The 72,089-nt window shown below is 33.7% G+C and overlaps 1 protein-coding gene across 1 annotated transcript; it reads left to right on the plus strand.

Annotated features, from left to right (window-relative positions):
• Positions 1–38,894: 38,894 nt before the first annotated feature.
• On the plus strand, positions 38,895–50,401 carry LOC139887686 (bHLH transcription factor RHL1-like). Its single transcript, XM_071870752.1, has 9 exons — positions 38,895–39,296; positions 39,396–39,488; positions 39,593–39,817; positions 39,924–39,989; positions 40,665–40,730; positions 40,853–40,921; positions 41,730–41,986; positions 42,650–42,720; positions 50,340–50,401. Exons 1-9 carry the CDS (start codon positions 38,895–38,897, stop codon positions 50,399–50,401), a joined length of 1,311 nt encoding a protein of 436 aa, XP_071726853.1.
• The last annotated feature ends 21,688 nt before the right edge of the window (positions 50,402–72,089 follow it).

Here is a 72,089-nt window from a genome sequence, read left to right on the forward strand (position 1 = left end):
AAAAGTATAGGTTTATAGTTGGAAAAATAAGTTACAAGTCGTTTTTGTAAAGGTAGTCATTTCAGTCGAAAGAACGACGTCTAGATGACCATTTTAGAAAACATACTTCCACTTTGAGTTTAACCATAATTTTTGGATATAGTTTCATGTTAATAATAAAAATCATTTTTCTAGATTAACAACTTTTAAATCAAAGTTTATCATAGTTTTTAATTAACTAACCCAAAACAGCCCGCGGTGTTACTACGACGGCTTAAATCCGGTTTTACGGTGTTTTCGTGTTTTCAGGTTTTAAATCATTAAGTTAGCATATCATATAGATATAGAACATGTGTTTAGTTGATTTTAAAAGTCAATTTAGAAGGATTAACTTTTATTTGCGAACAAGTTTAGAATTAACTAAACTATGTTCTAGTGATTACAAGTTTAAACCTTCGAATAAGATAGCTTTATATGTATGAATCGAATGATGTTATGAACATCATTACTACCTCAAGTTCCTTGGATAAATCTACTGGAAATGAGAAAAATAGATCTAGCTTCAAAGGATCCTTGGATGGCTTGAAAGTTCTTGAAGCAGAATCATGACACGAAAACAATTTCAAGTAAGATTTCCACTCGAAATAAGATTGTTATAGTTATAGAAATTGAATTAAAGTTTGAATATGATTATTACCTTGTATTAGAAAGATAACCTACTGTAAGTAACAAAGGTTTCTTGATCTTGGATGATTACTTGGAATGGATTTAGAAAACTTGGAAGTAAACTTGCAATCTTGGAAGTATTCTTGATTTTATGAAACTAGAACTTTTGGAATTTATGAAGAACACTTAGAACTTGAAGATAGAACTTGAGAGAGATCAATTAGATGAATAAAATTGAAGAATGAAAGTGTTTGTAGGTGTTTTTGGTCGTTGGTGTATGGATTAGATATAAAGGATATGTAATTTTGTTTTCATGTAAATAAGTCATGAATGATTACTCATATTTTTGTAATTTTATGAGATATTTCATGCTAGTTGCCAAATGATGGTTCCCACATGTGTTAAGTGAATCACATGGGCTGCTAAGAGCTGATCATTGGAGTGTATATACCAATAGTACATACATCTAAAAGCTGTGTATTGTACGAGTACGAATACGGGTGCATACGAGTAGAATTGTTGATGAAACTGAACGAGGATGTAATTGTAAGCATTTTTGTTAAGTAGAAGTATTTTGATAAGTGTCTTGAAGTCTTTAAAAAGTGTATGAATACATATTAAAACACTACATGTATATACATTTTAATGAGTTGTTAAGTCATCGTTAGTCGTTACATGTAAATGTTGTTTTGAAACCTTTAGGTTAACGATCTTGTTGAATGTTGTTAACCCATTGTTTATTATAACAAATGAGATGTTAAATTGTTATATTATCATGATATTTTGATATATAATATATCTTAGTATGATATATATACAGTTAAATGTCGTTACAACGATAATCGTTACATATATGTCTCGTTTCGAAATCATTAAGTTAGTAGTCTTACTTTTACATATGTATTTCATTGTTAATACAATTAATAATATATTTACTTATCATTTAACATAATTAACCAAGTGTATCAATAGTCTCATTTTCGAGTTTCTTAAATTAATAGTCTCATTTTTATGTATATAACTCATTGTTAAAATACCTAATGAGATACATACTTATAATAAAATCATGTTAACTATATATATAACCATATATATATCATCGTATAGTTTTTACAAGTTTTAATGTTCGTGAATCACCGGTCAACTTGGGTGGTCAATTGTCTATATGAAACCTATTTCAATTAATCAAGTCTTAACAAGTTTGATTGCTTAACATGTTGGAAACACTTAATCATGTAAATAACAATTTCATTTAATATATATATAAACATGGAAAAGTTCGGGTCACTACATTATGTTCCACCACATTAGCAGTAAATTTACCAACGACTTCATTAATCTTTGACCTTCCGAAAAATCATTATACTCATTGAAACCCTATCATGTACTCATCCACATCTTGTAACAATAATTGCCATACCAACTACCGGGAATTAGCAATCAGTATTTCGAATTTCGCAGCAATTCTACGCCAACATTTATATATATACATATAATGTCTATCTCCTAGACTTACTTACTTCGAATGTGAAGTTTCTGAAAAATACCCCAAACTGAAAAACTAGTTCTCCGAATTTTGGAAAAATGCTGATGAAGCAGCAAAAACTGTAAACGACTTTAACAGTCAAAAGTTTGATGATAAAGACTAGTGTGTTGGAAAAGCACAGAAAAAGAGAAAGTTTGGTACTGAAAAATGGATTGAGCAAATCATGAAGGAGGCTGTGGACAAAACACAAAGACTAAACCTGCCTTCAAAGAATACAAATGATTCAGTATCTGCTGAAGTCATTAACGAATACCTTGCTCCTGACTCAAAATCCGTTACGAACAAATCTTCTTCATCATCTTTCGATATTAAAAATTCTAAGATATCATCGTATCTTTCATTATAAATATCCTCGATATTTATGGAGATATCTTCATAACTATTCTTATCTGAAATCTTTCATCTCTTCGCGCTATCTGTGTTACATCATAAAAGAAACTATTTTAGTTTCAAAAATCTGAAAAATTCGAAAAATGGATGTTTGAAGTAATGTTGGAAATTGAAGCATGAGGTAGTATAATATAATGACACTTGATCAACGTGATTATATTACAGTAAGTCATGCTGAGTTTCTAATGGAACGTGATAAAGATTCACGGATCATACCCTCATCATGAACCATGTTACATAACTCTTTCATTCTATTTAACCTCTAAATATATCAAGAAAATATTTTTCTTGATGATTCGGTCTTTTTCGGATATTCTGGTAATTTGACAAATCAAGATTGTGCCATTACAATTTCTTTCTTAGAACATTAACTATGTTCATTCCGAAATGCATAACTACGAATTCTGGACCATTATCCGCTTGACTTAAGGTCGGGAAGAGAAAACAAAAGCATGAAGCTCCAAAATATAATGGAGAATAAAAAGCCCGATAAAAACCCCGAAATTACAAACCGTGTATATCAATGCGTATAGCAATATAAAGACACAGGAGAATGAAAAACACTATAACTCCAAGGTAATAGTAGAAGAAAATAACCTCCTCTGGTGGCAGATGAAAAAGAAGAATGAAGGATACGATAGCTAAGAAAATATCAAGAATCAAAACTGGATTAAGCATTTTCACAATCTATTAGGAAGTATGAAATAAGGAAGAAGCTCATAGGAGTAGTGAAAATAAATGAAACTGAAGAGGTCAATTTATAGTGAAATATCAGACATAGCAATCAAGGCAGATTACGCATTTAATTAAAGAAGATCTTAATCTCCTTAATTCTCGAAGAATCAAATCTTATTTAGAATATGAAGATTTTCTATTCCTTAAATTCCGGAAATTAATCGTTACTACGTCAAAAATTAAGATGAATCTCTATTCCTTCATTTCACTCTTTTACGATAATTTCTCTCATACGCTTCGAGTAATTGGATTATTTTATCCATATTATTCAACGGTGATAAAACTCTAATTATCAACTCATATTCGTCATGAAAACATTTTTATTGTTAGCCATGACGACCTCACTCAAATTTCGGGACGAAATTTCTTTAACGGGTAGGTACTGTGACGACCCGGAAATCTCTGACCATATTTAAACTTTATCTTTAAATGATTTAATGTTTTCGACACGATAAGCAAAGTCTGTAATGTTAAGTCTCAAGTTTTGGAACTATATTCATGTAATCAATTATTCTTTGACTGTTCTTGAAGATTCACGAACAATATATATATATAACTTAATGTGCATATATATATATATATATATATATATATATATATATATATATATATATATATATATACATATACATATATATACATATATATACATATATATATGATTTCAAGTTATTTAGTAAACGATAGTAACATTCAATTATTGATTCGATTGATATTTAGATAAGTTAACTAAAACGTTTAAAATGAACCAGTAAAACACTAATTTGCTACAGTATTTTCGAATTGCTGCAGTACCCGAAAAGCTACAGTGTTTTCGAAAATCACTATTTACTACAGTAAAATATATATATATATATATATATATATATATATATATATATATACATATATATATACATATATATATATACATATATATATACATATATATATATATATATATATATATATATATATATATATATATATATATATATATATATATATATATATATGATTTCAAGTTATTTAGTAAACGATAGTAACATTCGATTATTGATTCGATTGATATTTAGATAAGTTAACTAAAACGTTTAAAATGAACCAGTAAAACACTAATTTGCTACAGTATTTTCGAATTGCTACAGTACCCGAAAAGCTACAGTGTTTTCGAAAATCACTATTTGCTACAGTAAAAAATAAACTTTGCTAGAGTAAACACTATTTCAAAATGAAAATGTATATATGTATACGTATATACTACGAGATTATGATTTATAGAAGCAAATAACCAAAACACTTAATTGATTAAAGCTACACTTCGAGTGACATAGTTTATCAATGATTAAGTTTAATTTTTGACAAAGGTACACGTCGCGTAACGAAAAGTACTAGTTTTCTAAGTGTACGAAAATGCGTTCGAGAAACCGGAAGCGGGACATAAGTCGAACGTAAACGTACAAGACATCGGAATAAAAATTACAAGTCACCTATGCACAAGAATTTAATATAATATATAAATAACTATATAAATTAAATATATTATATATAATATATAAATATGTCGACAAACTAGAAAACAAAAGGGAAATGAGCTGGAATCCTAGGCCATGTGATCGCATGGCCATTACACACAGAAACCATGCGATCGCATGGGGTCTGATGGCAGGCCACATCTATAAATTCGAGCGATTTCATTTCAGCACACACACCTCTCGATATTTAACTCCCTCTGTATTCATATTATTATTATTTATATTATTATTATTATTAGTATTATTAAGATTAATATTATTATTAATCTAATTATTATTAGTAGTATTAGTAATATTATTAATATTACACATAAAATACTACGACGTGGTCATGAGCGTGTCACTTTCAAAACTGGTTTTCAAACGAGATAAATCTAAGGATACTATGGGTTATAGCTATGGAAGGTTATGGGTAATGTTCAGGGGTATTGTTCGCAAGTCAAACCTAGTGTTTATCATCTCTGTTGCGTCTACGTACTTACCTACAATATTGAATATCAATATTGATACGTGAGCATTCATATCTTATCTTTTATATATTAATAACGTATTCATGTCTAGTGCTCGGGTATATATGTTTATGCATGCTTGTATGCTAAATTTCGTCATTAGACAGTTTATGATGAATCACGAATTAAATACATATATTACTAATAAAAGGTATATGATATACATGTTTTTGGAAAGCTGGCGAAAAATCAATAACTTTTCATTTAGAAATCGCGTAATTTCGGTGAACGAATTAAAAGATATGATCAACTGAATTATGATTGACATTAATTGAAATTGCTTTTGAATCTGCAATTGATATTTAAACAACTTGTTTGTAAGATTGATAAATTGGATTTTTGAATATTACCAGCCGAGTAAATGAATCCTTATATAAGACACGTCTCGTTTTGTTAAACAACTGTCAAAATTGACTTTTTGAAACGACTTTGGATAACTTTTGTATGTCGATCTCGAGCATTAGGATTATGATACACTATGAACTGACCTAGCTTGATAGATAATTATTGACCAACATATGTTCTCTAGGTTGAGATCTACGGTTATTTGGTAATCCGAGTTTCAGTCACATTTTGGTGAACGACTTTATATGCTGCTAAGGTGAGTTTCATTTGCTCCTTTTTTAATTGCTTTTGCAATCTATATTTTTGGGCTGAGAATACATGCACTTTATTTTAAACGCAATGGATACAAGTACATACTAAATTCTACACTGAGTTTGAACCGAAAATCCCTTAGCTTTGGTAACTAGTAACTGCCAGTTATAAGAACTGGTGGGCGCGAGTAGTTGTATATGGATCCATAGGGCTTGATATCCCCATCCGAGCTAGAGCGTTAGCCTTTTAAAGGACGTATGCTATTTGAGAAGCGTACACATTGGTTTGCGTGTATTATTAAGATGCTTATACAAAGGGTATAAATTATATATTCGTTAAGTTTAGTTACCAGGGTGCTCAATCTTGTAGATTATTTTGATAAACGTTTCTGAATAAACAACTGAAATCTTGTGATCCACCTTTATGTACAGATTATGCAAAACATTAAAACTATAAACTCACTAACCTTTATGTTGACACTTGTTAGCATATTTATTCTCAGGTTCCCTAGAAGTCTTCCGCTGTTTGCTTATATGTTAGACAAGCTATGTGCATGGAGTCTTACATGGCATATTTTTCAAGGAAACGTTGCATTCACCAAATCATCACCATGTATCTTATTTTGACTGCATTGTCAACGGAAGTACTAATATTACGGTGATTGTCTATATGTAGAAATCATCAGATGTCAAAAACCTTTGATTTAAATATTCATTTATGATGTGCCTTTTCAAAAGAATGCAATATTTACAAAACATATCATATAGAGGTCAAATACCTCGCAATGAAATCGATGAATGACGTGTTCGTCCATATGGATTTGGAGCGATCGTCACACTTGAGCTTCTAAATTTGGGCCTATTTTTTCTTAACAGTAGATTTAAATAAGTAAAATACCTAGCATAAAATCCAATAATGATGTATGGTCGATAATTGTTGCTGACCTTTTCCTCTAAAACAATAGATTTGATAGAAGTAAACCCCTTTTAAAGATGAATGCAACACACCATATTGCACAACCTAACAACCGAGAAGCAGTGTGGAACATTTCATAGAAAAGAAGGTAGGGAAAGAAGATATTAGGAGTAGAAAAGGTTTGATTGAAGAAAGTAGATGAGATAGAAGTTATGGGTGAGGGTATGAGAGACAACTGAGAAGGTGTGGGTGAGGGTATGGGAGACAACTGAGAAGGTGTGGAGTGTGGAGATACCATGTTTTTTTTTAACCCAAAGTGTGTAAAAATAGTGTGTGTAAAGTGTGTGCAAATCGTGAATAGTTATAATATGTCTAGGTGGACCAATGGGAGTGCAAGAAATTTGGCTGCTATTAGTATGTGTATAATTCTCGTGGAAATAAATCCAATAAGAAATCAAATGGAAAGAAACGCAAGTTTGATGGCAACAAGCATGGGTCCAATAAGAAGGACAAAAATGCTTGTTGGAGATGTGGCAAACCTGGGCACTTTAAGCGGGATTGTCAGGTTAAGAACATTGAGGGAGGAGGCACATCGGGTGCGGTTCAAGGATCAAAGGATCCTACTCCAAATCAAGGTTAAATTTCTTACTTTATGACTAATCCAATTAAGAACTATGTTACACATATTTCTGATGCATTCTATGTGCAGGATGATACAATTGGATGGTGGGTAGATTCGGGTGCGACTTTCCATGCATGCAAGGATTTTCATTGGTTCAAGACGTTTGTACCAGATGAGGATATTTTACACATGGGCAATGAATCTATTGCTAATGTTCTAGGATATGGAAATGTTGTATTGGAGTTTAGCTCCGAAAAGACAATTACTCTTTATAATGTTTTATATGTACCTAACTTACGTACGAATCTTATCTCTAATCCTATATTGAATAAATGTGGACACAATCATACAAGCAAGTGTTTAAAAGTGACAAATATACCTTGTCTAAAGGTGGTGTGTTTATTGGTTTTGGGTATTACAATAATGGCATGTTTATGCTTAATCTCAAGAATGTTCCTAAGACCGTAAATTATACTTGTATGATTAGCTCTAGTACTTGTGATTCCGATTTATGACATGCTCGCTTAGGATATGTGCATTACAAAAGGTTAGAAGTTTTGTCCAAGGAACAATTAATACCAAGTTTTGACCCTAATTTGGAAAAATGTAAAACTTGTATGTTAACTAAAATTGTGAGACAACCTTTTAAGTATATAAATCGGACATCTAAGCCACTAGAACTAATCCATAGCGATCTATGTGACTTCATGCTACTCCTTCATTGGGTAATAAGAAGTACATGATCACGTTTATAGATGATGCGTCTAGGTTTTGCTATGTTTATCTTTTGCATGCTAAAGATGAAGCTTTAGACAAATTCCAATCTATAAAACGGAAGTAGAATTTAAACAAGGTGAATCAATTAAAACATTGCGAACCGATAGAGGTGGTGAATACTATGACCCGGTTTATTTCCAATCGATAGGTGTAATTCACCAAACCACGGCTCCTTATACACCTCAAAAAAATGTTGTAGCCGAAAGGAAGAATAGGACTTTGAAAGAAATGGTTAATTTCATGATGTCTTTTTCGGGTTTGAGTGAAGAATTTTGAGGAGAAGCCATGTTAACGGCTTGCTATATCTTGAATAGAGTTCCCAATAAGAAGGGAAACAAAACCCCTTATGAACTTTCGCATAAGAAACGACCCAACTTACATTACTTGCGAGTTTGGGGATGTCGGGCGGTCGTAAGACTTACCGAACCCAAGAGGAAAACCTTGGGTGAAAGAGGTATTGATTGCTTCTTTGTTGGATATGCCGAGCATTCCAAAGTCTATAGATTCTATGTCATTAAACTTAATGATGCTATATCGGTTAATACCATGATAGAATCTAGAGATGTGATAGTGCTCCAAATGAACATATATTTAGTAGCAATATCCTTCCGATATGTAAAGTTTTCAGTTGCAATTGTTCTATTTTCAAGTAATATTCGTTTAAATAAATAAGTGCGAAGACAAAAGGTGAAAACGAAGATTTGAAGACAAAAACGTCCAAAAAGCTCAAATGTACAAGATACAATCCAAGTGATTTAATTTAATGATGAGAAACGTCTAAAAATTACAAGAGTACAAGTTACAAAACGCAAAGTACACGATATAAAATAGTACGCAAGGACGTTCGAAAATTCAGAACCGGGACATGAGTCAACTCTCAACGCGCGACGCAACGGTGCAAAAATTACAAGTCAACTATGTACATAAATAAAATATAATATATAAATAATTCTTAAAAATTATATATATTATATTATTATTTAATAACGTCGACAAGTAAAGATCCAAAATGATGTGAGCTGGAAAATTAAACTCCACGACTCGCGGAGTTTGAAGGCTTAAAATGCCGCGACTCGCGGAGCTGCAAAATTCAGAAATGGCCTATAAAAGCTCGAGCATTCTGTCGATATTTTTACACAATAATAATAATACTCTGTAAGATATAATAAATAAATATATATAATATATATATATATATATATATATATATATATATATATATATATATAGTATAGGGTAGTTTTATATTAGATTAGTTCGGGTTATGTAAAGGTTATTTTACGGGTTTTTGAAGTCGAAATTCTGTCCGTGTAACACTACGCGATAAATACTCAATGTAAGTTATGTTTCATTTTTAAATTAATGTCTCGTACTTAAGTTATTATTATGCTTATTTGAGCCAAAGTAAACATGATGTTGGACTAAATATTAAAGACGGGGTAATTGGGCTTTGTACCATAATTGGGGTTTAGACAAAAGAACGACACTTGTGGAAATTAGACTATGGGCTATGTGACAATTGCTCCAAATCCATATGGACGAACACGTCATTCATCGATTTCATCGCGAGGTTTTGACCTCTATGTGATACGTTTTGTAACATTGCATTCGTTTGAAAAGGTATTTCATAAATGAATATATAAATTCCAAGTTTTTAACATCTGATGATTCCTACGTATAGATAGTCACCATTTAAATGATTTACAATAATATATCTGTTGACAATACATTCAAAATAAGGTACATGGTGAATGCAAGTTTCTTGTATATAGCATGTATGACTCCAAGCACATATCTTGTATCACGTATAAGCAAACAGCGGAAGACTTCTAGAAACCTGAGAATAAACATGCTTCAAGTGTCAACACAAAGGTTGGTGAGTTCATAGTTTTAATATTAAACATAATCCGTATATCAATGTGGATTACAAAAGTTTAGTTGTTTTATTCAAAAAACGTTTATCAATCGGTTTTACATAAAAGGTGGACCACAAGATTTCAGTTGTTTCATCCGAAACGTTTATCAATCGCTTCTACAAAGTTGAGCACCCTGGTAACTAAGCTTTAACATTTATAATAAGTACCCCTCGTTTAACATGAAACCAACATGTACAATACACGCAAACCAACGTGTACTAACTTCAAATAGTATACGTCTGTTTTATAGTTCAGGCTAGAGTTTCTTTCTATACCTGGAACAGACGGGGATGTCAAACCCTATGGATCCATATACAACTACTCGCGCCCACCAGTTCTTATAACTGGCAGTTACTAGTTACCAAAGCTAAGGGATTTTTGGTTCAAACTCAGTGTAGAATTTAGTATGTACTTTTATCCATTGCGTTTAAAATAAATTGCATGTATTCTCAGCCCAAAAATGTAGAGAGTAAAAAGGGATCATATGAAACTCACTGTTTAATATTGATATACAATATTGTAGGAAAGCACGTAGACGCATCGGAGATGATAAAAACGAGTTTTGATTCACAAAAATATCCCCGAACATTACCCATAACCTCCTTGGCAATAACCCATAATTTCCTTAGCTCTATCCCGCTTGAAAACCCATTTTGAAAATTACTTGGACAGCACTCCGTCGTAATATTTTATGTACATTATTATTTTTGTATTGCAAAAATAATAACACTAATATTAATAATAATAAGATTAATAATAATAATAATCTTAATATTAATAATAATAATAATAATAATAATAGTAATAAAATAAAATATATAAATAATTACGGAGTATATATCTGCATATGTGTGTGTGAAAACTGTCGAGCAAACAAGCAATTTATAGGGTGTCAGCTGGAATTGCACCCCATGCGATCGCATGGGGTTTATTCCTCTTATCCATGCGATCGCATGGACTATAAAAACAGCTCATAAACTTTTTGTCCACAAGCTTGTCGACATGATTAATTAATTATAATTAATATATATAATTTAAATTAATTAAATAAATATTATATTATATTTACGTGCATAGTTGACTCGTAAATTTAATTCTGTTATTTTGTACGTTGACGTCCGGTTTAAGTCCCGGTTCCGGTTTTTCAAACGTGGTTTCGTACACTGAGAATACTAGCATTTTACGTTTTACCACCTATACCTTTGTCAATAATTAGGCTTATTCTTCACTAAATTATATTCTATGAAATATAACTTATACATTTAAGTATCGTGGTCATTTGCTTTTATAAATCATCGTCTCGCAGTATATACATATACATATATATATTTTATTTATTTATTTTGAAATAATGTTTACTGTAGCAAAGTTATTGTAGCAAATAGTGATTTTCGAAAACACTGTAGCATTTTGGGTACTGTAGCAATTTGAAAATACTGTAACAAATTAGTGTTTTACTGGTTCATCTTAAACGTTTTAGTTAACTTATCTAAATATCAATCGAATCAATAATCGAATGTTATTATTGTTTACTAAATAACTTGAAATCATATATATTCAAATAGATATATAAACCAATAAGTTTAATGTACGGTATCATGCAATTAAAACTTTGTTACGTTTTCAAGTTATAGTATATATATGTATCTATTTACATATAATGGTTCGCGAATTGTTGAGAACAACCGAAGGGTAATTGAATAGTTCAAAATTTTGAGATTCAATTTCATAGATTTTGCTTATCGTGTCGAAAACGTTAAAGATTAAGTTTAAATTTGGTCAGAAATTTCCGGGTCATCACAGGCTATTAATGGGCTTTATATTTGTTTAACTAAATGATAGTTTGTTAATTTTAATATAAAGATTTACATTTGGACATCCCTATAAATAACCATATACACTCGATCGGACACGATGGGCGGGGTATTTATATGTACGAATAATCGTTCATTTAACCGGACACGGGAATGGATTAATAGTCTATGGAATTATTTAAACAGGGGTGAAATTATGTACAAGGACACTTGGCATAATTGATAACAAAGTATTAAAACCTTGGGTTACACGCAGTCGATAACCTGGTGTAATTATTAAACAAAGTATTAAAACCTTGTTACAGTTTAAGTCCCCAATTAGTTGGAATATTTGACTTCGGGTATAAGGATAATTTGACGAGGACACTCGCACTTTATATTTATGACTGATGGACTGTCATGGACAAAAACCAGACGGACATATTAAATAATCCAGGACAAAGGACAATTAACCCATGGGCATAAAATTAAAATCAACACGTCAAACATCATGATTACGGAAGTTTAAATAAGCATAATTATTTTATTTTATATTTCATCGCACCTTTAATTATTCATCATTCATATTTTTTGTTATTTATTTTATTTTGTTAATTAAATTTACTTTACGCTTCGCTTAAAATATAAAATCGACAAACCGGTCATTAAACGGTAAACCCCCCTTTTATATATATATATATATATATATATATATATATATATATATATATATATATATATATATATATATATATATATATATATATATATATATATATATATATTTATATATTTTTGTACAAATGTAATTATATAAAAATATAGTGTAACCGTCTCCCTGTGGAACGAACCGGACTTACTAAAAACTATACTACTCTACGATTAGGTACACTGCTTATAGTGTTGTAGCAAGGTTTAGGTATATCCATTTTGTAAATAAATAATTAAAACTTGTGTAATATTTCGTCGTATTTCGTATTTAAATTAATACTATTTTGTACACCCTGCTGCACACATCAAGTTTTCGGCGCCGCTGCCGGGGAAATCGGCGAAACGCTATATTTTTAATTTATTTTTGTATAAATATATTTATATATATTTTTAGAAAAATAATAAAAAAAACGTTTTTCAACCTCCGCGACTCGCGGAGATTTTCTGGAACGGGACATCGCGACTCGCGGAGCCGCCCTGTCAGGTCACAAAGAAACCTTAAAAAGCATTAATTACGGGGTATTATTAATTATTATTATTATTTAACCCTAATTACTTTAATATTATTATTATTTAGTTTAAATTTTTAAATTAATTAGTTATAATTAATTATATTTAGTTTTAATATATAAAAAATTAATACTTTTATAAAATATAAAAATAAAAATATAAAAATAATATTTTTTATAAAAATAAGTAATTTTATCACTTTTTATAATTTGTATCCTTTTATTTAGTGTAATCGTAATATTTTGTATATTTTTCGTTCGCAATTAGTTTTAAAATTAGTTTTTCGTAGTTATTTTATACGTATAGATTCTTAGGCTTTGCCGTAAAATCTCTTAAGTGCTTTTTCTTTAGATTAAGATTTAGGCGCTTTGGAATTTTGCGACGCCGTTTTTCGCTTTAGTTTTAAATAGATTTTAGTGCCTTTAAGTAATTGCCGTTTTCTGAATAAAATTGCATTTACCTTTAGACCTTTAGGCGCAACTTTTTAGATATAATTTTTAGACTTTTAAGTCTCGACATTTTTCTTTCTTATTTTTATTTTTCGACGTTTTTCGACGCGTATTCTTTTTCTTTCTTATTTCTCGACGATCTAGTTTTTAGGACTTAGAATTTTCTCTATTTCTTCTCTATAATTTCTTTAAAATTTCAACGAAAAATTATTTTAAGCGGTTAAATTGATAGACATCCAAATTTTCTGCTTCGTAGTAATAGTTGGATTTGTTAGTGGCTGAGTTGTGAGCTTCCGATTTAAAGGGTTCTGGCTCCCTGCTGCATCTATTGGCTATTCGAAACGTGGGTAAAAGCAGAAAAGTCTATTAATCTGATAACTTATATAATTTTTTTTATTTTATAACTAATAGGATAATTAGTAAATGCACCACATTGTAGCTAAAATTTGGTAATAAACGCATTATGGAATATCTCAAAAATATCTTAGAAACTCTTTATGACATCCGAAATCAATTTCATCAATACTCTCAAACAGGTGTTGATGACAATTCATTTGGTCAATCTTGGATCACGAATGACGAAACAATAACTGGTTGTGAAATCTGTGGAGATTATCACTCAACATGGGAATGTTATTATTACGTTCCTATGGAAAATTATGCACCCATGGAACCTGAATGGAACGATTATGAGGAATACAATTCTAATTGGGATTATTCACAAGAATATATCCAAACTCAACAACCAGAAGACGAGGAAAATTATGTGCCTGAAAATTCTTTAGATTATATGAAAATCAAACTCGAAGAACTTGATGCTCAAAATGAACAAATGAGAGAGTTTGTAAATCGGCAAGCTGAAACCCTATCAGATTACACACATGTTGATCTGAGGAGTATTGTGCAAAAAAAATTTATATCATCGAATTTTGATGAATTCGAGAGCTCCGAAATCACCAACTATCCCGATGATACTTTTTATTCAGTTTTACCAATTTCACAACATATCGACACATTAGCCTCTACCGACAAAATCATCGATCCATCAATGAATGAAGAAGAAGTAAGGGTGACAAATTGGTACTCTTGGGAAAACGATAACGTTGAAAATTTTACCCCCGAGACCAAAATGGTGAGACCAATAAGTACCATTAATGAAGAATTTGCTTTGATCCCAAAATTCACCATTCCACAACCTTCCAACCCAATATTCTCAATAGACGAGTCATCTACCAAAGATGAACTACAAGCTGTAATAGATATTGACACCTCGAATTTCACCCAATTGGGTAATAGAGGTGAAAACTTTGATCCTGAGAATAAAAGGAAGGAAATGTTAGGAATTGTCCACCCTATAATATGTATGTCGGTGTATAACGATCCATTTGACCAAGAATCAGAAAAGAGACATATCCATTTACTAAAAGCTACACTTAAAAAAGAATTAAGTAGTGACGATCGGGTGAGTCTACACTTTAAACCCATTGATATATTATACACCACCCGAGATGTAAATAACTGGCTCACTATTCTAATTCGTGGAACTTATTCTACCGACTTCACATGTCGTCACCTAAGTGTGGGGAAGTCTAACCCCACTTAACGTTAAATTAGGGGTTCGGGTTAGTGCATAACTAGTTAATAAAAATGCACTATTAGGGTAAAAGACGCATTTTCAAAAATTAGCAAACAGTCCAGAAAAGCAACCGTTTTTGAAGAAAAACATGTGTGATAAAACAAGAAGGAATGAACGATGAGGCGCGCCATCTATCATTCGACGAGATTTGTAATTACAAACTGGGTATTTTTAATCACTTTTCTACACTTATCACCCTCATGAATTTATAATTATAGTCTGATTTCATGCAAATGAGGGCATTGCATGATCTCAAGTGTGGGGAAGGGTTATAAATTCTCTCGGGTTTGCTCTTAGTTTATTTGCCAAATTTTGCGAAAATTTTAAAAATTTTCAAATAAATGAATTCAAAATCATGTTTATACATATTTATGAACGATGAAAATTAGGTGTTAATACCGAAATTATCGTTACCTCGGAAAGGACATAAATTGAGAAACACCCTAAAATGATTGAATTCATTTAAAATGGAATAAAGGAGAATAAAAAGGCAAAGAAAGAAACTAAGTGTGGGGAGAATGTACCAAGTTATTCAATTAAAAACTATCTATCACATGTTTCTGTAAAGTTATTGCAGGTACTTTTGTTTTGGACGATTTTAATCAGTTTTACCCGATTTACTGTAATATATTTGAAAGAAAAGATAGATCTACACGATGAATCAATTCCATCATTAAAAGGAAGTAAAGTCTTCCGAAAAAGACACGCGCTTCTTGATTTAGGTCAGGAAGTTGTCGTCCAGACCAGCTGTAGGTTGACGAAAAATCTAGAAAAGTCATCACTAAAATCAGCAGGAAATCCACGGACCTCAGCATCAAATAGGGTCGCCAAGTGGTCAGACTTATCCTAACCATGAGAGGATCTGTCTCGTAAAATGGGGAGGGCGCCGTGCAAATTAGCTTGATAAGACTAATGAATCAGACCCCCAGAAAGGATAATTTCCTTAAAGATTAAAAATCAGCTTTTAAGCCTGATATTACTCAATCCTTGAGATTGACCTTAAAGATTGAGAATTACAAACTCATGGAATTCAATGATATCTAAACTCGAACTTGAACGAGAAAATATTTTGATCAAATTACAAACCGATTTGTTTTCTGAAAAACCATTTTCAATGCGTTCATTACCATTGAACGTAGAATCCTAGGAATTCACCTAGAATTCATTAGGTCACCTGAACCAAATCGGGTGTCAACCGTAAGAACGGTAGTTGCATAGCATGGTCGAAGACAGGACCTTGTGCCAGACCGAAAAATTATAAGGGTGAGCTTTACTATTGCTCCTACAAAGGATAGTAATTGCGTCCGACACGTTATAGACCATAATTAAAAGCATGTCAGGGAACATTGCCTTAACAGTTGCTTGTTCAACGCTTTCCTTTACAACCAGACGGTAGTTTACCGAAAGGTAATATACGGAGCAAGTATACTAGATGTGTGGCTTTCCTAATACAAGGTTAGCAAGTGGGTGACACAAAACCATAAGTTTTGAGCCAAAATTTTCAAATCTGAAACCCACAAAACCCACAAAAACATTTTGCAAACACCGGTGAAGGGGTATTCTGGAAAACTTATCTAGGGTAAAAGCTAGAATAAATTTTCAAAAGATCAAATGTTTTCATAAAAATCCAATTTCCTTAAGGATCTAAATTTTCATAGTCATGTGGGACTGTAAACCACATCGTTACTACCATTATTCATACCGTCATATCAAAATCACTGATGTACAAAGTGTGAAGAATAAAGAAGTGATTCGTGTGATGCATTATATTATTTCAAGTTATGTATTGCTTGAGGACAAGCAACGTTCAAGTGTGGAGATATTTGATAGTGCTCCAAATAAACATATATTAAGTAGAAATATCCTTCCGATATGTAAAGTTTTCAGTTGCAATTGTTCTATTTTCAAGTAATATTCGTTTAAATAAATAAGTGCGAAGACAAAAGGCGAAAACGAAGATTTGAAGACAAAAACGTCCAAAAAGCTCAAATGTACAAGATACAATCTAAGTGATTCAATTTAATGATGAGAAACGTCTAAAAATTACAAGAGTACAAGTTACAAAACGCAAAGTACACGATATAAAATAGTACGCAAGGACGTTCGAAAATTCGGAACCGGGACATGAGTCAACTCCCAACGCGCGACGCAACAGTGCAAAAATTACAAGTCAACTATGCACATAAATAAAATATAATATATAAATAATTCTTAAAAAGTATATATATATTATATTATTATTTAATAACGTCGACAAGCAAAGATCCAAAATGATGTGAGCTGGAAAATCAAACTCCGCGACTCGCGGAGTTTGAAGGCTTAAAATGCCGCGACTCGCGGAGCTGCAAAATTCAGAAATGGCCTATAAAAGCTCGAGCATTCTGTCGATATTTTTACACAATAATAATAATACTCTGTAAGATATAATAAATAAATATATATATAATATATATATATAGTATAGGGTAGTTTTATATTAGATTAGTTAGGGTTATGTAAAGGTTATTTTATGGGTTTTTGAAGTCGAAATTCTGTCCGTGTAACACTACGCAATAAATACTCAATGTAAGTTATGTTCTCATTTTTAAATTAATGTCTCGTACTTAAGTTATTATTATGCTTATTTGAGCTGAAGTAAACATGATGTTGGACTAAATATTAAAGACGGGGTAATTGGGCTTTGTACCATAATTGGGGTTTAGACAAAAGAACGACACTTGTGGAAATTAGACTATGGGCTATTAATGGGCTTTATATTTGTTTAACTAAATGATAGTTTGTTAATTTTAATATAAAGATTTACAATTGGACGTCCCTATAAATAACCATATACACTCGATCGGACACGATGGGCGGGGTATTTATATGTAAGAATAATCGTTCATTTAACCGGACACGGGAATGGATTAATAGTCTATGGAATTATTAAAACAGGGGTGAAATTATGTACAAGGACACTTGGCATAATTGATAACAAAGTATTAAAATCTTGGGTTACACGCAGTCGATAACCTGGTGTAATTATTAAACAAAGTATTAAAACCTTGTTACAGTTTAAGTCCCCAATTAGTTGGAATATTTGACTTCGGGTATAAGGATAATTTGACGAGGACACTCGCACTTTATATTTATGACTGATGGACTGTTATGGACAAAAACCAGATGGACATATTAAATAATCCAGGACAAAGGACAATTAACCCATGGGCATAAAACTAAAATCAACACGTCAAACATCATGATTACGGAAGTTTAAATAAGCATAATTATTTTATTTTATATTTCATCGCACCTTTAATTATTCGTCATTCATATTTTTTGTTATTTATTTTATTTTGTTAATTGAATTTACTTTACGCTTCACTTAAAATATAAAATCGACAAACCGGTCATTAAACGGTAAACCCCCCTTTTATATATTATTATATATATATTTATATATTTTTGTACAAATGTAAGTATATAAAAATATAGTGTAACCGTCTCCCTGTGGAACGAACCGGACTTACTAAAAACTATACTACTCTACGATTAGGTACACTGCCTATAGTGTTGTAGCAAGGTTTAGGTATATCCATTTTGTAAATAAATAATTAAAACTTGTGTAATATTTCATCGTATTTCGTATTTAAATTAATACTATTTCGTACACCTCGCTGCACACATCAAGTTTTTGGCACCGCTGCCGGGGAAATCGTCGAAACGCTATATTTTTAATTTATTTTTGTATAAATATATTTATATATATTTTTATAAAAACAATAAAAAAAACGTTTTTCAACCTCCGCGACTTGCGGAGATTTTCTGGAACGGGACATCGCGACTCGCGGAGCTGCCCTGTCAGGTCACAAAGAAACCCTAAAAAGCATTAATTACGGGGTATTATTAATTATTATTATTATTTAACCCTAATTACTTTATTATTATTATTATTTAGTTTAAGTTTTTAAATTAATTAGTTATAATTAATTATATTTAGTTTTAATATATAAAAAATTAATACTTTTATAAAATATAAATATAAAAATATAAAAATAATATTTTTTATAAAAATAAGTAATTTTATCACTTTTTATAATTTGTATCCTTTTATTTAGTGTAATCGTAATATTTTGTATATTTTTCGTTCGCAATTAGTTTTAAAATTAGTTTTTCCGTAGTTATTTTATATGTATAGATTCTTAGGCTTTGCCGTAAAATCCCTTAAGTGCTTTTTCTTTAGATTAAGATTTAGGCGCTTTGGAATTTTGCGACGCCATTTTTCGCTTTAGTTTTAAATAGATTTTAGTGCCTTTAAGTAATTGCCGTTTTCTGAATAAAATTGCATTTACCTTTAGACCTTTAGGCGCAACTTTTTAGATATAATTTTTAGACTTTTAAGTTTCGACATTTTTCTTTCTTATTTTTATTTTCAACGTTTTTCGACGCGTATTCTTTTTCTTTCTTATTTCTCGACGATCTAGTTTTTAGGACTTATAATTTTCTCTATTTCTTCTCTATAATTTCTTTAAAATTTCAACGAAAAATTATTTTAAGCGGTTAAATTGATAGACATTCAAATTTTCTGCTTTGTAGTAATAGTTGGATTTGTTAGTGGCTGAGTTGTGAGCTTCCGATTTAAAGGGTTCTGGCTCCCTGCTGCATCTATTGGCTATTCGAAACGTGGGCAAAAGCAGAAAAGTCTATTAATCTGATAACTTATATAATTTTTTTTATTTTATAACTAATAGGATAATTAGTAAATGCACCACATTGTAGCTAAAATTTGGTAATAAACGCATTATGGAAAATCTCGAAAATATCTTAGAAACTCTTTATGACATCCGAAATCAATTTCATCAATACTCTCAAACACGTGTTGATGACAATTCATTCGGTCAATCTTGGATCACGAATGACGAAACAATAACTGGTTGTGAAATCTGTGGAGATTATCACTCAACATGGGAATGTTATTATTACGTTCCTATGGAAAATTATGCACCCATGGAACCTGAATGGAACGATTATGAGGAATACAATTCTAATTGGGATTATTCACAAGAATATATCCAAACTCAACAACCAGAAGACGAGGAAAATTATGTGCCTGAAAATTCTTTAGATTATATGAAAATCAAACTCGAAGAACTTGATGCTCAAAATGAACAAATGAGAGAGTTTGTAAATCGGCAAGCTGAAACCCTATCAGATTACACACCTGTTGATCTGAGGAGTATTGTGCAAGAAAATTTTATATCATCGAATTTTGATGAATTCGAGAGCTCCGAAATCACCAACTATCCCGATGATACTTTTTATTCAGTTTTACCAATTTCACAACATATCGACACATTAGCCTCTACCGACAAAATCATCGATCCATCAATGAATGAAGAAGAAGTAAGGGTGAAAAATTGGTACTCTTGGGAAAACGATAACGTTGAAAATTTTACCCCCGAGACCAAAATGGTGAGACCAATAAGTACCATTAATGAAGAAGAATTTGCTTTGATCCCAAAATTCACCATTCCACAACCTTCCAACCCAATATTCTCAATAGACGAGTCATCTACCAAAGATGAACTACAAGCTGTAATAGATATTGACACCTCGAATTTCACTCAATTGGGTAATAGAGGTGAAAACTTTGATCCCGAGAATAAAAGGAAGGAAATGTTAGGAATTGTCCACCCTATAATATGTATGTCGGTGTATAACGATCCATTTGACCAAGAATCAGAAAAGAGACATATCCATTTACTAAAAGCTACACTTAAAAAAGAATTAAGTAGTGACGATCGGGTGAGTCTACACTTTAAACCCATTGATATATTATACACCACCCGAGATTTAAATAACTGGCTCACTATTCTAATTCGTGGAACTTATTCTACCGACTTCACATGTCGTCAGCTAAGTGTGGGGAAGTCTAACCCCACTTAACGTTAAATTAGGGGTTCGGGTTAGTGCATAACTAGTTAATAAAAATGCACTATTAGGGTAAAAGACGCATTTTCAAAAATTAGCAAACAGTCCAGAAAAGCAACCGTTTTTGAAGAAAACATGTGTGATAAAATAAGAAGGAATGAACGACGAGGCGCGCCATCTATCATTCGACGAGCTTTGTAATTACAAACTGGGTATTTTTAATCACTTTTCTACACTTATCACCCTCGTGAATTTATAATTATAGTCTGATTTCATGCAAATGAGGGCATTGCATGATCTCAAGTGTGGGGAAGGGTTATAAATTCTTTCGGGTTTGCTCTTAGTTTATTTGCCAAATTTTGTGAAAATTTTAAAAATTTTCAAATAAATGAATTCAAAATCATGTTTATACATATTTATGAACGATGAAAATTAAGTGTTAATACTGAAATTATCGTTACCTCGGAAAGGACATAAATTGAGAAACACCCTAAAACGATTGAATTCATTTAAAATGGAATAAAGGAAAATAAAAAGGCAAAGAAAGAAACTAAGTGTGGGAAGAATGTACCAAGTTATTCAATTAAAACTATCTATCACATGTTTCTGTAAAGTTATTGCAGGTACTTTTGTTTTGGACGATTTTAATCAGTTTTACCCGATTTACTGTAATATATTTGAAAGAAAAGATAGATCTACACGATGAATCAATTCCATCATTAAAAGGAAGCAAAGTCTTCCGAAAAAGACACGCGCTTCTTGATTTAGGTCAGGAAGTTGTCGTCCAGACCAGCTGTAGGTTGACGAAAAATCTAGAAAAGTCATCACTAAAATCAGCAGGAAATTCACGGACCTCAGCATCAAACAGGGTCGCCAAGTGGTCAGACTTATCCTAACCATGAGATGATCTGTCTCGTAAAATGGGGAGGGCGCCGTGCAAATTAGCTTGATAAGACTAATGAATCAGATCTCCAGAAAGGATAATCTCCTTAAAGATTAAAATCAGCTTTTAAGCCTGATATTACTCAATCCTTGAGATTGACCTTAAAGATTGAGAATTACAAACTCATGGAATTCAATGATATCTAAACTCGAACTTGAACGAGAAAATATTTTGATCAAATTACAAACCGATTTGTTTTCTGAAAAACCATTTTCAATGCGTTCATTACCATTGAACGTAGAATCCTAGGAATTCACCTGGAATTCATTAGGTCACCTGAACCAAATCGGGTGTCAACCGTAAGAACGGTGGTTACGTAGCATGGTCGAAGACAGGACCTTGTGCCAGACCGAAAAATTATAAGGGTGAGCTTTACTATTGCTCCTACAAAGGATAGTAATTGCGTCCGACACGTTATAGACCATAATTAAAAGCATGTCAGGGAACATTGCCTTAACAGTTGCTTGTTCAACGCTTTCCTTTACAACCGGACGGTAGTTTACCAAAAGGTAATATACGGAGCAAGTATACTGGACGTGTTGCTTTCCTAATACAAGGTGATAAGGCTAAAAAGGAACATATATTTCATAGCAAAATCCCCCAAGAAAGACAAGATTTTAGTTGCAATTGTTCCATTTTCAAGTAATATTCGTTTATTTTAAATAAGTGCGAAGACAAAAGGCGAAAACGAAGATTTGAAGACGCAAAGGTCCAAAAAGCTCAAAAGTACAAGATACAATCAAAAAGGTTCAAATTATTGATGAAGAACGTCTAAAAATGACAAGAGTACAAGTTACAAAACGCAAAGTACACGATATAAAATTGTACGAAAGGGCGTTCGAAAATCCGGAACCGAGGCATGAACCAACTTTCAGCGCTCGACGCAACGGTGTAAAAATTACGAGTCAACTATGCACAAGAATAAAATATAATATTTAAATAATTCATAATAAGAATAATATTAAATAATAAAAAGTTGTTAATTGAGCATAGTTCAGGGGTCGTAAATGAAAATTTCAATTCTAATTTCGCTATAAAAGCGATGATTTACGATCAAAATATGGGAGACCTTTTTCGATCATTTTTTCTATCCTTTTTTCGATCCATCTATCTATTATCAATATCTATTATCAATATCAATTATCAATATCTATATTCTATATCTCTATCATAATGTTAATGTAATAAGATATAACAATAATCTTAATTTTAAGTTTAAATTATGATAATAATAAGATTTATGATAGAGATCATTTGAGTGTGTAAGTCGAAATTCTGTCCGTGTAACGCTACGCTATTTTTAATCATTGTAAGTTATGTTCAACCTTTTTAATTTAATGTCTCGTAGCTAAGTTATTATTATGCTTATTTAATCCGAAGTAATCATGATGTTGGGCTAATTACTAAAATTGGGTAATTGGGCTTTGTACCATAATTGGGGTTTGGACAAAAGAACGACACTTGTGGAAATTAGACAATGGGCTATTAATGGGCTTTATATTTGTTTAACTAAATGATAGTTTGTTAATGTTAATATAAAGATTTACAATTGGGCGTCCCTATAAATTACCATATACACTCAATCGGACACGATGGGCAGGGTATTTATATGTACGAATAATCGTTCATTTAACCGGACACGGGAATGGATTAATAGCCACTAGAATAATTAAAACAGGGGTGAAATTATGTACAAGGACACTTGGTATAATTGATAACAAAATATTAAAACCTTGGGTTACACTCAGTCGACATCCTGGTGTAATTATTAAACAAAGTATTAAAATCTTGTTACAGTTTAAGTCCCCAATTAGTTGGAATATTTAACTTCGGGTATAAGGATAATTTGACGAGGACACTCGCACTTTATATTTATGACTGATGGACTGTTATGGACAAAAACCAGACGGACATATTAAATAATTCAGGACAAAGGACAATTAACCCATGGGCATAAAATTAAAATCAACACGTCAAACATCATGATTACGGAAGTTTAAATAAGCATAATTCCTTTATTTTATCTCTTTTTTGCATTTTTAATTATCGCACTTTTATTTTATGTCATTTAATTTATCGCACTTTATTTATTGTTATTTACTTTACTCTTTAAATTAAGTTATTTTTATATTTTACATTAGGTTTTAATTGCGACTTAAGTCTTTAAAATCGACAAACCGGTCATTAAACGGTAAAAAACCCCCCCTTTTATAATAATACTACTACTAGTACATATATATTTTTTTGTATTTTTTACAAATATTGTGTGTAAAAATATAGCGTTAAACTTCACTAGCTCCCTGTGGAACGAACCGGACTTACTAAAAACTACACTACTCTACGATTAGGTACACTGCCTATAAGTGTTGTAGCAAGGTTTAAGTATATCCATTCTATAAATAAATAAATATCTTGTGTAAAATTGTAGCATATTTAATAGTATTTCGCACTAAAAATAATACTATTTCGTACCCTCACGCTACATCATCACAAGGTTAGCAAGTGGGTGACACAAAACCATAAGTTTTGAGCCAAAATTTTCAAATCTGAAACCCACAAAAACATTTTACAAACACCGGTGAAGGGTTATTCTGGAAAACTTATCTAGGGTAAAAGCTAGAATAAATTTTCAAAAGATCAAATGTTTTCATAAAAATCCAATTTCCTTAAGGATCTAAATTTTCATAGTCATGTGGGACTGTAAACCACATCGTTACTACCATTGTTCATACCGCCATATCAAAATCACTGATGTACAAAGTGTGAAGAATAAAGAAGTAATTCGTGTAATGCATTATATTATTTCAAGTTATGTATTGCTTGAGGACAAGCAACGTTCAAGTGTGGGGATATTTGATAGTGCTCCAAATGAACATATATTTAGTAGCAATATCCTTCCGATATGTAAAGTTTTCAGTTGCAATTGTTCTATTTTCAAGTAATATTCGTTTAAATAAATAAGTGCGAAGACAAAAGGCGAAAACGAAGATTTGAAGACAAAAACGTCCAAAAAGCTCAAATGTACAAGATACAATCTAGGTGATTCAATTTAATGATGAGAAACGTCTAACAATTACAAGAGTACAAGTTACAAAACGCAAAGTACACGATATAAAATAGTACGCAAGGACGTTCGAAAATTCGGAACCGGGACATGAGTCAACTCTCAACGCGCGACGCAACGGTGCAAAAATTACAAGTCAACTATGCACATAAATAAAATATAATATATAAATAATTCTTAAAAATTATATATATATTATATTATTATTTAATAACATCGACAAGCAAAGATCCAAAATGATGTGAGCTGGAAAATCAAACTCCGCGACTCGCGAAGTTTGAAGGCTTAAAATGCCGCGACTCGCGGAGCTGCAAAATTCAGAAATGGCCTATAAAAGCTCGAGCATTCTGTCGATATTTTTACACAATAATAATAATACTCTGTAAGATATAATAAATAAATATATATATAATATATATATATATAGGGTAGTTTTATATTAGATTAGTTCGGGTTATGTAAAGGTTATTTTACAGGTTTTTGAAGTCGAAATTCTGTCCGTGTAACACTACGCGATAAATACTCAATGTAAGTTATGTTCTCATTTTTAAATTAATGTCTCGTACTTAAGTTATTATTATGCTTATTTGAGCCGAAGTAAACATGATGTTGGACTAAATATTAAAGAAGGGGTAATTGGGCTTTGTACCATAATTGAGGTTTAGACAAAAGAACGACACTTGTGGAAATTAGACTATGGGCTATTAATGGGCTTTATATTTGTTTAACTAAATGATAGTTTGTTAATTTTAATATAAAGATTTACAATTGGACGTCCCTATAAATAACCATATACACTCGATCGGACACGATGGGCTGGGTATTTATATGTACGAATAATCGTTCATTTAATCGAACACGGTAATGGATTAATAGTCTATGGAATTATTAAAACAGGGGTGAAATTATGTACAAGGACACTTGGCATAATTGATAACAAAGTATTAAAACCTTGGGTTACACGCAGTCGATAACCTGGTGTAATTATTAAACAAAGTATTAAAACCTTGTTACAGTTTAAGTCCCCAGTTAGTTGGAATATTTGACTTCGGGTATAAGGATAATTTGACGAGGACACTCGCTCTTTATATTTATGACTGATGGACTGTTATGGACAAAAACCAGACGGACATATTAAATAATCCAGGACAAAGGACAATTAACCCATGGGCATAAAACTAAAATCAACACGTCAAACATCATGATTACGGAAGTTTAAATAAGCATAATTATTTTATTTTATATTTCATCGCACCTTTAATTATTCGTCATTCATATTTTTTGTTATTTATTTTATTTTGTTAATTAAATTTACTTTACGCTTCGCTTAAAATATAAAATCGACAAACCAGTCATTAAACGGTAAACCCCCCTTTTATATATTATTATATTATATATATATATATATATATATATATATATATATATATATATATATATATATATATATATATATATTTTGTACAAATGTAATTATATAAAAATATAGTGTAACCGTCTCCCCGTGGAACGAACCGGACTTACTAAAAACTATACTACTCTACGATTAGGTACACAGCCTATAGTGTTGTGGCAAGGTTTAGGTATATCCATTTTGTAAATAAATAATTAAAACTTGTGTAATATTTCGTCGTATTTCGTATTTAAATTAATACTATTTCATACACCCCGCTGCACACATCAAGATGCAATATTTGATGAATCAAGGTTCACTTCAATACCTAGGCCAAAGGACGTTACACCTATTGAGAGTACCTCCCAAGGAGCTCAAGTGGAAGAAATTCCAAGTGATCTATTTGAACCTCGTAGAGGGAGTAGAACAAGAACTCCTAAATCATATGGTTCGGATTTTCAACTTTACTTAGTTGAGGGATCTAGAGATCGTGTTGAATCTCAACTCTATTATTGTCAAAATATTGAGAGAGATCCTAGAACCTATGAGGAAGCTATGTGATCTCGTGATGTTGCCTTTTGAAAAGAGGCGGTGCGTGATGAGATGGATTCCATATTGGAAAATCATACTTGGGTATTAGTGGAACTACCACCGGGTTGTAAACCATTGGGAAACAAGTAGATCTTCAAGCAGAAAATGAAGGTTGATGGTACGATTGATAATTTTAAGGCTCGATTGGTTATCCAAGGCTTTAGACAAAAGGAAGGTATTGATTATTTTGATACTTATGCACCTGTTTCCCGTATCACCACCATTAGATTGTTGAATGCTCTCGCATCAACTCACAATCTTGTAATTCACCAAATGGATGTGAAAATAGCCTTTTTGAATGGTGAATTGGATGAGGAGGTGTACATGAAACAACCGGAGGGTTTTGTAATACCGGGACAAGAGACAAAGGTGTGCAAGTTGATTAAGTCTTTGTATGGACTTAAACAAGCACCTAAACAATGGCATCAAAATTTTGATGATGTGATTTTGTCTCACGGGTTTACATTGAATCATTGGACAAGTGCGTATGAAACGACTCCCAAACCGAATTAATAATTAACTTGTAGAAATATGACACTTTTTTTTTTTGAATTTGTTCATCACAACCACCATTTGATTACAACCAACATTCAAAAGCTAATAAAAGTTTAAGAAGTACATCAAGTTACTTGTTTACATCACCGGTCTCACAAGACCGAAAAGTTTTACCAAAACGACCCCTTAATGAGCATGACCATCGGGATCATTACCAAAAAGTGCCTTCATAATCGCCACAAACAAGCTAGGCCAAACTCTTACCCTTGTCCTTCGATGTGCCACTATCTAAAAAAGTAAACAACGACGGAGTAAGCTACAAAGCTTAGTGAGTGCAATACTTATATGCATACATACATAAATCCCTTACTTGTACCATTTACACAAATATCCGCATATAAGCTAGCATCACAAATAACATAAATCCAAAATAACGCGTTACGCTACAACATGTCAATATGGTTAACCATGCAAAATAGTGCTAGTCATCGAATGAAATAACACTACCAAACAAGTGCACATGGCCGCAAAGGTACCTTCCGGATGGCACCGCCAAGTACACACGAACGTGGTCGCCGAAGAGTGTATTCGTTGAGTGACACTCACCACATCCTCAAACAATGTGTGGTCGTCGAAGAGTGAATAACAGTCGCCACAATTACAATCACAAACGTGGTCGCGAGGAGTGAGACCTTATGGGTACACTCACCACATTGCACAAAATGGCCACGAAGAGTGAACCTTACAATCGGTATCACTCACCATATAAAATACAAGCAAACAATCTATATATACACGCATATAAATACTCCACTCACCTTGAACAATTAGACGAGTCAAAACCAAGCCAGGACTTCAAGATTACTTCCAAAGTCAAGTTACCTAGCATAAATCACACAACATCAAGCTATGAACACTAGTAGCTTGACCCGAAACCCACAAGTGCAACTTTGACCCAAATTGTACTCAAAACACCAACTAGGTCAAACGAGACCCAATACCCCCAAATCACTAAAAACTAGTGATTTAGTCCCAAACTCAACCCAATACATCTTATGATCAAGGGATAAAAGCACTCCATGACCCATTTCATCCAAAGACCCATTTTGACCCAACTCGGGTTTACACCCAAACTCAAACTACCAAGAACACCCATTTGGGCTCCATTCACCAACAACAACACCAATACTTGTGATCATGCCCAAAATGCAATCTTACACATGACTAAACATTTCACCAACCCAAAACCCACCATCAAGGGTCTCTCATCACCCATACTAGCTCTAGACACCCATTTGTGAGTTAGATGAGTTAAATCAAGAACGTGCAAATCTCAAACCCTAACCTTAAATTGAAAGGAAATCGGAGTTAGGACTTACCACTAGTATCACAAGATAGCTAGGAACGAGATGAACAAGATTAACACTCGCACTTTTGTGGGATTCAACCTCTTTCTTCCCCAAATCAAGCTTTCTCTCACTAAGGAAGCTTTCTCACTCTAGGATGGTTGGAAGTGGTGGATGGATGTGAAAATGAAATTAAAATGAATATAAATTGATCCATCCACTAATAGGCCGTTCATGGGTTAAAAGACCCATTTGCCCCTACGTAAACCCTTTAAAAAGTCAAAAGTCAGCTTTTTGCCCCGCAGATAGCCGCGTCGTGGCCCCTAGGCCCGCAGCGCGGCTCCAAAGTGTTATTCGGGACCAGAAACTTTCCACCAAAACTGACCATCAGCTCAAAGCAAACGGCGCGGCGCGCCTTTTCTCCCCACGGCGCGACTCATAGCACAAATTGACATCAGTAACTTTTTATTAAAACAACCATCAGATACACCAAATAGCCGCGACGCGGCTCCCCCTGTTACCAATTTTGGGATGTTATAGTGTATATAGCAAATTTGAACAAAAGGGAAAAGGTGTGATCATTTGCTTATATGTGGATGACATGTTGATCAAGATCAAGTTGATAAAACTACATCCAAATTCTCAAAGAAGGATATGGGAGTGGCGGATGTAATCCTTGGGATAAATAAAAGTGTGATGGAAAGAATATCACTATTACACAATCTCACTACATTGAGAAAATTATAAAGAAATTTAATTATGAGACTTGTTCGCCGGTTAGTACTCTATTGATCCAAATATCAAGCTCTTGCCTAATTTGGGTAAAGCGGTGAAGCAACTTGAATACTATCAAGCAATAGGTTGTTTGATGTATGCTACGACATCAACAAGACCGGATATTGCTTATGCCGTGGGGAAACTGAGTAGGTTTACAAGTAATCTGAGTACTCACCATTGGTATGTAATGAATCGAGTGTTCAAGTATTTGAAGTAAACCATGAATTATGGTATAACATATTCTGGATTTCCTCCTATTATAGAAGGATATTCGGATGCAAGTTGGATTACCAACGTTGAAGATCATTCATCTACAACGGGTTGGATATTCATACTTGGAGGAAGGGCTATTTCATGGGCGTCGAAGAAACAAACTTGTATTACTAATTCGACAATGGAATCTAAATTTGTTGCTTTGGCGGTGGTTGGTAATGAAGCCGAATGGTTAAGGAATTTAATCTATGAAATTCCTTTATGGCCAAAGCTTGTATCTCCTATTTGTATTCATTGTGATAGTGCTTCAACATTGGCTAAGGCTTACAACCATATGTATAATGGTAAGTCAAGACACATAGGTGTGAGACATAGCATGATTCGCGAGTTGATCACCAATGGAGTTATTTCTGTTAACTATGTGAGGTTATAACAAAATTTGGCTGATCACTTGATCAAAAGTTTAGCAAGGGACTTAGTGCACAAGTCTGCTAATGGTGTGGGATTGAAGTCCATCTAGATCTTCCATGGTAGGATACCCAATTCCCTCCTAGTACAATGCTAGGAGCTTGAATTCAATGTGGAAAGCCTACTATTTGAAGATTGGAACACATGTAAATATAATCTCAAGGTATGTGTTCGGACCTACAAGATAGAGGAGGTTGAAGTACAACACTTCTTAATAGTTTTCTTGATAAATTGCATTGTAGGAGCAAGATTGAAGAAAACTACCTATGTGGACATGAAGTTTTACCGCTTCAAGAAAGCTTGGACTTAACTTTTGATATGTTCATGGGAGGATTGGGACACATGGCTTATTAGTGTCGGGTCTAATTGTAGAAAGTACGAAACTGATGTGTATATTATCTTCTAGTTTTCAAATGGATTGATGGGTTCAAACGTTACGAGCACCCTGATTTTCGAATTCTTGAAATGTGTAATATACTAAAGTGGAAATTTAATCTTCGTGAAATTTCCATTGATGCGTTGGTTTGACTGTTTGTTTACATTTGAATAAATCATGGATACACTAAAATGGGGGGATTTGTCGATGATTTTAGTGTGATCCAACGAATTATTTTGGTGTTATTGGATTTACTAGGTAGAAAGTGTTTGTGATCTATCGATACTTTAATCAAATTCATTGAAATGTGTGGTACATGTTCATAAAGGGTGAGATAGATTGCGGAAATCGGAAATGAGCTTGGTAATGGTTGAAAGACTTAAACCGTGCAAACCTGGCCAAAAATAGGGGTGGCACGCCTTGCCACATGCTGACTGGAAAGGCAGAAGTGAAGTGGCACGCCGTGCCACATACGGGCTGCACTGAAAAGGTGGTAACTTTTGACTAAAAAGTTACTTCGTTTCACCAAAGGTTATACAAGTTTCCTGGAAGTTAAGGGACAGTTTTGACATGTTTTAAAGCATATTTTAACACCTTTTCAAAGAGTTTATTACCAAGAGATGTGTCATATCAATATGACCCATTTTCAAGAGTTGCAACTCTTCTATTGTACCTTTTGACTCACTATAAATAAGTTCTCCATTTTCTGGAGAAAGGTTCCAGAAATTCAGCATTTCTAACACACTTTCTACTCTCAAACTCTCAGATTTTACTCTCTACAATTGCAAGGGATCAATTCTCTTTAGTACTATTGGTAACATGTACGAGTGAAGTTTGAAAAAACTACAGGATGACTATTAGGATTTCGACTTCAATGAGTGAAAACAGTGATGTTCGAAGTTTGGGTTTTCACATATTCTGAAATACTTTTGATGGAGCTTGTGATTCATAAGATTATGGTACTACTGCAGAGATTGACTGAAGATTGCAAGAGGTGTTTACAATAATTCTTCAGCAACGTCCAAGGGGGAATTTGTTGATGCATATTTGTGTGGCCGTCGCTGGGCGAATAACATTTATTATTACATTTTACACCTAGTTGATGTATACGCATGAAACTGATCAGTTACAGGATCCTATGTAACTGTTGGGCCATAATGTCTAGCGGCCCATTCGTGTGAATGAGGCCCATTAGGGTTAATGTTTAGTTTGCCTATAAATATCAGTTTCATGTGTTCTTTAGGGTTAAGAGAGTATAGATTAACCCTAATTGGGAGAGTCGTTTTGGTGATCCAGTGCATAGGGGAGATCATGCTCGATCTCCCCTGACCACTGATGTTTCTCTGTTTAAAATCAATATTGTAATCTCGACATTTATACATTATATTGATTTTATCTCTTCATGTTCATAATGTTCATCTTTTATCTTGTTCTTAAATGTTAATCGATGCTTGTTTATGATAAAAAAATCTGTATTGGTGAATCAAGGGACCCTGAGTAAGATGACTGTATGCTTTGCATTCTAAGTTGTAGTCCTCTTTTTCTAATGCACTAAGTTCCATAGGAGTCTTAGATTCACCATGATCCTTAGTAAAGAACGTGTACTCAACCTTTAAGAAGTTGTATAAGCGCGAATCTATCCGGTTCAGTGAGATTAAAAACCTAGGTTTCCATTCTGCAAAGTCATCAAGTGGTATCAGAGCCTGTGTACGTGATTGAACGATCGATTTTGTGTCAAAATCGTTTACAAAGTTTGGGGTTTGGTGTTTTTATTGAAAAATCACCAAATCTAATTTTTCTTTTCGTGTTTAATTGAGTTTGTGTGAAGATAAACTGTTAATCTAGTAAAAATATGTGTTTTGGACGTTAAAAACATTAGCTTTTTGATCCAGATCGAGTGCTAGAACCAGTCAAAACCAAAACCCTAGTTTTTGTGTATTCTTCTGCCTAGATTCGATCAAGAATATAACTGTACGGTTACACCCTGCTACCGTACGGATACAACACCCGGTTACTGCAACCGCACGGATACACACTTGCATCCGTGTATAATCAAATTGCTTAAACTCCAATCGTGTAACACTGTAATCATATGGATACACATTGTACCCGGCCGGTTACATCTTCAACCGTACTAGCTTCACCCGGTTACATATTGTAACCGTGTTATTTGCAATCGTGTTTGTGCAACTGTGTTCTACTTGCAACCGTTTTACTTATTTGCAACCGTGTACTGCAACCGTACGGTTACAATGTCAGATCAGTTTGAGACTTCAGAATTTCAGTCCGCTCTCGTTGGTGCTTCTTCGTTGGGTCTGCATCACTTTTTTAAGACAGAAAATGAGATAGGGAGCTCGTATTATGTACCTAGGCTTGAATCACTTGATGACTTTGTAGAATGGAAATCTAGGTTTTTAATCTTACTAAACGGGATAGATTCGCGCTTATACAACTTCTTAAAAGTTGAGTACACGTTCCCTACTAAGGATCATGGTGAATCTAAGACTCCTATGGAACTTAGTGCATTAGAAAAAGAGGACTACAACTTAGAATGCAAAGCATACAGTCATCTTACTCAGGCTCTTTCTAAGAAAATTTTCCATCAGTTTGAGACACACTTGACCACATATTCTATGTGGAATGTAATTGGGGGTGGTGTTGAAGGGAGTGCTGAATACCGTAAAACGAAGGGTAAGGTTCTTAAGAAGGAATGGAAGAATTTTGCGGTTCAGCCGGATGAGTCTTTAGAAGCTGCTGTTGCTAGGTTTCGTCACTTGATGACAGAACTTAAGAGATTTGATATTGTCTTCACGAATATGAAGATTGTGCAGTGTTTTCGTGAGGGTTTACCGATTAAGTGGGATCCGATTGTGCAAGAAATTGAAAAGACTTGTGTTATTTTGGATAACTCCTTTAGCAGTTTCGTTACTAAGTTACAGGCAAAGGAACTAGAATTGTAGGAGGGGTTGAAAAGGTTGGAGGTAGTTCAAAATAACATGGTTTACAAAGCTCCAACAATTGGTTCTACAAACAAGAAACATGCACCTCCTCAAACAGCTTTCACTTCAAACACTCAAAAGCTAACGTCGAGTTATGTTCTCCAGCTCCATAAAGTGTTCTTCATCAGACTACTTCATGCAAGGATGAGAGTACTGAGATCTTAAAAACAGATAATATTCGCTTGCGTACTATTCAAGGAGTTGAGGAGGATATGGCATTGGTTGCTATAGTGGTGAACTCATATAATGATTTGTTGATTAGACACATCAGAAACAGTCATTTGGAACAAGAGGATTATGATCAGATAGATGAGAATGAGATGGAGAAAATGGACATCCTTTGGGCTATGGGTAGTGTTATTCGTAGGACAAAGAGAAATCTTCAGAAAACCGGTGAGAAGAATTTGGGTGTCAACAAGAACACCAAGTTTGGCCTTGATATGAATAAGGTGAGATGTCACAACTGTAATGAGTTGGGTCATTTCAAAAGAAACTGTAGTAAGCCAAAGCAACCAGGTTTTCATTATCCATTTCACAATCAGAAGCGAGAACCAAAGGCTAAGATCAACATTCCGATTATAGAGGAGTCTACAAAAGCCTTGGCTGCCACGTATGACGATGAGGTGTATGACTGGTTAATTTATGTGACTGACTCTTATGATCATCATGCGAATGTTGTGAGAGTTCAAATGACTGAAGAAGAGGTTGAGAAAGAGAAAGCTGAGAGAGAGAGAAAGGATGGGTTGTTTTGGACGAGATAAGCTGTGCAAGTGCCTTGGATGCAGGATGGAAGAAAGGAATGACCTAGCTTGGTACTGGGCTAATTACTTGCGCCGAGGGATTGTGAACAAAAGGGTGCAAGAGAAGTTTAAGTGGGCCATTCACAGTGATGGGGACGTATGGACAGACAGTGAGTCTTCATCTTCAGACGATGACTCAAAGAAATCTTGTGTGTACGTTGGTCAGTCATCTATGTGCAACTCAGCAACTGTTATGGCGAATGAGTTTAATGAGGAAAAGATGGGTAACTTGGAGATTGGGTCTGATAGCTCGAGTTCGGAATCGCAGTCAGAATCAGAATCTGGCCGTGATGGTGAAAAGTTCACGTGTCTCTACGCTTTTATGGCAGATTCTTCCAACAAAACTAACGTACAATCTGAAACTAATAATGTTTGTGAAAATTATGTTAGCTTAAATTTGGAACTTAAAGAACTTAGGGAATCAATAAAGACATGTACCAGATGTGTTACTTTAGAAGAGCAGGTTAAGAAGTTGACTAAGATTTGCCTAAACTGTAATAACTGTACTACCTTATAACAGGAAATTGATGTGCTTACGAAGGGTAATCAGGTTCTTAAGAAACAGTATGAGGATAACTCGATCTTTAAAACTAGAGAGAAAGAGTTTAAGGAAATCATTAAAACCTTAGATGACCAAGTGACTGATTTGAAATCGAATGTGTTGCTAAATACTCAAACCATTATGAGACAGATGGCTGAGATAGATGACCTTAAGAGAGCAAAAGAATCCTTTAGGATTAGTTATGAAACTAAAAGAGATAAGGCATATATCTATAAGAGGTCTGCTTTTGTTTTAGAGTATTGTCAAAACGTAGGAGGCAAAGAAACTAGTAGTGACTATAAACAGTGTCCTCCACCGTTTGAGCATGATTATAGCTTCTCACCACCAGAGAAACAGTTTGATGAGGATTAATTCAGCCTGTTGTGAATGAACATTATAAGGGGAAAGGGGTAGACAAAACTGAGACTCCTAAGGTAGGGGTAGAAAAGACTGAGAAGGTAGAAAGACCTAACCCCAAGCCTGTGAAAATATTGAAAAAACCGGCTAATCAAGGACCAATCAGAATTAGAAACCGATCCCCAATTAAGTTTGTTAAAGGTCCTAGTTTTGAGGAGGAGGATTTTTTGAAACCAACGTGTAACTCACCACTTAAATATGTTCCTCCACCTAAAAGGTCTCCGATTGGAACTCCTGAGAGATCACCTGTGCAAAGGAGGTTTCCATCAAGGCCTCAAAGACCTAGATCCCCACCTGCACACAACCCTAGGTTTAATGCTTACTATAGGGACGATAATGTAGAAACTACACGTTTGTGTTTTCATTGTGGGTTGGAAGGTCACCGGGCAATTAATTGTCCGAAAAAGTTTGTTACCCCCGGGAGGAGAATTAAGCTGAGTCCCCTAAGAATTTTCAAAAGTTTAGATCAGCTTCTCCTCCAAAGAATCGTATGCCTTACAGGCCTACCTCGGGGAAGTCTGAAAAGCATGTGATTGCTAAAAAATTTTCCAAACCAGTAAATTATTTAAAGGTCGTTCAAAACAATGTTTATTTTAAGAAACCTTTGCATAAAAATCAAATGTGGAAATCTAAGGATGGTAAGGATGGGTTTAGCAGCTCGGGTGCTGCTAATGATAGGGAAGATGAGAAGGTTGTTGATGTTAATGGGAAACCCATTGCTGACAAAGCATGGGTAACCCCCTTAAACTAATCATTTTTCTTTAACTTGTGCAGGTCGCCTACAGTCCAAACAAAAACACTTGGATTGTGGATAGTGGATAGTGGGGCGTCCCGGCACATGACAGGAAACATGTCTTTGCTTCATGATGTTAAATCAATTAAAGGTGGACATGTTTCTTTTGTGGGTGATCAAGAAGGTTTTATTACTGCTGAAGGAATGATTTCTAATTCCTTGATCAGTTTTAACAAAGTGAGTTATGTGAAAGAGATGTCGAATAAACTGATGTCAGTCTCTCAAGTTTGTGATAAAAGGCATAAAGTTCTATTTGACGAGCAGCAGTGTTATATTATGAGAAAAGATTACAAAGTTATAGAAAACATGATTCTTATGACGGCACCATGATGTCATGACCTATATATTCTGGATATGTCAAAGGCTTATGTTAAAGCAGTAACAGGGCAGCAGGCTTTTGTGTCCAAAGCTATTGAACAGGAGTCTATCTTATGGCATAAATGGATGGGTCATTTAAGTTTCAGGAAAATGAATCACTTAGTTCGCAACAGTTTGGTGGAAGGCGTTAATGTCAAAGGGTTTCATGTTCCTGATGGTTGTCTGCTGTGTAAGAAAGAGAAGCAAGCCAAGAAGTCACATAAAGTTAAGAAACATCATTCCATTGATACTCCTCTTGAGCTTCTACATATGGATCTTTTCGGTCCAATAAACAAGAAGAGTATCACTGGACATTCATATTGCTTAGTGGTTACCAATGAATACTCGTGTTTCACGTGGGTAGTGATGCTGAAAAGTAAAGCTGATACGTTTGTTCAAAACAAGTTGCTGATCACGAGACTTGAAAAGTTATATAAGTTGAGGGTAAGAAGGATCCGAACAGATAATGAGACCGAATTCAAAAATCAGAAGATGGAAGAGTTCTGTAATGAAAGAGGTATTCAACAACAATTCAGTTCGCCATACACTCCACGGATGAATGGTGTAGCTGAAAGAAAGAATAGAACCTTAATTGAGACTGCGAGAACCATGTTGGCTGACTCAGAATTACCTGTTACGTTTTGGAGTGAAGCAGTTTCGAATGCGTGTTATACGATTCCCTGGTTCTCTAGCTTTGGTTTTGGTCGATCTTAATCATTCTAAAGTCTTATAATACATTAAGATCAAAGGTAAATTGTGTGATTTGAGTATAAAACCCAATATCGAGTTTTTTCGCACTCGATATTGAAGATTAGATCTTTTAATCCTGTTTACACAATCCTACATGATGTTGTATCTATATGACTATATCCATATATATTTAGTTTTTGTTCATTCATATCCATATTTATATTCATTTAATTTCAATTCATCCATCCATATCCATATTTACTGGATCAAATGGGTTAATGGATATACTTGTTTCAAGGGTAGTTCAGAGAATCAACTGCTGATAATATGGAGAGAGTTATTATCAAATGTATGAGGTGAAAAAGAGATCTAAGAGCTGAGTATGAACTCAGCGAATCTTGTGTTATATGATGAGTTCGTTTGTTGTTTGATAGTTAGCACTATGATGTTATTTATAGATGAACCCAACTCCTTTAAAGCTTTAGATGTGTAGTTGTTGGTATGTCATGCTTAGGTGATTGAGTGAGATTTTTAAGTGCTTATATGCATACACTGGTTTCTTTTGATGTTTGATGTGGGGATGTTCAAAATAAAAAGTTTGATGTGATACTTTGTTTTGCACCCATTAACCGATTATCTCTAACAATCACCCGTTTAATAGGTTTGGCTTATCTCGGACACGTTCATTAACATCTCCGACTTCTCTGGGATACACGACCTCTTCCTTGTAGATGTCCAAAGTCATCCTCATTTGAACTTTCATAGCCACAATGTAACGTCTCTTTTCGAAGAGCCCTTTGATACCACCCAAGAAAACAAGCTATATACGCTATACCGCTTTCTTATACCTCCACTGATTAGTGTCTTTTCAAGAACAAATTTGATCAAGATGAAGCTGCTGCCGTATCCCTAATGCCATTTGTAGGATTGTTTTAGCCCAACAATATGTCCTACATATAAACTAATCAATTCTCTAGTACTCTAAAACTAATTAGTAACATAGTGATCGAGGTTTTCAAATACTTATATGTATACATTAGTTTCTTTTACTATTTCTTTTACTATTGATTGTGAAAATTAAATTTGCATTCATTAATCGATTATCTCCAATATTGGAACATGAGAATGGATAGAATAAGCAAAGCCTATATCAAGGTACTTTTGATTTCATTTAGTTTAAAAAAATAAGCAAAGCCTAATTTAGTTATTTATAAATACTATTGACACATGAAAGTGAGAAGAGGAAAAACTTTGAGAAACATTCCAGAGACCAGACAAACATCTAGTCTAGTATTAATCTTCATCGTAATTCTAAATCCCATTTTCGAAATTACTCTTTAATTCTACAATTCCCCAGGTAAGTACATCATAATGCGTACTATAATGTTTTTTCCTCATTATGACACTAGGGTTTACTGTGTGTTTTTGTGCGTGTATTCTAAAATAACAGAAAAAAATGTCACTACAAGACCTCCAAAACAGCACCAACAACTTAGATCCTACACCATCTCATGATGATTTTCTTGATCAGATGCTTAGCGGTCTCCAATCTGGTGTCTCTTGGCCGGAAATATCAGCCGGAAACGGCCCTAGTGGTGGTGGTGGTGGTGGTGCTCACAATAATAAGTCTTCTCTTCCATGGGATGTTGATCAGTTTGATCATGATCAGTCAACTTTCCTAGCAACTAAACTCCGGCAACATCAGATCAGCACCGGTTCCGGTGAAGCTGGAAATTCGGCTGCTAAATCGTTACGTCTTCCACAACAGTTGGTGCTGCCTAGAGGGTTAGATCACATCGCCTGTGATTTTGGGCTTTTTCAAAATGAAATGGTTGATGTTTCATCGTTCAAATCTCATGTAAATTATTATGTTCATTGATCATCTTCAATTCGTTATCAAATTAATAGTCCATTTTTTATTCTTATAATAACTCGATTAATATTGGATTGTGTATAGAATGGAGATGGAGATAATTCGATTCAAACACTTTTTAATGGGTTTTCTGGATCTCTTCATTCCAATCAATCCCCGAACTTCCAATATCCTACGGTGATTGATCGACTTTATTTATTCGTTCATTCTTTCACAAAAAAAATAAAAAATAAATAATAATACGGAGTAATCATTTTATGAATTTATGTATCTTGATGCAGTCTCATAGCTTTGGATCTCAGAGTGCTGCATCATCCTTGATGAACCAAGCACTGTCCACCGGAGGAACTACTGCCTCCGGTGGAGGCGTTACAGGACCGCCAGTACCGTCCACCGGAGGCACTACTGACTCCGGTGGAGGCGTTACAGGATCGCAAGTACAACCACGACAAAGAGTTCGGGCTAGAAGAGGACAAGCCACCGATCCGCATAGTATCGCGGAACGAGTAATTCAAACTCAATTATTTCTCATAAATACTTTACAAACTTTTTTATTGTTTTTTATTTTCATTCCAATTATTTTTTCGATATGTTTTTACCGGAATTCTGCAGCTCCGGCGAGAGAGGATTGCTGAGAGAATGAAATCGCTACAAGAACTCGTTCCAAATGCTAATAAGGTAAAAAAATTTATTATATTTTATCTTTATGATCGCCGGAGATAAGATATTGTTAATCGGCGGAGAGTGATGAAGTTTTGACTACACTCTCACGTGACACACAAGGGGTAATGATTATTGACCAATAAGATAGCGCGTGGCTTGTACGCGTTGTTTAGTTGCTACTAAATGTGATTCCGTGTGTACTTTGAAAGTTGAAAATTGAAAGTGGTAGGCACAAAATCCGGGGTAGGTTGCGGATCATACTCAGATCTCCCGGGAAGATAGTAGTTAGGTATTTCCCGGAAAAAAGTAGTTACGAGTGTTATTTACCATTTTAACCCTACATTTGATCCATCTTCAATCTGATTTACTTTTTAAAAATTAATAATAATAAATTTTTATCTGGTGCTTCGATTCTTGATCCAAGAATATACATTATTATTTGCATAATGTCTTTTAATTTTTTTTTTTAAATATTTTTCTGTTATTTCTGAGATTGGTGATATTTATGGTGATGGATCTTGTTTTTGATCAAGTCAAATGTAATGAATAAATTGTCTTAAAAGTCAAAATTTAAAGTAATGTTTTATTGTGTTGACCTGAGTCATTTATGATATATAAGTATTTGTTATTATCTGCTAATGATTTAATATGTTAATGGTGATTGTGGTATGGGGCTATATGGAATGACAGACAGACAAGGCTTCAATGCTAGATGAGATCATAGATTATGTCAAGTTCCTCCAGCTCCAAGTCAAAGTTGATCTCTCTCTCTCTATTTCTCTAATATATAAATAATTAATTATTTATTATTTAACTAATTACATTGCTAACATATAATTATGGGATAAATCATTTTAGTATGGCTTGATCCCATTTAGGTTTTGAGCATGAGTCGATTAGGAGGTGCATCTGCTGTTGCTCCTCTTGTGGCAAATATCTCCACCGAGGTTGAATGTCAATTTATAGAATTCTTTATATTATAAACATCAGTTTCAAAGATTTTGTATTGCAATCATCACTACACCCCACCGCCATTTTACATGTGTATTTCATGCCTAATAAAGTCGATAATAATAATTTTCATGTTTATAAATCTATAAACTGCAAAATGGTTATCAATAACTTAAATAAGCAAATGTTAAGGTTATTAAATGATAACGTTTCGTCTAAGAAAAGTTACTATTTATATATGACCAATTAAAAAGATAAATACACTTCTTTCATCCCATAACAACTGTGTAAAACACACATTTTTATAAATATCATCATTCTACTTTTTATGTAGAGTTTACTCCCTATTTTTTATCTATGTTTTTATATTACATATGTATATTAGGGTATTAATAAATTTTATCCTTTATTTTTATTTATTTATGAAAGTAGATAATTAATTAATTAAAAACATTAAAAAAAATTACTAAATAATAAATATGGGACAGATACAGTATTAAACTTCTAAATTTACCTTAGTTTCTCGAATACCTATTTCATAAATTAAGTCAATGAAACCTAATGTCAAACTAACTTCTATTAAATTTATGTTAAATCTAACAAATTTCTAAAAAGACACTTTTTGAGACGGTAGAACTATCAAGAGGTTCTTTGTTTAATGAATTTACACGGTACATGCTTCATAAAGCTCCTTGAATTGCATATTCATAAAGTTTAAATAAATGGACTCTTGTAATTGTGATGTGTTTCTTTCTCTCGTGCAAAACTAATTTAACGTAATGTGTAACTTCGTGCAATATTCAGGGAGGTCGTGACAGTGTACAAGTAGTTGGTGGTGGTAGTGGTGGTGGTAGCAGTAGTGGTGTGCAACGAAGCAACAATGGTCTGACACCATCTTCAAACAATGAGACGATGAAGGTTGCAGAGAATCAAGTGGTGAAGTTGATGGAAGAGGATATGGGTTCAGCCATGCAATACCTGCAAGGAAAAGGTCTATGTCTTATGCCGATTTCACTAGCCACCGCTATCTCAACAACCACATGTCTTCCTTCTCCCGCCAGGTAAATATCTAGCTTGATATTATTTTATCGTAACCGGTGTTAAGCTAGTTATATATATGTTGGTAACCTAGCACTCCGTAAATAATTAATAATAATTACATGCATTATTCAAAAGAGTTGAAATTAAATGAATAAAGTAACATATAGGTGTATACCTTTTTAGTGGCAAGATCCTAAAACTTCATTCCATGAGGATTATACTTATGTCTCTATTATTTTAGCAATTTTTAAGGACATATTATTACATACTATATATCAACTGTAAAATAGCACGATTGTTGTTATAAGTATGAAATAGTTGAAAACAGTTATGAAATAATCGTATTACACTTTATATATTCTAAAGAAAAATATATATGCATCTGAATAGTGAAAACATTAATTATCCAATTATCCGTTGTTGCTATAGCAACTACACCTATTATTTCACAGGAAAAGAACTACTCGTAATTACCAAATGGTACGCTAATATATGTGTAATACGGAGTATTATATATCTATCATGAAAGATAATTAATTAAGGCGAAAAGGTATTTGACATAGTTGATTCATAATGTATCAATTCACATAAAATTTGAGTATAAATTTATTTGAATCTAATGAACTATATCATTATTAATTATGATGGTGTGAATAAACTTATAAATTCATCACTGTTTACAGGAAGAATCCTTCATCACCTAATCTATCTGCATTGACAGTCCAGTCGGCAAACGGAGTTTTGCCACCGGAAGGTATTTCAGTCAAAGATTCCGTTTCCAAGCAATGACTCTAACCAGTAATTACTTCTGATTACCAACAACACATTGACCTTTCAAAAGATAAATGATCAAGACTTCGGCGTCCTCATTTACTCCGGCGAGCGTCTAGTAAATTAACCTATGGGGACTTTTGAAATTTATATGCAATCATTTTCTAAGTACTTTTTTGCAATGTCATCTTTTAAAGAACTTTTTTTCTCTTTGATAATCATTTTCTAAGTACTTTTTTGCAATGTCATCTTTTAAAGAACTTTTTTTCTCTTTGATTTAATCATTTTTACCTAAGGCCTTGAAAATTGACTCAATGACAATTTTAACGCTTATCAATATATGTCATTTCACGTTCACAATGACGAATTTAGGATTTGAACTCAAATTGTATATATGATCACATGCTATAAAACAGTAGAGTATTAACATTGAGTTGTAGCTCAACCGGTAGTGTCATGTCTCTCTTAATGAGAGGTCACTCAGGTCGCCTTGCGCTTCGTGTGGGGCAGCGGGGAGAGAGGTTTTATCGGTCATGCCCTCGGATTGATCCGAGTTTCCTCCAGGGCAGTAGTTGGGGGCGGGTTATACAACTACGGGAGATGAACGCTCTCTATATACATTTAATGGTACTTTGTCAAAATATTTATATAATTAGTGGTATCACATAGAAGAGATCACTTCTCAACACATACAATATTTGTCAAAATAATACGATAAAATGGTGGAGAAACAGTATAGTACGTGCATGCCATGGATGTAGACACATATAGAATAGCCATTTCTATTGCTATCTACTCCATTAGTCTTTATATAATAGTTTAATATTTTTTTAAATATCTTAAATTAATAGTCTTCTTTTCTTATAAACTTATATTAAGACAAATAAGTAAGTAAAAAATAATAAGTAATCTTTTAAAGTTAAAATTAAAAATACAGTATACTTATGATATTTTTTAAATTACCTATTTTTTATCAATAAAATGAGGATGAATGGATTATTATTTTTTAATGATAAAGTGCAATAAACAAATCATCATTGAATAATTTGCATGATGGTCAAATATTTTAAGTATCTAACTTAACTACACTTGTCACTAATTGGGTACTTGACATATGACGTGTCTTGTCTTTTCTAGAGCATGTGACTTTTTATTTTTCAGTATAATAATAGATTAATGCCCATATGTATATGTCATTATAATAATAAACTCATTATACCATTTGATATGGACTATTTGGGACGATTCACAACCCATGCAACACCACGTCCCTTTGACTACTTAAATACGGATAATTAAACAAGATGACATAAAGTAATGTAAGACACCAACTAGCTAGCTAGCTCTAAAGACGTACAAAAAACGGTACGTACTATCCCCTTGCAACAACCAAAATTTGGTGGACAATTGTACTTCCTCTTATAAGTACTCCCGTAATTAGTAACGACATACCAAAAAGAATGAATGATTATGATCTTTGTTGGTGTATTAGTCAATGTATTTTAATTTGTTTGTGAAATATGGTGTAGATCATATATTTGTTTTGACAAAATCGTTGGATCTTTCAATCAAACTATCGAGTTTGAGTAAGTTGTACTACTTCTAGATCTTCATATTTTTATGAATTATAGATATATCGCCAACAAAAAATAAAAATAAATCATGACGTTTATAATGCATTTTTCAAGCTTAGCTTTTACAACTAAACTTTTTAATTTTCATTGTAATAAAATAACCACCTGTAAATTGATGTTTAATTGAAGATACTTTACATTTGGAAAAATTAATTTCGATCATCATTTGAATCGATCTAAAAATTAATACCGAGTAAATTAAACAATTATTGATAAGAAATGGCTTCGTGTATATGTTAGGTGAAGGGAATAAGGTGATATTTTAGTGATCAAAGTAGTGGGTATCAACTAAGGTGCAAGTAAATAAGTGTTTGTTGAAATTAAAAAAATGTGAAAAATAATTGAAATTTATTGTACTTGATATATATAAATATATACTTAGATTTAAGAGTCCGTGCATTGCACGAGAACTCTTCCGCAAACAATCTTGATTCTTAAAATGATATACCAATTAACGCTTTTATAAAGAGAGTGTCACAAGTATTTTAGTGGGTAAATTCCTTAAGTATGATTTTTTACACAAAACACATAATCAAGAGTTAGATAACATAAACTTTGTTTTAGTCATTACACGTACATTAAGAAAAGTAAATAGAATATGTTCATTCTTTGTTTCTGCATATAAATTGAAAAGTGCAGAATAGCAATATATGCATAGATAAAATACAATCATCATTTAGTCTATCTTTAGGAATCAAAAATACTAAAATCATTAGTATTGGAACCAATATGAATGAATGCAGTTATTATTGAACGTTCAATTGTTCATATATAATGTCATCCTATTACTATTGAACAAAATGTGAAACTGTAACATCAATGTATAGATATAAATAATCACTTTGATTGTAAGTATTGAAACACATATAGTGAAGGGAATACCATATTCATTTAACCAAATCAAGAAATTAATACAAATATTTATTACTAAAGCACCCTTTGTACATCAAGTTAATGTTAAAAGATGATAATAATAAAACATAAGATGATGTATGTACATAAGGTACATTAGAGTTATACATGTACACCTAACAGACATAAATATGGGATATAGAGTTGTGGGCGTACAACCTCCACTTTTTATCCCCGTGATATAGAAAGTGATAGGTACTGTGACGATCCGGAAATTTCTGACCAAATTTAAACTTTATCTTTAAATGATTTAATGTTTTCGACACGATAAGCAAAGTCTGTAATGTTGAGTCTCAAGTTTTGGAACTATATTCATGTAATTAAATATTCTTTGACTGTTCTCGAAGATTCACGAACAATATATATATGATTTCAAGTTATTTAGTAAATTATAGTAACATTCGATTATTGATTCGATTGATATTTAGATAAGTTAACTAAAACGTTTAAGATGAACCAGTAAAACACTAATTTGCTACAGTATTTTCGAATTGCTACAGTACCCGAAAAGCTACAGTGTTTTCGAAAATCACTATTTGCTACGCTAAAAAAAAAACTTTGCTACAGTAAACCACTATTTCAAAATGGAAATGTATATATGTATATGTATATACTACGAGACGATGATTTATAGAAGCAAATAACCAAAACACTTAATTGATTAAAGCTACACTTCGAATGACATAGTTTATCAATGATTAAGTTTAATTTTTGATAAAGATACACGTCGCGTAACTAAAAGTACTAGTTTTCTAAGTGTACGAAAGGACGTTCGAAAAACCGGAACCGGGACATAAGTCGAGTGACGACGTACGACTTATTGGAACAAAAGTTACAAGTTAACTATGCACGTAAATATAATATAATATATAAATAATTATATAAATTAAATATATTATATAAAATTATGTCGACAAACAAGAAGTTAAACGAAATGAGCTGGAATCCTAGGCCATGCAATCGCATGGCCATTACACACAGAAACCATGCGATCGCATGGGGTCTGATGGCAGGCCACATCTATAAATTCGAGCGATTTCATTTCAGCACACACACCTCTCGATATTTTACTCCCTCTGTATTCATATTATTATTATTTATATTATTATTATTATTATTATTATTATTATTATTATTATTATTATTATTATTATTATTATTATTATTATTATTATTATTATTATTATTATTATTAAGATTAATATTATTATTAATCTAATTATTATTAGTAGTATTAGTAATATTATTAATATTACGCATAAAATACTACGACGAGGCCATGAGCGTGTCACTTTCAAAACTGGTTTTCAAACGAGATAAAGCTAAGGAAACTATGGGTTATAGCTATGGAGGTTATGGGTAATGTTCATGGGTATTGTTCGCAAGTCAAACCTAGTGTTTATCATCTCTGTTGTGTCTACGTACTTTCCTGCAATATTGAATCTCAAGATTGATACGTGAGCATTTATATCTTATCTTTTATATATTAATAACGTATCCATGTCTAGTGCTCGAGTATATATGTTTATGCATGCTTGTATGCTAAATTTCGTCATTAGACAGTTTATGATGAATCATGAATTAAATACATATATTACTGATAAAAGGTATATGATATACATGTTTTTGGAAAGCTGTCGAAAAATTAATAACTTTTCATTTAGAAATCGCTTAATTTCGGTGAACGAATTAAAAGATATGATCAACTGAATTATGATTGACATTAATTGAAATTGCTTTTGAATCTGCAATTGATATTTAAACAACTTGTTTGTAAGATTGATAAATTGGATTTTTGAATATTACCAGCCGAGTAAATGAATCCTTATATAAGGCACGTCTCGTTTTGTTAAACAACTGTCAAAATTGACTTTTTGAAACGACTTTGGATAACTTTTGTATGTCGATCTCGAGCATTAGGATTATGATACACTATGACCTGACCTAGCTTGATAGACATTTATTGACCAACATATGTTCTCTAGGTTGAGATATACGGTTATTTGGTAATCCGAGTTCCAGTCACATTTTGGTGAATGACTTTATATGCTGTTAAGGTGAGTTTCATTTGCTCCCTTTTTAATTGCTTTTGCAATCTATATTTTTGGGCTGAGAATACATGCACTTTATTTTAAACGCAATGGATACAAGTACATACTAAATTCTACACTGAGTTTGAACCGAAAATCCCTTAGCTTTGGTAACTAGTAACTGCTAGTTATAAGAACTGGTGGGTGCGAGTAGTAGTATATGGATCCATAGGGCTTGACATCCCCGTCTGTTCCAGGTATAGAAACCCTAGCCTGAACTATAAAACAGACGTATGCTATTTGAATTTAGTACACGTTGGTTTGCGTGTATTGTACATGTTGGTTGCATGTATGTTAAAACAGGGGTACTTATTATAGACGTTAAAGCTTAGTTACCAGGGTGCTCAATCTTGTAGAATATCTTGATAAACGTTTTTGGATGAAACAACTGAAATCTTGTGATCCACCTTTATATACAGATTATGTGAAACATTAAAACTATGAAATCACCAACTTTGTGTTGACACTTGTTAGCATGTTTATTCTCAGGTTCCCTAGATGTCTTCCGCTGTTTGCTTATATGTTAGACAAGCTATGTGCATGGAGTCATACATGCTTTATTCAAGAAAACGTTGCATTCACCAATTCATCACCATCTATCTTATTTTGACCGCATTGTCAACGGAAGTACTATTGTAAACCATTATATTACGGTGATTGTCTATATGTAGAGATCATCAAATGTCTAAAACCTTTGTTTTAAATATTCATTTATGGTGTGCCTTTTCAAAAGAATACAATGTTTACAAAATGTATCATATAGAGGTCAAATACCTCGCAATGAAATCGATGAATGACGTGTTCGTCCATATGAATTTGGAGCGATCGTCACAGCATCCAAATGCAAAAGCCTAACTTTTTATTCTAGAAGAAGATATAATACTAAAAAAAAAATTACTAAAAGCATCTCCAAGTAACTTTTTATTCAAATACAAAAGCTAACTTTTCAAGTAATAATAAGTGTTTGTTGCAATTCAAAAATGGGAAAAATAATTGAAATTATATTGTACATGAGACATATAAATATATTTTAAGCTAACATAATATTATATATATATATATATATATATATATATATATATATATATATATATATATATCCCATTTACTAAGAAACTAATTTCAGTTTTATAACTCACACGCAACAAAAACTATCAAAACATGCACCTAACGCCGATTATCCAAAATACGTTCGGATCATCACTTTTTTTACTTGTTACCCCCTCGATTGTAGTAAAAATTAAACATATAACACTAATTATACCCTTTACCCCTGTTAACACGCAAACACACACCAAAAATCACTTTCGCATTTTTTGAACGACAACCCTTGAAATCCGAGGTATACAAGTTGCTAATAAAAAAATTGGATAACTGAACATCTTCTACAATGGCTCACAATCAGGTAAAACCATTTCTCTAAGTTTGTAATTCATTATTTTTATAGACATTTCTTCGAACACTTTGTGTGCGTATATGTATACCTTGTTTTTGGTGAAATTGCGTGGGTGTATGTAATATATATGTATTGTAAGTATTGTTTATTTGCTTTTCTTGTTTTTTATCCTTAGATTTGTTGTTAGATTGAATAAAAATTAAGAAAAGCTGGTTTTTTTCTCGATACCACCATGATGTTTACGCAACACGCACCATGCACCATGATACACACATCGTTGCATGTACAGTTTATTTGTTGGTTTGATGTTTGATTTATCTTCTTTTTGCTTTATTTTTAGGGTATTGAATATTTACCGGCTTCTCTTACCCTGAAGAATAGTTTGGCCTCAATCAGAAGCATAACAATTCAGTTGACTAAAACACAACGAGCTATATTTTAACGGATGATTTTTGGGCCATGGTTAGATGTCCGGTGTCTAGACAATGACCTGAGCTATGTACACGTGATGCTTCAGAAGAAGCGTAGATGGGAGACGGGAGTTCTGGTTTATGACGGGTTTTAGATTTGCTGTCATTACCGACATGAACCATTACACTCCTAAGAAGGTTAGTAAGACCAAGCCTCCTATTAGAGTTCGGTGTTTTTCCAAACGTGAAGGCGATTAAAAATTGACCGTCGATGATATCAATGACCGTTTTGAGGATACGGCGTGAGTGATCACTGATGAGGATCGCGTCAGGTTGGCTATTATCGTGATTGTATAGACCGCGTTTATAGGTAAGCAGATGTATTGCGAGTTTGATGATGCTTATCTACATATGATCGAGGATTTAAATGGTTTGCGCCAGTATCCATGGGGTTCTCGTATATGAGATTTTACTTACAATGTGATAAAAATCTCTTTTAAAAAGGAAGACGAAGTTGAAATTCGGACATAGCAGGTGATCGTTAAGGAAATGGCATACACATTGACTGGATTCATTTGGGCGTTTAAGGTATGAATTACTTTACGCTTTGTATTTTATATTTTATATTATTTTACTACAATTCTTAAGTTTATAAATACCGAATTTTGGAGATATACCAGCACCAAACACACCCCTTATGCCGAGAAAGAAGATGATGAATTCTGAGGGTAGTGTACTGGATGCGGCTGAAGAAGGCAAAACCATTTCAGAAGGTTGTGTGGATCTTAGACTTGGTTAGTACTTTGTTTGGTAATAATAGACACATTCCCTTGGTAAGACTGATTTCTATATTTCTTTTCACCTATTTGACTTCATGAATCATGTTGGTGTTAAGAAATCTCACAGACATCATATGACATTGGAGCCTACGATAACAGAGGGAGTGAGTGACTAGTGGGTGGTTTCTTCTACTTACTTTGTCGAAGAGTTAGGTGCTGCTAGTGAGTCTTAATCACTAACACCACACCAATCACTACCATTTTCCCGTCCATCGCCACCACCACACAAATCAACACCACTTTCCCGTCCATCATCATCACCACCACTTCCCTGTCCATCGTCATCACCACACCAATCACCACCACTTTCTCACCCATCGTCATCACCACACCAATCACCACCACCGTCACCATTGTTGGGAATTTATAGACCCAAACAATGATCACCAATCAAAGGATTGTGATCCCACAAACAACAAATGAACAATAATAATTCAAGAAAAGTAAATGACACGAGATATTATGTGGTCATATGAAATCGGTGTGATTGTTTAGTCCACGATCAACTAGAGAATATTTTTATTAATTTTTCATGCTTAGGGTTACAGATTACAATGGTCCTATTTATAGTAAAACCGAAACATGGAACAAATCTTTCAACTTGGTTAGCACAACAGAGAGTCGCGATTGCAACTGATATCGGCTAAAAAGTCGCGTTTTTACTCCTCATATCAGGCCCTAAAACAATAAAGTAATTATGTAATTACTCAAAATATTATATTATGATGTCTTGCACCGATTTTTTATGGCAATATATTCATCTCAGTTTTAGATAACTATACTATATACATACATTAATGAGTTGTAGTGATGGATTTAATCAATCTAAACATGAGGTATATATAATAAAACATAAATTAATTCTATCGATACAACATAATAATGATTTAAAATGTTCTTTGCCTAAGAAATTAAACGATGCAACATAATAAATCAAACACCTCTAAAATATTAAACAAATCCATAGGACACCTTCAAATTGATGATACACATATATATGTTGCAAGATCTTAAAAAAACTCATCAACTTCAATCAATTACTGTAGTTTTAAGGGTAATTGATTTGGCTGAACGCGTCTTTAAGAACTTGATGATCCACCATTTGTTGCAAAACTTTATCATCCACATTCACCGCATGCCACATATTTCCCTCGGTCCCTGACGTGGAACCAAGTTAGACAAGGAAAGAAGAGCTATATTGGGATTACAGTTGTGATTCCAATCTAATTGTTTATTTAATATTACGTATTTTAATAAGTTATGGTTTTCTTTCTTTTATGATTTTGTTTCCTTTTCAAGTCATATTTGCTTTAGTATATATAATAAAGTCATGTAGCCTACGATGGATATCTTTCAATTTAATAAAATATTGCATTCTGTTTCTTCTTGTGAGCATATTCACGACTCTTATCGTTCCATTGTGGAGAGCGTTTGTCTCCCAATCACCTCGTCCACATCAGTTGGTATCAGAGCCAGGTTTCTCCTGTTACGATGACAAACGGTGAAGGAAAAGGTAGCGATCACCCTGGACTAGTCAAGGTAATCGAAGGATTAACAGCCGCTGTTCAAACCCTTACCACTAGGGTTAAACGCACGGAATCGATGATCAAGGACCTCAGTCTAGATCAAAATCGACGAAGGGATAGGGACGAAACCGATGGTGTTTTCCTCGGCAACCGATCCCGACCTGAAACTGAATACCAGTACCTACCATCACCACCGCCTCGTCAAAAAAACACACAGAATTTCTGACCACCACCCGTATATCCACCGCGCACTCGTCAACAGCGTAATCAATATCCCCAACGGCATCAATGGCATGATGAAAACGATTCTTTGTGTGAGGATGACTTCCAAGAATACAATCACCGTGATCGTCATCCGATACGGAACCAAAACAGACAAGAAGATTTTCGTTTAAAGGTTGATCTTCCATCTTTTAATGGAAATCTTGGCATCGAAGAGTTCTTGGACTGGATCGCAGAAGTAGAACGGTTTTTTGAGTTTGCTGGTATAGAGTAAAACAAGCAGGTTAAACTCGTAGCATATCGATTAAAGGGAGGAGCTTCATCTTGGTGGGAACAAACCCAAAATCAACATCATCGATCGGGAAAGGAACCAACGAGATATTGGGCAAAGATGAAAAGGATGTTAATGTCGCGATTCCTACCTCCAGACTATGAGCAATTCTTATTTGAACAATATCAAGCACTACGACAAGGTCAAAAAACGGTGGCCGAGTATACTGCGGATTTCTTAAGGTTGGCTTCCAGGAACAATCTTATGGAAACAGAGGGTCAACAGATATCACGTTAACTGTATGGGTTAAGACCAGCTATTCGAGAAAAAATTGGGTGTCAAGTAATCATGTCGTTAACAGAAGCGTGCAACCTTGCACGAAGGGCCGAGACAATGACCACCCGTGGAAACTTTGGCAATTATCAATACGCATCAACATCCCGAGCGCCTGCCAAATCTAATACTACTCAACAACCTGAAGTTGCACCACAACAGCAACAGGAGGTGAGTAATAAGGAAGCAGGGAAGAAACCCATTAGTAATGCTTATAGTCGATTGACCAGGGAAAAGTGTTACCGATGCAACCAACCAGGGCATAAGTCCAACAATTGTCCACAACGTCGACCCATCAACTATACCCAATACGAGGAAGAGCCAGAGGACGAGTATGAGGATTATAACGATGGTTTGTGTAACCCCGATGGTGAGGACGAGCATACTTCTACCTTGGTTGTGCGCAAGGTTCTTCTCACCCCCCAAGCAAGTAGAAACTCAACGCAACCTTCTGTTTCGAACAAGATGCACAATCCATAATCACATTTTTGATATCATTATTGATAGTGGAAGTTGTGAGAATATTATTTCACGTGAGTTAGCGACTAAGTTGAAGTTAACCATTGAAAAACACCCCGAACCGTATAGCATTGTATAGATTACAGACGGTCCGGGAATAAAGGTTACTGAACGGTGTCGAGTACCTTTATCGATTGGCAAGTATTATGAAGATGAAGTATTGTGCGACATCGTTGATATGAATGCTTGTCATCTTCTTTTTGGTAGACCTTGGCAATATGATAGGGGTGCAATACATGATGGGAGAAATAATACTTATCGTTTTAGAAAGGATGGTAAGCTGATTACTCTACTACCCTTGGGTTTTAAACCTACGCATGGACAAACCAGGGTGGAAAATTTCTTAACTTTGGCATCCTCTGGCCCAGAATTTGCACATGATTTTAAAGCATCTAAAGCCCTTTACTTGCTTATTATTAAGGAGGTTTTTGCTACCAGTCCTACTACTGATTTCTCTAGCTTACCCGAAGCAATACAGTGACTTCTTTCTCAATTTTCAGATTTAACGCCGAATGAACTCCCAGAAGAACTTCCGCCAATGCGAGACATACAACACGCGATCGATCTCGTCCCGGGTGCAAGCTTACCTAACCTTTCACATTACCGGATGAACCCTAAGGAGAGTATCATTCTCCAACAAATGGTTGAGGATTTGCTTAGCAAGGGACTTATACGCACAAGCATGAGTCCATGCGCGGTTCCCGCCCTCTTAACGCCAAAGAAAGACGAAAGTTGGCGAATGTGCATGGACAGCCGCACGATCAACAAAATTACGGTACGTTATAGTTTTCCTATTCCGCGTTTAGAAGATATGCTTGATAGATTGTCAGGTGCTACGATTTTCACTAAAATTGACTTGCGGAGGGGCTACCATCAAATTCGCATTCGGCCAGGGGATGAGTGGAAGACTGCCTTCAAAACAAAAGAAGGTCTTTACGAATGGCTTGTTATGCCTTTTGGTCTTAGCAACGCGCCGAGCACCTTTATGCGCCTCATGAACCAAGTACTCAAGCCATTCATCGACAAGTTTGTAGTCGTTTATTTCGATGATATTCTAATTTATAGCTCTAACACGACTGACCATATAGAACATTTGCAACAAGTTTTACTAGTTTTGCAGGACAACAAGTTATATATAAACACTAAAAAGTGTTGTTTCATGCAATCATCACTTGCATTCCTTGGGTTTGTTATCAGTGGTGACGGTATTCGAGTGGATGAAGAGAAATTTAAGGCTATTCGTGATTGGCCTATTCCAAAGACTGTTACAGAAATTCGAAGCTTTCACGGTCTCGCTACATTTTATCGACGATTTATTCGTAACTTTAGTGCCATCACCGCCCCACTAACGGATTGTTTAAAAAAGGGAAGGTTCAGATGGGAGAAAGAGCAGCTTGATAGCTTTATCACCATAAAAGAGAAACTATGTACCGCACCCATCCTCGCACTACCCGATTTTGATAAAGTCTTCATGGTTGAATGTGATGCGTGTGGTTTAGGGATCGGAGCAGTATTATCCCAAGAGGGTCGCCCTATCGCTTATTTTAGTGAAAAGCTCAGCGAGGGTCGTCAAAAATGGTCTACGTATGATCAAGAATTTTATGCGGTTTTTAGGGCGCTCAAGCATTGGGAACATTACCTCTTGCAGGATCAATTCATATTATATACTGATCATCAGGCGTTGAAGTACCTTAACAGTCAAAAACTTGTGAATAAAATGCATGCTCGATGGGTGTCTTACTTGCAACAATTTCCATTCACAATTTCTCATAATTCTGGACACCAAAATAAGGTAGCTGATGCACTTAGTCGACGTGCAGCCTTACTCGTCACCATGACAACCGATGTTGCTGGCTTTGAACTCTTCCGTAATTTATATAAAGATGATGTTAACTTCCACACACTATGGAGCAAAATTCCTTTTGAAGATTTTTCCCAACATGATGGTTATCTTTTCAAGGGAAACCGTCTTTGTGTTCCTCATTGTTCTTTGCGGGAAAAGTTGATTCGTGATTTGCATGCAGATGGGCTTAGTGGGCACCTAGGCCGGGAGAAGACAATCGCCGCACTAGATGAACGTTTTTATTGGCCTCAGTTAAAACGAGATGTGGGTAAGTTCGTACGCCGCTGCCCGACGTGCCAAACTGCAAAGGGTCAATCTCAAAATACCGGTTTATATACTCCTCTTCCCATCCCTACTGCTATATGGGAGGATCTTTCGATGGACTTTGTGCTTGGATTACCTCAGACGCAACGAGGGGTTGACTCCATTTTTGTTGTCGTTGATCGGTTCTCAAAAATGGTTCATTTCATTGCGTGTAAGAAGACATCAGATGCTTCCCATGTTGCGCGACTATTTTTTCGTGAGGTGGTGCGTTTACATGGCGTGCCATTATCTATTGTTTCCGATCGTGACACCCGGTTTCTTAGTCATTTTTGGATAACTTTATGGCGTCTTTTTGATACATCCCTTAAATATAGTAGTACCGCACACCCTCAAACTGATGGCCAAACTGAGGTCGTGAACCGTACCCTTGGTAATCTTCTTCGTTGTGTTTGTAAAGATCGACCGAAACAATGGGACCTTGCTTTGCCTCAAGCTGAGTTCGCTTTTAATAGTGTCGTTCATAGTTCTATTGGCCGATCTCCATTCTCCGTGGTTTATCAAAAGGTCCCTCGCCATGTAGTCGACTTGATCAACCTGCCTACTGTCATTGATTCTAATTCTGATGCGGTTAAACTCGCGGATGATTCACTAGCAATTCAAGTTAAGGTGCGCGAGAAGTTGGAACAAACAAATCAGCGATACAAGTCTGCCGCGGATAAGCATCGACGCGTTAATATTTTTGAGGTGGGTGATCAAGTCATGGTTTTCCTTCGCAAGGAACGTTTTCCCATTGGTACCTACAGTAAGTTGCAACCTAAGAAGTATGGACCATATCAAATAATTCATAAGATAAATGATAATGCTTATTTGGTTGATTTGCCTTCATCTTTGAACATCTCCTCTACCTTTAATGTGGCGGATCTAACTCGTTACCATGATGATACGGTTCCTTTGTATCCAGATAACTCGGGGACGAGTTCTTTTCAAGTGGATGAGACTGACGTGGAACCAAGTTAGACAAGGAAAGAAGAGCTATATTGGGATTACAGTTGTGATTCCAATCTAATTGTTTATTTAATATTACATATTTTAATAAGTTATGGTTTCCTTTCTTTTATGATTTTGTTTCCTTTTCAAGTCATATTTGCTTTAGTATATATAATAAAGTCATGTAGCCTACGATGGATATCTTTCAATTTAATAAAATATTGCATTCTGTTTCTTCTTGTGAGCATATTCACGACTCTTATCGTTCCATTGTGGAGAGCGTTTGTCTCCCAATCACCTCGTCCACATCAGTCCCCAACGGCCTTGATAGATGACGAAAATAACAACTCAGCTAACTACCATTTCTCTACTTGTCTATCATATATTTCGTCTTTGGTGGTTACAGTTTCATCAAATTGTAAGTGTGGAGTGCCTAGAATCAAGTAATGCATACTTAAACTTAAACTTAAAAACTTACAGTTACACTATTGGTGGATTTGCTTGTAATAAGTACTTGGCAACAGTGGAATGTTTTGACACTCCTCGAATGATTTAATATGGGTGTCATTTATTATACAAAAACAACCATCAAGTCACCATGTGACTATCATAACCAAATGAAAAAAAGAATGACATCTAGCTAAGCCATATCTATAGAGTTCTCCTTCAACGAATAACACGCGGGGAATGTTTGATTGTTTGCCACTTCAACAAGCTTTGACAACACGGTGTATACTGTGTGATTATACGTAATATACACCGCATTGTCAAACCATGTTGAAGTGGCAAACAATCAAACAGGCCCTGCGTGTTAGTAGTTCGAGAAGAATTCTATAAACATGGACTTAGGTATATGTCATTCCTCTTTCACTTGGTTATAAAAGTCACATGTTATACTTGATGGTCGTTGTTGTATGATACTCGTAAAAAGACAGACATAATCATCCATTCGACTATCAAACCAATCCACCGTTAACAAATACATATCACCATCATACCCACCAACAGTGTAACTATAACTTTATAAGTCTAAGTTTATATATGTAGTAAATTGACTCTATGTAGTCAACACTTACAATTTGATGAAACTGGAACCATCAAAGAGGTCATATATGATCGAAAAGTTGAGAAAGGGCGATAACATGAGTTGTTATTTTCGCCATCTATGACGATCGCTCCAAATCCATATGGACGAACACGTCATTCATTGATTTCATTGCGAGGTATTTGACCTCTATATGATACGTTTTGTAAACATTTCATTCTTTTGAAAAGGCACACCATAAATGAATATTTAAATCAAAGGTTTTCGACATCTGATAATTTCTACATATAGACAATCACCGTATATAATAGTTTACAATAGTACTTCCGTTGACAATGAAGTCAAAATAAGGTACATGCTGATGAATTGGTGAATGCAACATTTTCTTGAAAAATATGTCATATAAGACTCCATGCACATAGCTTGTCTATCATATAAGCAAACAGCGGAAGACTTCTAGGGAACCTGAGAATAAACATGCTAACAAGTGTCAACACAAAGGTTGGTGAGTTCATAGTTTGTATGTTTCGCATAATCTGTATATAAAGATGGATCACAAGATTTCAGTTGTTTCATCCAGAAACGTTTATCAAAATATTCTACGAAATTGAGCACCCTGGTAACTAAACTTAACGTATATATAATTTGTACCTGATAATGCTAAAAACGAATATATATTTCATAGCATTATTCCTCAAGAAAGACAAGCTTTTAGTTGCAATTGTTCTATTTACAAGTGATATTCGTTTAAATAATAAAAGGTGAAGACAAAAGACAGATTCGACGAATTGAAGACGCAAACGACCAAAAAGCTCAAAAGTACAAAAGACAATCAAAAAGGTTCCAATTATTGATAAGAAACGTCTCGAAATTACAAGAGTACAAGATTCAAAACGCAAAGTACAAGATATTAAATTGTACGCAAGGACGTTCGAAAATCCGGAACCGGGACCAGAGTCAACTCTCAACGCTCGACGCAACGGACTAAAAATTACAAGTTAACTATGTACATAAATATAATATAATATATAATTAATTATATTAATTATATATATATTATAAACCGTCGGTAAACAAAGAGCCAAACTACTCTGAGCTGTAAAAGCAAACTCCGCGACTCGCGGAGTTTGAAGGCCAAAAAGGCCGCGAGTCGCGGAGCCCCCAGTTTTGAAACTCCTTATAAAGCAAACCGAATTCTGATCATTTTTATCATCTTTTTCTTCTTCTCCTCATACGTAAAATATATATATATTTATAATTTATATTTTAATTTTAATTATAATTCTAATAATAAGGGTATGTTAGCGAATATTGTAAGGGTGTAAGTCGAAATTCTGTCCGTGTAACGCTACGCTATTTTTAATCATTGTAAGTTATGTTCAACCTTTTTACATTAATGTCTCGTAGCTAAGTTATTATTATGCTTATTTAAAACGAAGTAATCATGATGTTGGGCTAATTACTAAAATTGGGTAATTGGGCTTTGTACCATAATTGGGGTTTGGACAAAAGAACGACACTTGTGGAAATTAGACTATGGGCTATTAATGGGCTTTATATTTGTTTAACTAAATGATAGTTTGTTAATGTTAATATAAAGATTTACAATTGGGCGTCCCTATAAATTACCATATACACTCGATCGGACACGATGGGCGGGGTATTTATATGTACGAATAATCGTTCATTTAACCGGACACGGGAATGGATTAATAGCCACTAGAATAATTAAAACAGGGGTGAAATTATGTACAAAGGACACTTGGTATAATTGATAACAAAATATTAAAACCTTGGGTTACACTCAGTCGACATCCTGGTGTATTCATTAAACAAAGTATTAAAACCTTGTTACAATTCGAATCCCCAATTAGTTGGAATATTTAACTTCGGGTATAAGAATAATTTGACGAGGACACTCGCACTTTATATTTATGACTGATGGACTGTTATGGACAAAAACCAGACGGACATATTAAATAATCCAGGACAAAGGACAATTAACCCATGGGCATAAAACTAAAATCAACACGTCAAACATCATGATTACGGAAGTTTAAATAAGCATAATTCTTTTATTTCATATTTAATTTCCTTTATTTTATATTCAATTGCACTTCTAAATATCGCATTTTTATTATTATTGTATTTAATTGCACTTTTAATTATCGTACTTTTTAATTATCGCAATTTTATTTTATCGCACTTTTATTATTCGAAATTTCATTATCGTTATTTACTTTACGCTTAAAATTAAGTCTTGTATTTATTTATTATTTTACATTTGGTTTTAACTGCGACTAAAGTTTTAAAATCGACAAACCGGTCATTAAACGGTAAAAACCCCCCTTTATAATAATAATATTACTTATATATATGTTTGTATTTTTATAAAAGTAAACAAATATAGCGTTAAGCTTTGTTTAAAGATTTTCCCTGTGGAACGAACCGGACTTACTAAAAACTACACTACTGTACGATTAGGTACACTGCCTATAAGTGTTGTAGCAAGGTTTAAGTATATCCATTCTATAAATAAATAAATATCTTGTGTAAAATTGTATCGTATTTAATAGTATTTCCTGCAAAAATTTAATAACTATTTTATATACACCCCGCTGCACATCAAGTATTTTTGCGATTATAATTTTAAGTTAGTTGTAGTAATAAGGTTATGTTAGTCAAGTATTTTTAAGTTTTTATAAGTTTCTTTTATTTTTCCGTCACCTTTTATTTTTTCAACCATTTTTCTTTTTCAACCTTTTTCCGACGAACTCTTTTTCTTTCTTATTTCTCGCTATTCTAGTTTTAGGACATAGATTTTTATTCTACTTCTTATCTAAATTTCTTAAAATTACGAAAATTTATTTTGAGTGGTTAAATTAATAGACATCAAAATTTTCTGGTTCGTAGTAATAGTTGGATTTGTACGTGGACCGGGTTATTGGAGCCAAACAGTCCTCAATTATATTGAGACCAAACGAATCCTGCCCCTCTGCTGCATCTTTTGGCTATTCGAAACGTGGGCAAAATCAGAAAAGTCTATTGATTGGATAACTTATTATAATTTTTCTTTCCTTTTTAAAACTAATAGGATATTCAGTGAATGCACCGAGCAAGACGTTCATCACCTTTTGTACGTTCACCACCTGTAACTAGATCAAGACATTTAGCAAATATAACCGCCGTTGATTTTTCTTTAGAATCGTCATCCAGTCGACCAAGTACTTCAGTTCAAATTTCCGATAATCCATTTTTTGAACCCAACCTCACAATTGAGAATCCGGAAAATATTCAGGAACGGTTCGTAGATCCTGAACCATTAAACTTTCCTCCGGAACCACCAATCATTCAAACAGAGATTGTTAAGGAACGAACCATTAAATCAGAATCATCTAGTGATACCGATTCAACAAATTCAATTATGGAGAATCTGGAACCTTTAAGTATGGAAGACCGAATGAGAGCTAAACGCACTGGCCAAGGTCACGCAATTACTCATCCAGACATTAATGCGCCAGATTATGAAATCAAAGGACAAATTCTACACATGGTGACTAATCAATGCCAATTTAGTGGTGCGCCGAAGGAAGATCCAAATGAACATCTACGTACCTTTAATAGGATCTGCACACTATTTAAAATCCGAGAAGTGGAGGATGAACAGATATATCTCATGTTATTTCCCTGGACTTTAAAGGGAGAAGCCAAAGATTGGTTGGAATCGTTACCTGAAGGGGCGATCGATACATGGGATGTTTTAGTTGACAAATTTCTTAAACAATTCTTTCCTGCATCTAAAGCCGTAAGACTTCAAGCAGAAATTGTTACGTTCACACAGAAACCAAATGAAACTCGAAATGAGGCGTGGACAAGATATGGAAAGTTATTAAGAGGATGTCCGCAACATGGTTTAGACACCTGTCAAATAGTACAAATATTCTACCAAGGATGCGACATCACTACAAGAAAAGACATAGATATAGCAGCTGGTGGTTCTATTATGAAGAAAACCGAAACTGATGCTTACAAAATTATTGATAATACTGCTTCCCACTCACATGAGTGGCACCAAGAAAAAGATATCATTAGATCATCTAAAACAGCTAGAGCCGATTCTAGCCATGACTTAGATTCCATTTCCGCAAAGATAGATGCTGTGGAGAGACGAATGGAAAAGATGACTAAAGATATTCACTCAATACGAATTAGTTGTGAGCAGTGTGGAGGACCACATTTGACAAAAGATTGTCTCAGTATTGAATTAACAATGGAACAAAGAGAGAATATTTCATACATAAACCAAAGGCCTGGAAATAATTATCAGAATAATTATCAACCGCCAAGACCGATTTACAATCAAAACCAGAATTATAACCGAAATATTCCATACAACAACCAACAAGGTCCTAGCAATCAACAAGTATCCAATAATACTTACAACCAGCAAAGACCTAATTTTCAAAACAAACCACCACAACAAACCGATGATAAAAAGCCGAATTTAGAAGATATGATGACTAAGCTAGTTGAAACTCAAACGTAGTTTTTCACATCTCAAAAACAAACCAATGAACAAAATGCTCAAGCATTTAGAAATCAACAAGCTTCTATTCAAAATCTGGAACAAGAAGTGAGTAACCTAGCAAGGTTAATAGGTGAAAGAAAATCGGGAAGTCTACCTAGTGATACAAGTGCTAACCCCAGGAGTGAAACAGCTAAAGCCATTACCACAAGAAGTGGTACAACACTTAAACCACCTGAAATACGTAACTTCTGATGAAGCCATTCCTACTCCACAAGAACCACAACCTGATCAAGATAAGGAAAAAGAACCGGTAGTTGAAAAGGTTAATGAAGATAACACAGTTAAGGATAAACCTTATGTTAAACCGTATCAACCACCACTTCCTTATCCGAGTAAAATGAAGAAAGAGAAACTTGAAGCCGAGCAATCCAAATTCTTGGATATGTTTAAACAGATAAATGTAAATCTTCCTTTCATTGATGTGATTTCAGGAATGCCTAGATATGCTAAATTCTTGAAAGATCTAATCTCAAATAGAAAGAAAATGGAAGAACTCTCGGCTGTTACTATGAATGCTAATTGTTCAGCAGTGCTGTTGAATAAGATACCAGAAAAACTATCTGATCCAGGAAGTTTCACAATTCCATGTTTTCTGGGTAGTCTTAGTTCAATAGAAGCATTGGCAGACTTAGGTGCTAGTATAAATCTAATGCCGTATTCACTATACACTAAACTAGACCTTGGAGAATTGAAACCAACAAGAATAAGCATACAACTAGCCGATAGATCAATAAAATATCCTAGAGGGATAATGGAGAACATGCTAGTTAAAGTTGGTAATTTAGTATTTCCAGTAGATTTTGTTGTTTTGGACATGGAAGAAGATTCTCAAGTTCCTCTCATATTAGGAAGACCATTCTTAAACACGGCTAAAGCAATGATAGACGTGTTCGGTAAGAAACTGACCCTAAGTATAGAGGACGAGAGTGTTACCTTTTCAGTTGATAGAGCAATGCAACAACCACAATCTTCAGATGATACATGTTATTATATTCAAACTATAAATGCACATGCAGAATTATTAGAAGAATTTCCAGAATTACAAGGAACAGGAGAATGTTCTTTAGGAGAAGGTAATGAACCAATTGATGAAGCTGAAATGTTAGCTACACTTATAGCTAATGGATATGAACCAACAACAGAAGAAATTCAAATGCTAAAAGAAGAAGACAGATATCAATACAAATCATCGATAGAAGAACCTCCGAAATTAGAGTTAAAGCCACTTCCAAACCATTTGGAATACGCTTATTTACATGGTGAATCTGAATTACCTGTAATAATATCGTCATCTCTTACTGAAAATGAGAAATCACAACTCATTTCTGTGTTGAAAGCTCATAAACCAGCCATTGCTTGGAAGATTCATGATATTAAAGGAATAAGTCCTTCGTATTGCACACATAAAATCTTTATGGAAGAAGGTCATAAAACGTATGTGCAACGCCAACGAAGACTAAATCCTAATATGCAAGATGTAGTTAAGAAAGAGATTATTAAACTGCTAGATGCAGGTTTGATATATCCAATTTCTGATAGTCCATGGGTAAGCCCAGTTCAATGCGTGCCTAAGAAGGGTGGCATGACTATCATTACAAATGAGAAAAATGAGCTTATTCCTACTAGGACTGTAACAGGATGGCGTGTATGTATTGATTATAGAAAATTAAATGACGCCACCAGAAAAGATCACTTTCCCTTACCTTTCATAGATCAAATGTTGGAAAGATTAGCCGGAAATAGTTACTATTGTTTTCTAGATGGATTTTTCGGATATTTTCAAATTCCAATAGCACCCGAAGATCAAGAGAAAACCACATTCACGTGCCCTTATGGTACTTTTGCTTACAAACGCATGCCATTTGGACTTTGTAACGCCCCTGCAACCTTTCAAAGGTGTATGATGGCGATTTTTCATGACATGATAGAAGAATGCATGGAAGTTTTCATGGATGACTTTTCAGTCTTCGGTGATACATTTGAATCATGTCTAGTTAATCTGGAACGAATGCTTCTTAGATGCGAACAATCAAATCTAGTACTTAATTGGGAGAAATGCCATTTCATGGTTAAAGAAGGCATCGTTCTTGGACATAAAATTTCAAAAGAAGGAATTGAAGTGGATAGAGCTAAAGTAGATGTAATTGCTAAACTTCCACATCCCACCAATGTTAGAGGAGTTAGGAGTTTTCTAGGGCATGCCGGTTTTTACCGACGTTTCATAAAAGATTTTTCTAAAATTGCCACTCCTATGAATAAACTCCTAGAAAAGGATGCGCCATTCATCTTTTCAGATGAGTGTATCAAATCTTTTAATATTCTTAAAGAGAAACTCACTAATGCGCCGATTATGATAACACCAAATTGGAATCTACCATTTGAACTAATGTGCGATGCAAGTGATTTTGCAATGGGAGCCGTTTTAGGACAAAGGATTGAAAAACGATTTCAACCTATATATTATGCTAGTAAGACGTTACAAGGAGCACAAACGAACTATACAACTACTGAAAAAGAACTCCTTGCTATTGTCTTTGCTTTTGACAAATTTCGATCATATCTCGTTCTAGCAAAAACGGTGGTCTATACCGACCATTCTGCTCTTAGATACCTATTTTCAAAACAAGATGCTAAACCAAGATTAATCCGTTGGATCTTACTCTTACAAGAATTTGATATTGAAATCCGAGATAAAAGAGGAGCAGAAAATCTCGCCGCTGATCATCTTTCTCGTCTTGAAAATCCTGAGTTAGAAGTTCTAAATGAATCGGCCATACAAGACAACTTTCCTGATGAATATCTATTGAAGATAGATTATAGTGAAATCCCATGGTTTGCAGACTATGCAAACTATTTAGTATGTGGATTCCTTGAAAAAGGATTATCGTACCAAAGACGAAAGAAATTCTTCAGTGATATAAAACACTATTTTTGAGAAGATCCACATCTGTTTAAAAGTTGTCTCGATGGAATAATACGCCGATGTGTATTTGGAGATGAAGCTAGTAAAATATTAAACCATTGTCACACAGGACCAATAGGAGGGCATTATGGGCCTCAACTAACATCAAGAAAAGTTTATGATGCTGGATTCTATTGGCCAACAATTTACAAAGACGCACACCTTCTTTGCAAATCCTGTGATGCATGTCAAAGGGCCGGAAAAATAAGTCAACGTGATGAAATGCCACAAAATGTCATCCAAGTATGTGAAGTATTTGACATTTGGGGTATTGACTTTATGGGTCCATTTCCAAAATCTCATAATAATCTATATATACTCGTAGCCATTGATTATGTATCTAAATGGGCGGAAGCACAAGCTCTCCCAACTAACGATGCACGAGTTGTAGTCAACTTTTTAAAACATCTTTTTGCAAGGTTTGGAACACCGAAAGCTTTAATAAGTGATCGGGGTACTCATTTCTGTAATAATCAACTTGAGAAAGTTCTTAAAAGATATGGAGTAACTCATAAAATCTCCACCGCATATCATCCATAAACAAGTGGACAAGTTGAAAATACCAACCGAGCTTTAAAACGTATTCTAGAGAAAACCGTAGGATCAAATCCAAAGGAATGGTCCATTAAATTGGAGGATGCACTCTGGGCTTTTAGAACAGCCTACAAAACTCCAATTGGATTTTAGACTTGTTTATGGAAAAGCATGTCATCTTCCAGTAGAAATTGAACACAAAGCATTTTGGGCTTTGAAAACATGTAATCTTGATTTACATGAAGCCGGACATCTACGATTAAGTCAACTAAATGAATTAGAAGAATTAAGACATGAAGCATACGAAAATTCGTTAATCTATAAAGAAAGAACGAAGAAATGGCATGATAAAAGAATCAGAAGTTCAAAAGAATTTAAAGAAGGAGACAGAGTTCTTCTTTTCAATTCACGATTCAAGCTATTTCCTGGAAAATTGAAATCAAGATGGTCTGGACCATTCATAGTCAAAAGAGTTTTCCCATACGGAATGATAGAATTAATAAATTCAAATGGGATTGAATTTAAAGTTAATGGTCACAGAGTTAAACATTACATACATGGTCCGATGGAAGTCGACAACGAAGTTAATCACAATTTCGACAAAACAGCTAACTAAGTGTGGGGAGAATCAAGTCTTTAAAGGATAATATGTATTTCTGTTAGAGTTAGATTGTCTGTTTTCGTGTAGTTCTCGAAAATGGAACCCGAATGGTCTTTCCCTAGCAGACCTTAAAGAACTAGTCTTCTCCCCCCATTCTAAATTTTTATTTTTTTAGGTTTTTACAAAATGAAGACTGCCTGTGAACTAAACCATGGTCTAATGCTACACGCTTTGATCACTAAAAGAAATAATGACATACTACCAAGTGAAATAGTATCAGTAATCAGAGAAAGAATGGACGGAGTTAGAAAAGAATCCAGATGCGAAGATAATAAGTTACAATTTGGTAAAGGAAAATCAAAATCCGCAGCGAAAAGAAGAGCACGACACCTAGAAAGATGTCACAAATGCGGAAAATGGTCACATGGAGGTAAATGTTCAAATAATCAAACCTATTCAAATACCGAATTTGTTACTTTATGCAGAGATGGACCGTTCATATGTTTAGAAGAAAAGACACTGAATGCTCGAGGTTACGCCTATGTAGCAATGGAAAACCAATTAAACCGACTATCTTATGAATGGAATAGATCATATAACTAAGAAATCTATTTCACGGGTATGTCTGTACAGTTTTTTATTTTTATTTTTATTTTTAACCTTTTGATAATAAACGCTAATTTGTTCACTAAAAAGTATTAAATTGGTATTGAATAAAATTAGGTTTGGCGACCGAAATTATTGATATCATTCAAAAATTTATTACATCACTGCGAAATTTAACGTTTATTCTTAAGGTATAAATATCTTTAAACAATCAACCCAAAATATTTCAAAAATTCGTCATGAGTTAAATTAGGTCTTGGAACCGAAATTACTTTACCGAAAAGAGGGGCGCATATTTTTGATAATATTTGATTGATTAAAGTGGGATAAAAAGACAAAAAGATTTTTAATTTTATTTTTACCATGTTTTTAAAATTAATATTTAAATCTTAAATTAATATTGTACACTTTGTAAAAACAATATATTTAAAATTGTAAATATTTGAAAAATTAATATAAGTTTGGTGTGAATTTATAATATGAATTTTTAATTTTATGCATTTCAAATTTTAAGTTTGGTGTGAATTTTTAATATTAATTTTGAATTTTATATTTAAGTTGTGTGAATTTAAAAACAAAAATTTACTTTATCTCATTAAGTTAAAAATATGATTTTTAAAATTCGACGTAAGTTGAAGACTAGGTCTTTGAACCGAAATTGCTTTACCCGAGGGAGGGACGAGAACTTTTATTATCATTGTTTTTAATCTTATTGAATTAAAGTATGCCAAAAACATTAAAAACCCAAAAATATTAGCTTTTAAAACAATCGCTACAAAAAGACAAATTTTAAAATTTTGTTGGGGGACGAACTAGGTCAACGTACCGAAACGCCCTCAGTCTAAAAAGAAACAAATTTTAAAATTATTACTTATTTGTTTTATTAAGTAAAGGTTTTATAAAAAAAAACATATATATTAGATTTTAATAATTTTTGAATGTGGGGTAATATACCAAACTTCAAAAATATGTATATATGTTTGCAGTTTATCTTATGTACACAACAGGGTAAAACAAGCGCATTTTCAAAGACTGACATTAAGTTCAGCAAAAGCAAGTAATTTTGACGACAAGATGCAAAATATATGTGAAATAACAACAAGACGGAATGAACAAATGACGTGCACCATTTATCATTCAACAAACAAACGCCAATATGTTTGAAAACGTTGGTAAAATTTAATCATTTTTCTACGCTAATCACCCTCAATAATTTAAATTGTTACTGATTTCTTGCAAATGAGGGCATTGCAAGATCTTAAGTGTGGGAAGGGGTTAAATTCTTTCGGATTTTAAAAATTTTTTGATTTAAACACTTGGTTACCATTAAAAATACTAGTAACGCAGTAGTTGTATTAGAATCTAGTGCTCTCCGATAACAAGGAACAACCCTAGTCTTATATACTGACTACCCACTTCTAGTAAAATTTTTCAAAATTTTCAACAAAATGAATTCAAAATCATGTTTATACATATTTATGAACGATGAAAACTAGGTCATTGAGCCGAAATTATCGTTACCTCGAAAAGGACATAAATTGAGAAACAACCCAAAATGTTAGAATTCATTTAAGAATGGAATAGAGGAGAAAAAGGCAAAGAAAAACATAAATAAAAGCCAAGTGTGGGAAAACTTTACCAAGTTATTCAAAACATATATCACATATTTTTGTACAAACAATTGAAAATACTTTTGTTTTGGACGATAATCAACTGTTTTACCCGAGGAAAGAAAAGAAGAGATGGATCTACACGATGAATCAATTCCATCATTAAAAGGAAGTAAAGTCTTCCGAAAAAGAAACGCGCTTCTTGATTTAGGTCATGAAGTTGTCGTCCAGACCAGCTGTAGGTTGACGAAAAATCTAGAAAAGTCATCACTAAAATCAGCAGGAAATCCACGGACCTCAGCATTAAACAGGGTCGCCAAGTGGTCAGATTTATCCTAACCATGAGAAGGATTTATCTCGTACAATGGGGGGGCACCATGCAAATTAGCTGGATAAGACTAATAAATCAGATCCCCAGAAAGGATAATCTCCTTAAAGATTAAAAATCAGCTTTTAAGACTGATATTACTCAATCCTAGAGATTGACCTTAAAGATTGAGAATTACAAACTCATGGAATTCAATGATATCTAAACTCGAGCTTGAACGAGAAAATATTTTGATCAAAATTACAAACCGATTTGTTTTCTGAAAACCCTATTTTCAATGCGTTCATTACCATTGAACGTAAAATCCTAGGAATTCACCTGGAATTCATTAAGTCACCTGAACCAAATCGGGTGTCAACCGTAAGAACGGTGGTTGCATAGTGGTCAAAGACAGGACCTTGTGCCATACCAAAAAATTATAAGGGTGAGCTTTACTATTGCTCCTACCAAGGATAGTAATTGCGTCCGACACGTTATAGACCATAATTAAAAGCATGTCAGGAGACATTGCCTTAACAGTTGCTTGTTCAACGCTTTCCTTTCAACCGGACGGTAGTTTACCGAAAGGTAATATACGGGACAAGTAAACTGGACGTGTTGCTTTCCAAATACAAGGTTAGCAAGTGGGTGACACAAAACCGCAAGTTTTGAGCTAAAATTTTCAAATCTGAAACCCACCAAACCCACAAAAATATTTTGCAAACACCGGTAAAGGGTTATTCCGGAAAACTTATCTAGGGTAAAAACTAGATTTAATTTTCAAAAGATCAAATGTTTTCATAAAGATCCAATTTCCTTAATGGATCTAAATTTTTATAGTCATGTGGAACTGTAAACCATATCGTTACTACCATTGTTTATACCGTCGTATAGAAAATCACTGATGTACAAAGTGTGAAGAATAAAGAAGTGATTCTTGTATTTCAAGACGATATTGCTTGAGGACAAGCAACGCTCAAGTGTGGGAATATTTGATAATGCTAAAAACGAACATATATTTCATAGCATTATTCCTCAAGAAAGACAAGCTTTTAGTTGCAATTGTTCTATTTACAAGTGATATTCGTTTAAATAATAAAAGGTGAAGACAAAAGACAGATTCGACAAATTGAAGACGCAAACGACCAAAAAGCTCAAAAGTACAAAAGACAATCAAAAAGGTTCCAATTATTGATAAGAAACGTCTCGAAATTACAAGAGTACAAGATTCAAAACGCAAAGTACAAGATATTAAATTGTACGCAAGGACGTTCGAAAATCCGGAACCGGGACCAGAGTCAACTCTCAACGCTCGACGCAACGGACTAAAAATTACAAGTTAACTATGTATATAAATATAATATAATATATAATTAATTATATTAATTATATATATATTATATATATATTATAATTCGTCGGTAAACAAAGAGCCAAACTACTCTGAGCTGTAAAAGCAAACTCCGCGACTCGCGGAGTTTGAAGGCCAAAAAGGCCGCGAGTCGCGGAGCCCCCAGTTTTGAAACTCCCTATAAAGCAAACCGAATTCTGATCATTTTTATCATCTTTTTCTTCTTCTCCTCATACGTAAAATATATATATATTTATAATTTATATTTTAATTTTAATTATAATTCTAATAATAAGGGTATGTTAGCGAATATTGTAAGGGTGTAAGTCGAAATTCTGTCCGTGTAACGCTACGCTATTTTTAATCATTGTAAGTTATGTTCAACCTTTTTACATTAATGTCTCGTAGCTAAGTTATTATTATGCTTATTTAAAACGAAGTAATCATGATGTTGGGCTAATTACTAAAATTGAGTAATTGGGCTTTGTACCATAATTGGGGTTTGGACAAAAGAACGACACTTGTGGAAATTAGACTATGGGCTATTAATGGGATTTATATTTGTTTAACTAAATGATAGTTTGTTAATGTTAATATAAAGATTTACAATTGGGCGTCCCTATAAATTACCATATACACTCGATCGGACACGATGGGCGGGGTATTTATATGTACGAATAATCGTTCATTTAACCGGACACGGGAATGGATTAATAGCCACTAGAATAATTAAAACAGGGGTGAAATTATGTACAAAGGACACTTGGTATAATTGATAACAAAATATTAAAACCTTGGGTTACACTCAGTCGACATCCTGGTGTATTCATTAAACAAAGTATTAAAACCTTGTTACAATTCGAATCCCCAATTAGTTGGAATATTTAACTTCGGGTATAAGAATAATTTGACGAGGACACTCGCACTTTATATTTATGACTGATGGACTGTTATGGACAAAAACCAGACGGACATATTAAATAATCCAGGACAAAGGACAATTAACCCATGGGCATAAAACTAAAATCAACACGTCAAACATCATGATTACGGAAGTTTAAATAAGCATAATTCTTTTATTTCATATTTAATTTCCTTTATTTTATATTCAATTGCACTTCTAAATATCGCATTTTTATTATTATTGTATTTAATTGCACTTTTAATTATCGTACTTTTTAATTATCGCAAGTTTATTTTATCGCACTTTTATTATTCGAAATTTCATTATCGTTATTTACTTTACGCTTAAAATTAAGTCTTGTATTTATTTATTATTTTACATTTGGTTTTAACTGCGACTAAAGTTTTAAAATCGACAAACCGGTCATTAAACGGTAAAAACCCCCCTTTATAATAATAATATTACTTATATATATGTTTGTATTTTTATAAAAGTAAACTAATATAGCGTTAAGCTTTGTTTAAAGATTTTTCCTGTGGAACGAACCGGACTTACTAAAAACTACACTACTGTACGATTAGGTACACTGCCTATAAGTGTTGTAGCAAGGTTTAAGTATATCCATTCTATAAATAAATAAATATCTTGTGTAAAATTGTATCGTATTTAATAGTATTTCCTGCAAAAATTTAATAACTATTTTATATACACCCCGCTGCACATCAGTACCCTTTGTATAATCATCTTAATAATACACGCAAACCAACGTATACGCTTCTCAAATAGCATACGCCCGTTAAAAGGCTAGTGCTCTAGCTCAGACGGGGATATCAAGCCCTATGGATCCATATACTACTACTCGCGCCCACTAGTTCTTATAACTGGCAGTTAACAGTTACCAAAGCTAAGGGATTTTCTGTTCAAACTCAGTGTAGAATTTAGTATGTACTTGTATCCATTGCGTTTAAAATAAAGTGCATGTATTCTCAGCCCAAAAATATATATTACAAAAGCAATTAAAAAGGGATCAATGAAACTCACCTTAGCAGCACATAAAGTTGTTCATTGTAATGTGACCGAAACTCGGTATATCAAATAATCGTAGATCTCAACCTAGAGAACATATGTTGGTCAATAAATGTCTATCAAGCTAGGTCAGGTCATAGTGTATCACAATCCTAATGCTCGAAATTGACATACAAAAGTTATTCAAAGTTGTTTCAAAAAGTCAATTTTGACAATAGTTCAACAAACGAGACGTACCTTATATAAGGATTCATTTACTCGGTTGGTAATATTCAAAAATCCATTTTATCAATCTCGTAAACAAGTTGTTTAAGTATTAATTGCAGATTCAAAAAGCAATTCCAATTAATGTCAATTATAATTCAGTTGACCATATCTTTTGATTCGTTCCTCGAAACTATTCGATATCTAAATGAAAAGTTATTGATTTTTCGCCAGCTTTCCAAAACATGTATATCATATACCTTTTACTCGTAATATATGTATTTAATTCGTGATCTATTATAAACTGTTTAAAGACGAATTTTAGCATACAAGCATGTATAAACATATATACTCGAGCACTAGACATG

This window comes from Rutidosis leptorrhynchoides, chromosome 2 (assembly GCF_046630445.1).
Source record: "Rutidosis leptorrhynchoides isolate AG116_Rl617_1_P2 chromosome 2, CSIRO_AGI_Rlap_v1, whole genome shotgun sequence".
Lineage (NCBI taxonomy): Eukaryota > Viridiplantae > Streptophyta > Magnoliopsida > Asterales > Asteraceae > Rutidosis > Rutidosis leptorrhynchoides.

What these genes read in the sequence shown, in the direction of transcription:
- LOC139887686 (XM_071870752.1), top strand. Translation starts at nt 38,895, where the DNA reads ATGTCACTACAAGACCTCCAAAACAGCACCAACAACTTAGATCCTACA. An exon ending in CGAACTTCCAATATCCTACG is followed by an intron (nt 39,489 to 39,592) that starts GTGATTGATCGA and finishes ATCTTGATGCAG; the next exon opens with TCTCATAGCTTTGGATCTCA. An exon ending in CGCATAGTATCGCGGAACGA is followed by an intron (nt 39,818 to 39,923) that starts GTAATTCAAACT and finishes GGAATTCTGCAG; the next exon opens with CTCCGGCGAGAGAGGATTGC.